Here is a 72089-nt window from a genome sequence, read left to right as displayed (position 1 = left end):
TGAAAATGTGAAACTATAAGATGAAGAATAATTTATTCAATACACACGATCTTTATGCTGCCAAGAAATTGGTTTATTAGGTTATTATTTTCGCATAAAATCAGAAAATGTCTTTCATTTAAAGATGATGGCCTCACAAAGATGCCTTCTCTCTTAAGCCATTACACGTTCGTCCACCTCATTAACATCAGAAGCTAAACTACATGTTTTCACGATATGTAACAATGACCAAACCTCTCTTAGTTCAAGGAATACAGAGAGCATCAGCGATAATGGTTCTTGCTCATAGTCAGTTGTGCACAACTACACTTCAAATAATATCTTGTTTAGTTATGTATCACTCACTCTCAAGTGACGAGAACTGCTACCTGGGCGAAAAATTTTCTCAATCGAACAATTGTCGTCGTTGATACGTTATTTTGGAAGGGACATGCACTTACTGTATAATCTTAAGACCAATAGCTTAGCTAGTGTGCTACAGGAGAAAATGGTATGTCTATCATGAATTGCCTCTATACGTTGAAGCAATTTATGTAGCATGAGACAGTCGCAAATTTCGCCACCTGATTCAAGCTCCTTTCTCCACATAAACCCAGTAAAACGTAGAGCACAGTGTTTAGCTCACCTTGCCCAAATTTCTAAGTTCTACAAAAATATCATAGAACTGTACAATATTTAAATACAACAATTGTACAAAAAATAACATATATTTTGAATTTACAAGTAAGTGATGGTAATTAACTTGATAGCGAAATGTTACTATTGAAAAATGAATTTTCATTTTGCGAATGCGTAAATGAGAAACAATTTTTTTCTGCACAATATTTTTTGAGAAGAGACAGTGTGAGAGGTGGTTTTTGGTGGTGGAGCTGTCACTTTGACCTCATACACATGAAAAGACTAGTATTCATCAAATACACACTAACAATAATAACCTACTACTGAATAAATTTCTCTAAAACCTCACATATTTGTTGACACAATCAAAAACATTTTCATCCTTAACTTTTAATAATTACCTTATTACTAACTACCCAACATTTCATTTTCATTAGTCTCCCTCTCTTTCATGTGGTGTTTGAACAATTGCTACTTATGACAGCGTTTTTACTTTCCCTGACCATACATGCTGTAATACATATGCACCAGGGTTTGGACTTTGTTAATTATATATAATCCTGTATACAGTCTTTCGCCACTTCATGTATTTATTCTTTAATAATGAAGACTTGGGGTATGTCCTCAATAAAACTTTGTTTTCAATCTTGTGTCCAAATACTTTGTTTAAATTCTTGTCAGAATTCTTTTTCCTTTTCATTGCTTTTTCAGTAATGTTCATCTCGAGGTTTGATTGCAATTCTTACCCTACTTCAGCATGTATTTGCAAACGGTTTACCTACTCATTCTTTTCCATCTTACTGAATATCAATTCAATTGGTGTAAGATCTCTTGTATTGTGCAGTAACTTGTTTACAATATTTTCAATATTCTCGAGTAGATCCAAGTAATCAATCCATCTTGACTGTTTTTCAGACAGTGTCTCTGCAAGAAACAATTTAATTCTTTAGATAATCTCTCCACCAGGCTCCCTTGTGGATTGAAGCACTTGGTAAGAACAGGTGTAACTTATCCTCCAGAGAATGCTCTGAGCAACTTGTGAAGGTAGAAACGCTGTCAAATATCACTGACTCCAGTTTTCCCACATTTGCAATGTATTCCTGTATTAGCTTTCTCACTATGGGTGACTTTGTTGTGGCCTTTACCAGGTATAATTTCACATACTTCCTGAATACATTTAGAAAGGCAACGACATATTTGCAGACACCCCTCGATTTCGGAAGAGGGCCACAAACATCAACTGATACGAAATACATTGGCTTGTCAGGTATAATCAGGTTCAACTACCCTTTTCTACCTGGATTATCTTCCTTCAATCTTTGGCATAAATCGCATGACCTCAATTTCCTAGCTATTCTCATTTCATCATTGGGTATGTAGAAATATCGCCTAATCTTCGATGCATACTAAGAGGTACTGAAGTGGGTTCGTGCTAAATGTGTATACCTCACCAGATCTTCTACTCTACAGTATGGTATACATGCACACCTGTTTTTAGACTTTGCACACCTCCCAGTGAAACGATGCTCCATCTACTAGCTTGAAATATCCTACCAGATTGGCGTAGCATTTTTGTTCCAGCAGCCATCTGATCATCCTCCAAAGGACACCCGGCTCTTGTAGTCCTCTATCTTTTATATAGATATATCTCTGACATGCTGCATCCTTTATTAACAAAACCTGAAGTTCATCTTCTGCTTCTCTTACATACACATCCTCTATTAAGCCTTCCAGAATCATTGATAATGCATCTGCAATCAGGTTATCTTTGCCACTGATATATTCAATGGAAAAATTGTATTCTTTTAGAAACACTGTCCAACATTCAACCTCATGGTTAGCATCTTCCATGTCTGTAGGAAACGTAAAGCCTTATGATCACAGAATACTTTAGTGTGAGATTGGTATAGGTGATAGTGAAATTTTGCAAATGTTCATATTATTACCAATGCTTCTATTTCAGAGGTGGTTTAAGCTCTTTTGCAATTGGTTAAGATCCTACTGGCAAATACTATTCTATAGAAAGTTGTGTGCCTTTCAATTTCCCTCCCCCCCCCCCCCCCCCCCCGCAGTGAAACGATGCTCCATCTACTAGCTTGAAATATCCTACCAGATTGGCGTCGCAATTTTGTTCCAGCAGCCATCTGATCATCCTAAAAGGACACCCGGCTCTTGTAGTCCTCTATCTTTTTATATAGATATATCTCTGACATGCTGCAACCTTTATTAACAAAACCTGAAGTTCATCTTCTGCTTCTCTTACATACACATCCCGTATTAAGCCTTCCAGAATCCTTGATAATGCATCTGCAATCAGGTTATCTTTGCCACTGATATATTCAATGGAAAAATTGTACTCTTTTAGAAACACTGTCCAACATTCAACCTCATGGTTAGCATCTGCCATGTCTGTAGGAAACGTAAAGCCTTATGATCACAGAATACTTTAGTCTGAGATTGGTATAGGTGACAGTGAAATTTTGCAAATGTTCATATTATTACCATGCTTCTATTTCAGAGGTGGTATAAGCTCTTTTGCAATTGGTTAAGATCCTACTGGCAAATACTATTCTATAGAAAGTTGTGTGCCTTTCAATTTCCCTGACTTGGAATAGGCATACACCCAAACCAACGTCCGATGCATCTGACTTTAATCCAAATTACTCATTCATATGACATGATACGGTAATTGTGCGTTTACCAAAGATTTTTGATTTTCTCAAAGCCTCTCTGACATTCTCTGGTCCATTGCCAATGTGCATTTTTCTTCAGTAAAATCAATAAATGTTATGAATTAAGGATTGGGCAGATTCAAATCTGTGGAAAAATGATGCAAGGCCCATAAAACCTTTCAAATGTCTGTTTGTACATGGCGTTGGGAAATTCTTTATTGCATGAATCTTCTTCATATGGCTTAGGAATTTAATTCTACTCAAATTGAAGTGATATTTCTGCAAGTTAGCTGTAATTCCTGATTCTTCAAATTTTTTGAGTAATCTTTCCAATGTTCTGATATGCCTATCCCATGATCTTGTAGCAATCAAAACATCATCGAGAAACAAAGTTAGGTTGCTTCTCAGTTCATGTCCTAAGACATAATGTAAAGGTGCAACGAAGATTTCTGTAATGATGTTTAGTCCGAAGGTTAAGACTTTAAACTGATATCTTTGTCTGACCTCGAGCTTTGGTGCAGTTTTATTTGCCAGTAAGAACCCCATAATTCAATGCTTGTTAAATAGCTTATTCCTTCGAACCATTGAATTAATTCGTCGATATTATCTGAATGCATTTACAATGGTATTACTTCAGTATTGATTACAGATGCATCCCATGAAACATAAACTTTTCCTTCCAGTTTGGGAACCACCGAAATGGGGCTACAATATGAACTTGTGGAAGGTTTAATCAGATCCCACTTTAAAATTGTTCATATCTCTTAACCTAGAGCTGCTTCAGTCCTCCATGGGACAGGGTATTAACTTTGGCAATATGTCTTGTGTGGTTTGATGTCTAATTTACATAAATAGTCATTTATCACACTGGGTCTTTCCTGAAATACATTGATAAATGTGGACAACAATATGATCAGTTGAACTGCCTGTTCGCCAGCTCGAGTGATTCGTTGATTTTTCGTTGTAAAGGGTTAGGTAACTCATTCAAATCTGTTACTTTTCCCTCTTGTGGACACATGCTCGATCCATAACTTCTCACCAGCTGCATGCAAGCTCCCTTGCAATACTTCCCATGTATATTTCCTATCTGCAAAAGTGATACCCCAATATCTTGTGCTTCACTCCCCATTCTCAAAATACCATGTGCAAAATTTATGCTGGCATGTGATTCTCTAAAACAATCAAGCCCTAGGATTCAGTCAACAATTACACCCTGAGCAATTAGATATGAGCTCTTATAGGCTCCATTCCCCAAATAAACAATTATAAGTGCTACCTCTTAATGAGTTTGGACTTGGATCCAAAAGCATCTATGAGTTTGCATTTACTATCTAGATGTTCTGGAAACTTTGCTTCCTTGCTCAATCAATCAAACAAACTGGCTGTAACCTCATTTTTACTTCATTATTTACTTCATTATTTTCAGTTCTGCTCGTAACTGCTGATACCGGAGACAGCCTCTCTTGAACTTTACATCTTGACTGCTCTGAGAGTAACGCATCTCTTAATAAATGCCTGGCGTTGTGTCATGGCATATCCAAGTTACTATCACTGCCTTTCCCATTATTTTCGATCCTAACACTGGGGCTGGTGCAGGTCCTTAGGTGTTTCCCAGACTTGTGTTGGTAGTCCTGTTTATATCTATGTGTAATTCTGTTCTTACAGGCGTGTTCTGATGTCAGTCTCTTGCATTCGCATTCAATGATACTCTCGTACTTGGTTCTATATGTTTACTTGGTTATTGTTCCAGGTTTTATTTCCACCGTTGTACCTTGCATAACATGGGTGATATCTCCTGTTAGATCTCGCTCGGTTCTGCCTATAATTTGGCCTGTAACCTTATTGTATTTGGTTATATCCATTCATAATCATCTGTGACTGTGCTAACACCTCATTTGTTGCCACAGCCTGTGCGGCGATCGTTTGTGTAAAACCGTTGAGATTTTTGTTTGTTATCTGTCCATTATTCTCTGCAAGGTTCTTGTCATCCGCTTGGCTCATAACATACATGTCAAATGTTGACAAAAATTGTTCAGTTTCATGTTCTGAAATTTTCATGAGCTTTTCTCTTATGGCGATTGGCAATTTTGATTGTAATATTTGGATGATATATTCTTCGCTCATCAGATTATCTCACTATTTTGCTTTCTTCAGGTATTTTTGGAAATATTATTATGCAATTCTCCAGATGTCACTGTGAATGGTTCTGAGTTTTGTACTTCTTTTTGGACCTCTCTTACACACCCCACGACAAACATTTCGACAGGAATGCTCGCTCAAAGTGCACGTTTTTATGGCATCAAGAACCCACATTTGCTATCTTCGTGCATATACCCTGCTAAATTTTGGTTGTCGCTGCAACCACTTGGTAAAGCACCTTGGGAGGACATGAAACAAATCACACATTCATTAGTCTATTATAATAGTAATGCATAAACAAATGACCAAACTTGGACTAAGACACATATATTAATAGTTTTTCTCTTAATCTTATTAGCCTGCAAGTTTATGTTTGCTTTGATTACTTCTTTCACTCAGAAAAAGAAATTTACCACTAATAAAAATTCAGTATTATTCAATTCTCATACCACTTCTAGACGTCCTGCCACATAGGATGCCATTGTAATTCCCTCTCACATGAAAGGTAAATTGTTGAAATTTTACTGGTGTGTAATGATTCATGAAAGGAGTTATTATTTCATCTAGAATTCAGTTATTTTACGGAGAATGGTGTTGAAAATTTCGTTTCAGAGACAAAAGTTTTCTCAATGAACTGTTTTTATTCTTCTCATTATTATTAATCATTTAATTACTGCTTTCAGCTTATTATTATTATTATTATTATTATTATTATTATTATTATTACTGATACAAGGGATTTGTTCTTCTAGTCATTCTCTCTTCGAAAAGAAAAGAGTTTACATCTTCAAAATGAATAAATAGTCAAACAGATCTCACTATATGACATTTATGTTCAGGGGAATGTGGATGGTAGAACAGAGGTCAGCTGACACATACTGACTGTAAACTGTACTGACTCTGCCAGTCATCAAACTGATTGCTGGATGTGTAGGGATCTTAGTCTATGTTAACTATGGTCCAATTACTCTTTCTGTGGAAGACTCTCTGTCAAAGTGAATTTGCTTATGTGTTAAAATTAATGACCATATAGAGTTTGTGGGTTAGAGCTGCCACAGTCCAAAGAAATGTCTTGTAAGTATGCAAAAATATTTGTAGATATAAAATTATAGAATGGAGAATAATTTACGCAATACACACGTTGTTTCCACTGCCAAGAAATTGGTTTATTGGCTTATTATTCTCACACAAAATCAGAAAATGCCTTTCAATTAAAGATAGCGGTCTCACAACCATTCCTTCTCTCTCATGCTATAGTCATTCAGCCATACTCATTCAGGTCAGAAGGTAAAAAGCTAATATTGAACTAAAGCTCTCATAGTTCAGTGAATGAAGAGAGCATCAGCCATAATGCTGCTGTCTCACAGTCAATTGTACGTGAGCATGTTTCACATAATATCTTGTTTGGCGAAGTGTCTTTTACTCTAGCATGACACAGGGATTTACATGTTGTAATTGAGGTTTCCTTTATGTCTCAATTTTATAGATTCTTTTAGTTTATAATCACCATACTTTCTAATGGATGCTGAAACTTCATGTGTAAATCAATTTTTGAATAACTCAGCTTCATCCTTTTTTAGATGATAAAATGTAACAATATATTCTTTTGTAAATATACTTCTCCTTTCGTTGTAGTTTGGAAGCACCTCTGAAGTGGGTCTGGAAATTTTCCCTAAGCTTATTTTGTCTTCTTGGCTGGTAGTATTTCTTATTGCTTTATGTATATCTGTATCACTTAATACTTATTTTGTCTTCTTGACTGCTAGTATTTCTTATTGCTTTATGTATATCTGTATCAATTAATGTTTCAGCAACATCCTTAGTTTTAAACCAAGATATTCAATTTTTCGATAATAATCGAAAAACTTTTTTATCATTGTAATATAGTTTGTTATTAACAAGGTTATTAAGCAACTACATTTAATGTAGTATAATACTTGAAGCTTCCTCCTGGTTTGATCAAATTCTAACAAATATTTCTTCCTGTTTGAAAGTCTGGAAGTCAGTTTTCCAACCGACTTACTGTTTGATAAACACCATTAAATTTGGCGTATTGGAGGTTACTTTCCTATCATTATTGACTCCATTTTATATAAACCCAATTTTTTTAAACAATATTGAATTGTAAATTAGTATAGAGTGTGTCTAAAGCCGTTTTTATTGATATGAGTTTTTTCATGAAACTTGTACTGTACGAAATCTCATAAACAGAATAACTTAAGAGCATTTTATCTGTATTGTCATCTACAGTGTAGCAGAAACAAAGGGTATTAATTAATTCATGTAATTTTTTATTTAGCACAGGGAAAAATGAATTCAAAGTAACTGAAGCAAGGGTATAATTTTATTTTTAACCTTTTGGAGTTCTCAAGTGGTTGACCATAAAATTAAATCTCTTAATTTTTCTTGTGTGTAAAGCAATTTTGATTCAGTTAGAAAATAGTCAGCTAAATCAGAAACTGTTTCACTGTAATGTACGTGAGAATCATGTTTCCTTTCCCAATATTGAATAGGTTCCTACATTTCTTAGTGATATAAACCCTTCTCAAATTTTCCAATTTGTTTCTCAAAACATTTTCTACTTTTTGTTTCTTCAATAATATAATGTACCTTTATAATGGATATCTTTTGGGATTTTTGTTACCAATTGTAGAAACTTTAGAGAGTTCAATCATATTGATTTGAAGAGTAATTTCAATTAAATTAATAAAAATTCTTTCTAAACAAATGTCGAAGACGTCTAAAAATTTTGAAATGGAACAGAAAACTGGCTGTTTTCAGACATGTAAATGTACTATGCATCGGAATTTTCATAAATATAATAAATGTGTTAGGAAATACACACTGAAGAGTGAAAGAAACTGGTACAGCTGCCTAATATTGTTTAGGGCCTCTGTGAGTGTGGAGAAGTGCCACAACACCATGTGGCATGGACGTGACTAATGTCTGAAGCAGTGGTGGCGGGAAATGACACCATGAATCATGCAGGGCTGTTCATAAATCCGTAAGAGTACGAGGGATGGAGATGGCTTCTGAACAACACATCACAAGTCATCCCAGACATGCTTTATAATGTTCTCGTCTTTGGAGTTTGGTGGCCAGTGGAAGTGTTTAGATTCAGAAGAGTGTTATTGGAGCCACTCTGTAGCAGTTCTGGACGTCTGGGGTGTCGTATTGTCCTACAGTAATTGCCAAGTCCGTCGGAAAGCACAATGGACATGAATGGATGCAGATAATCAGACATGATGCTTACATATATGTGTGATTTGTCAGAGTCAGATCTACACAAATCAGGGTTCCTATGTCTCTCTGACTGCATGCATCATACACCATTAGAGAACCTCCACCAGCTTGAACAGACCCCTGCTGACATGCACAGTACATGAATTCATGAGATAATCTCCATATCCTACACCTCCATGTGCTAGAATAGTTTGGAAATAGACTCGTCCAAACAGGAAACATGTTTCCAGTAATCAACAGTCGAATTTCGGTGTTAACAGGCACAGGCAAGGCATAAAACTTTTTTCCTTGCAGTAATTAAGTGTACACGAGTGAGCCTTCATATCCAAAAGCCCACATCGATGATGTTTAGTTCAAAGGGTCACACACTGAAACTTGTTGATGGCCCACCAATGAAATCTGCAACAGTTTCTGAAAGAGTGACACTTTTGTAACAATGAACGATTGTCTTCAATCGTTGTTACTGCCATCTTTGCTGGATCTTTTACCAGGCACAGAGATGTTTGAGATTTAATGTTTCAAAGAATGTCTACTATTCACAGTACACCCGTAAAATGGTTGTATAGGAAAATATCCACTTCATTGCTACCTTGGCGATGCTGCATCTCATCACTTGTGAGCTGAGTATATCAGCACTTACAAATGATAACCTGCCAATGGAGCGGCAATTACTGATATAACTCTTCCAGACTCTTGTTTTCGTATATAGGCTTTGCGACCACAGTGCCATATTCTGCCTCTTTACATATATCTGTATCTGAATAATCATGTATATACCAGTTTCTCTTTTGCTTCAGTGTGAAAAATATGTGTAGTGCTTTGCAACTGTGGAAAATATGTCACATCCAAGTATTATACGAATAATTTGTAACATTCTAAAATTTTACTATTCACGAAAAATGATGGACAACAAATACACTGTAAATATACTATTACTCATCACGAAATTAAAGATTTTAATAGTTTGATTTAAATAATACATCAATTAGTGTTCAAGTAAATGTAAGATTTTCTTCAGGAATACAATAAATAGAGGAGCCCTTCAATAGTTGCAGCGGCAACTGTCTGGAGTATGGAGGGATCTGACCCTGCAACACTAACCAAAACACCGTTACTGTGTTGGTACTGTGAATGGCTGACAGCAAGAGGAAACTACAGCTGTAATTTTTACAGGGGCATGCAGCTTTACTGTATGGTTAAATTATAGTGATATCCTCTTGGGTAAAATATTCTGAAGGTGAAATAGTCCCTCATTCGGATCTCTGGGTGGGTACTACTCAGGAGGACATCATTATCAAGTAAAAAAAAAAAAAACTGGCGTTCTAAGGATAGGAGCTTGGAATATCAGATCCCTTAATCGGGCGGGTAGGTTAGAAAATTTAAAAAGGGAAAAGGATAGGTTAAAGTTAGAGGTAGTGGGAATTAGTGTAGTTCTGTGGCAGGAGGAACAAGATCTTAAAATCAAATAGGGGTAATGAAGGAGTAGGTCTAATAATGAATAAAAATAGGAGTGCAGGTAAGCTACTTACAAACATAGCAAACACACTATTGTGGTACAAGTTTATATGCCAACTAGCTCTGCAGACGAGAAAAGATCTATGAAATGTATGATGAGATAAAAGAAATCATTCAGATAGTACAATGAGACGAAAATTTCATAGTCATGGGTGACTGGAGTTCGATAGTAGGAAAAATGTAGAGAACGAAATGTAGTGGGTGAATATGGAATGGGGGTAAGAAATCAAAGAGGAGACTATCAGGCAGAGTTTTGCACAGAGCATAATCATAGCTGACACTTGTTTCAAGAATCATGAAAGAAGGCTGTATATGTGGAAGAGGCCTGGAGATACTCAAAGGTTTCACATAGATTATATAATGGTAGGGCACAGGTTTAGGAACCAGTTTTTAAATTGTACGACTTTCCCAGGGGCAGAAGTGGTTCTGACCGAAGTGTATTGGTTATAAACTGTAGAGGAGATGTGACCTGGATAAACTGACAGAATCAGAGGTTGTAGAGAGTTTCAGGGAGAGCATTTGGAAACTATTGACAGGAATGGGGAGAAAAACAGTAGAAAAAGAGTGGGAAGCTTTGCGGGATGAAGTAATGAAGGCAGCAACGGATCAAGTAGGCAAAAAGATGAGGACTAGTAGAAATCCTTGGGGAACAGAAGATATGTTGAATTTAATTGATGAAAGGAGAAAATATAAAAGTGCAGTAAATGAAGCAGCCAAAAAGGAATATAAACATGTCAAAAATGAGTTTGACAGGAAGCGCAAAATAGCTAAGCAGGCATGGCTAGAGGACAAATGTAAGGATGTAGAGGCATACCTCACTAGGGGCAAGACAGATGCTGCTTACAGGAAAATTAAAGAGATCTTAGGAGAAAAGAGAACCACTTGCATGAAAATCAAGGGCTCAGATGGGAACCCAGTTCAAACGGTCTTGTTTTGACAGATTTTAATGTAACATGTGCCACATACTAATTTACAAACGAAAAGACATAACTGGACTTATTATATCTTCTAATCAGATGACTGAATCCCCCCCCCCCATGAACCATGGACCTTGCCGTTGGTGGGGAGGCTTGCGTGCCTCAGCGATAAAGATAGCCGTACCGTAGGTGCAACCACAACGGAGGGGTATCTGTTGAGAGGCCAGACAAATGTGTGGTTCCTGAAGAGGAGCAGCAGCCTTTTCAGTAGTTGCAGGGGCAACAGTCTGTATGATTGACTGATCTGGCTTTGTAACATTAACCAAAACGGCCTTGCTGTGCTGGTACTGCGAACGGCTGAAAGCAAGGGGAAACTACGGCCGTAATTTTTCCCGAGGGCATGCAGCTTTACTGTATGATTAACTGATGATGGCGTCCTCTTGGGTAAAATATTCTGGAGGTAAAATAGTCCCCCATTCGGATCTCTGGGCGGGGACTACTCAAGAGGATGTCGTTATCAGCAGAAAGAGAACTGGCGTTCTACGGATCGGAGCGTGGAATGTCAGATCCCTTAATCGGGCAGGTAGGTTAGAAAATTTCAAAAGGGAAATGGATAAGTTAAAGTTAGATATAGTGGGAATTAGTGAAGTTCGGTGGCAGGAGGAACAAGACTTCTGGTCAGGTGACTACAGGGTTATAAACACAAAATCAAATAGAGGTAATGCAGGAGTAGGTTTAATAATGAATAGGAAAATAGGAATGCGGGTAAGCTACTACAAACAGCATAGTGAACGCATTATTGTGGCCAAGATAGATACGAAGCCCACACCTACTACACTAGTACAAGTTTATATGCCAACTAGCTCTGCAGATGACGAGGAAATTGAAGAAATGTATGATGAAATAAAAAAAAATTATTCAGATAGTGAAGGGAGATGAAAATTTAATAGTCATGGGTGACTGGAATTCAGTAGTAGGAAAAGGGAGAGAAGGAAACGTAATAGGTGATTATGGACTGGGGCAAAGAAATGAAAGAGGAAGCCGCCTGGTAGAATTTTGCACAGAGCACTACTTAAGCATAGCTAACACTTGGTTCAAGAATCATAAAAGAAGGTTGTATACATGGAAGAATCCCGGAGATACTGAAAGGTATCAGATAGATTATATAATGGTAAGACAGAGATTTAGGAACCAGGTTTTAAATTGTAAGACATTTCCAGGGGCAGATGTGGACTCTGACCACAATCTGTTGGTTATGACCTGTAGATTAAAACTGAAGAAACTGCAAAAAGGTGTGAATTTAAGGAGATGGGACCTGGATAAACTAAAAGAACCAGAGGTTGTACAGAGTTTGAGGGGGAGCATAATGGAGCAATTGACAGGAATTGGGAAAAGAAATACAGTAGAAGAAGAATGGGTAGCTTTGAGGGATGAAGTAGTGAAGGCAGCAGAGGATCAAGTAGGTAAAAAGACGAGGGCTACTAGAAATCCTTGGGTAACGGAAGAAATATGGAAATTAATTGATGAGAGAAGAAAATATAAATATGCATTAAATGAAGCAGGCAAAAAGGAATACAGACATCTCAAAAATGAGATCGAGAGGAAGTGCAAGATGGCTAAGCAGGGATGGCTAGAGGACAAATTTAAGGATGTAGTAGATTATCTCACTAGGGGTAAGATAGATACTGCCTACAGGAAAATTAAAGAGACCTTTGGAGAAAAGAGAACCACGTGTATGAACATCAAGAGCTCAGATGGAAACCCAGTTCTAAGCAAAGAAGGGAAAGCAGAAAGGTGGAAGGAGTATATAGAGGGTCTATACAGGGGCGATGTACTTGAGGACAGTATTATGGAAATGGAAGAGGACGTAGATGAAGACGAAATGGGAGATATGATACTACGTGAAGAGTTTGACAGAGCACTGAAAGACCTGAGTCGAAACAAGGCCCCCGGAGTAGACAACATTCCATTGGAACTATTGACGGCCTTGGGAGAGCCATTCCTGACAAAAATCTACCATCTGGTGAGCAAGATGTATGAGACAGGCGCAATACCCTCAGACTTCAAGAAGAATATAATAATTCCAATCCCAAGGAAAGCAGGTGTTGACAGATGTGAAAATTACCCAACTATCAGTTTAATAAGTCACAGCTGCAAAATACTAACGCGAATTCTTTACAGACGAATGGAAAAACTAGTAGAAGCCGTCCTCGGGGAAGATCAGTTTGGATTTCGTAGAAATGTTGGAGCACGTGAGGCAATACTGACCCTACGACTTATCTTAGAAGCTAGATTAAGGAAGGACAAACCTACGCTTCTAGCATTTGTAGACTTAGAGAAAGCTTTTGACAATGTTGACTGGAATACTCTCTTTCAAATTCTGAAGGTGGCAGGGGTAAAATATAGAGAGCGACAGGCTATTTGCAATTTGTACAGAAACCAGATGGTAGTTATAAGAGTCGAGAGACATGAAAGGGAAGCAGTAGTTGGGAAGGGAGTGAGACAGGGTTGTAGTCTCTCCCCGATGTTATTCAATCTGTATATTGAGCAAGCAGTAAAGGAAACAAAAGAAAAGTTTGGAGTGGGGATTAAAATCCATGGGCAAGAAATAAAAACTTTGAGGTTCGCCGATGACATTGTAATTCTGTCAGAGACAGCAAAGGACTTGGAAGAGCAGTTGAACGGAATTGATAGTGGCTTGAAAGTAGGATATAGGATGAACATCAACAAGAGCAAAACGATGATAATGGAATGTAGTCGAATGAAGTCGGGTGATGCTGAGGGAATTAGATTAGGAAATGAGACACTTAAAGTAGTAAAGGAGTTTTGCTATTTGGGGAGCAAAATAACTGATGATGGTCGAAGTAGAGAGGATCTAAAATGTAGACTGGCAATGGCAAGGAAAGCGTTTCTGAAGAAGAGAAATTTGTTAACATCGAGTCTAGATTTAAGGGTCAGGAAGTCATTTCTGAAAGTATTTGTATGGAGTGTAGCCATGTATGGAAGTGAAACATGGACGATAAATAGTTTGGACAAGAAGAGAATAGAAGCTTTCGAAATGTGGTGCTACAGAAGAATGCTGAAGATTAGATGGGTAGATCACATAACTAATGAGGAGGTATTGAATAGGATTGGGGAGAAGAGAAGTTTGTGGCGCAACTTGACCAGAAGAAGGGATCGGTTGGTAGGACATGTTCTAAGGCATCAAGGGATCACCAATTTAGTATTGGAGGGCAGCGTCGAGGGTAAAAATCGTAGAGGGAGACCAAGAGATGACTACACTAAGCAGATACAGAAGGATGTAGGTTGCAGTGGGTTCTGGGAGGTGAAGAAGCTTGCACAGGATAGAGTAGCATGGAGAGCTGCATCAAACCAGTCTCAGGACTGAAGACCACAACAACAACAACATGACTGAATCTGTATATGTGTTCAACAAATTACAGCAAAAACCAGTGTAGCATTGCTTTGCTCAGCTGGACCATGTAATTTGGGTTTTCACTGCTTTTTCCAGCTACACCACGAAAACGTTGTGTATGTTCCATGAAAAACACTTATCCAGAGTATTATGGTGATCGGCCTAGGAAAGGAACAGATATTCACGTTACAGGTGCACAGAGTGGGAAAAGATACTCACGAGTCATATGTGACATTCCTAATAACTTTTGAGGTTACTACTAGAGTACATAAATTACATTAATATAAATAAGAAAGAACATCCTAAATATTAAACTAATTACACAGTCATTTTACTGGTGTCTGAATTTTTGGTAGTCAATTAGTTACGCTGTTCGATAATGTTCCTTGGCTCTTATCTTACGAGCTGAACTCAATCAAGAAATCGAGAAAGTGTCTGTTGATGTCATTTATGAGACACAGGAGAAAGTGTTTGTAGATGAAGCGTCACTATTGTGGTTGATCAAATGGCATCAATTTGATATCGTTAGCTGCATTGTGTGTACAGCATGACAGAGAAATGAAGTATTCTTATATAATTCTTTAGCCTCTCAGAAATCCTTAGACGCAATAATCATCCGACGTTCGATTAGTTCCTTCTGGTAAGTTTACTAATGATTTGCAATCCGCAAAAAGCTATTTCAATTGTGACAATCTAGTATGCTGTACACAATTTCAGATATCCTTTAAATTACTGACTCTCTCAGTTGTAATTAAGTTTCTGATGATAGACTAACAAATTACACTCACATACGTACTTTCCTACGTATAAAACACGAAATTCAAAAGTATTGCATAGTGCACAACATTTAATATCTCTTCAACATCATCCTGTTTACATAGATTTTGCATGTGCCATATACAACGAAAAAAATGGTACTTGAAAACAAAAAAGTCATCAACTGCGTATGTGTACCACACCGGGAATGCTGCACAACACAGTAAATGTCGACCATATGCGGTGTGAACTTGGTTTGGAAAGAAACTTGTTCCTTTCTCTCACAGTAATTAGTGTTAACAATAGTAATGGTAATTTTACTCTTCCCGCTGGACTTTGCATTCAGTACTGCTTGGATATGTTTCGTATTTGTTTCAACTAAGGATTGCTGCACTACACTGTGTTCTATGTTGTGCGTTTTATGTTGCAGGCTTCTTCGCGTTTTACAAGACATTTTCACGGAAACGAGGGTGACTGCGGTAACCAGACCGAAGAAAATCATAATTACATTATTACCCTGTAAAGAGGAGCCAGAGTCCGTGGGTCACTTGCACCAAAGTACTAAGAAGATATCCCTGAACAGCCACTGAAGATTATTCGGTGCATTTCCGTTTCACGCCGTGTACTGAGTTACCTTCTCAGTGCTCATTTTTTAAACTCTGTAGCTGGTCTTCTGCTTATGTCATTGGCGTGTATATTTGAGTTGCTGTTGTAAGCGTCAATTTGCTGTCGATTCTAATGCGAATAATCATACCACTTAACTGTGGAAAGTAACTCACTTCCTGCCACACATTCGCACATTCGCATTCATAAAGAATCCTACTCCCCTTATACCACTTTCTGCTGCCTCTGGTACTATCTAATAATCGTTCAACCGCAAACTGTTATCTTCTTTCCATTTCACATAAGTGACTCCATCTCTACCCACATCGAGCGTTCACTGTTTTCAGAATTCTGATATTTCACACTGCAAGGCGAAGAACGTTATCCTGCTTTGGTTATTAAGACTTTTTCTCGCAGTTACCTCCCATTTGTCAGACTCCACCTGGAGTTCCGAATGCGGTCCAATTCGCAATTTTTTGCAAATGCAATAATCATGGCGTTATCAATAACTGGCCACAATTTCTGTTGATACGTATTATGTGCCTTTAATGCTTTAGTTTCCAATTCCTTGCATATTCATACCGTTGAACATCATTGGTTATTAGGCCCTTTGGGGGAATGACTCACAACAAGTCTCCTCCGCTTTTTGTAGAGCCAAGGGTGCCCCAATAAGTCTGTAGTTACATTTCGCCACTGATGCTGCTACTTTTAGTTAAAACTTACGCATTGGCGTGGAGTGAAGCGTGGATCAGGAGTATTTTTGATTGGTAGCCGAAGATGTTACTCCTAGACCACAGGACATCCTTGCATTTACACGACCTCTCTAATCTTTCAAGAGCGAGTTGCAATATAAATTTGGGAAGAATCACTTTGATGAATCAAAGTTATACGGATTCCAAAAGTTTCTTTGAAAAGGCGAGGAACTGTAATCCATACGAAATCAGACGACGCCAGCCAAATGCATTCGACAATCTGGATATGTAGCCTTTAGCCGTTGTGCTGTAGCACTCTTTCACAACAGTGTTACTATGTTAATGAAAAACGAGGTGAAAGATTCACGTGTTAAGGATTTTGCATGCATAGGGTACAAGCTCCACTCTAGCAGCATGTAGTCAGATAGAGATCGGGCACGTACGGGAAAGATCAGGCCAGAGGTGTAGCAGCGAAGGTTCAGCGGAAGGGCTTTCCAAGAGACTGAGAGAAGGGAGACAGTTTACTCATAAGAGATAATGCGTGGTGTTCGGATAATTTCCTGAGCGACAAGTATCTGTCTCTACAGCCAGCTTCACTGAACGCTTGCTGTCTTTAGAACGATACATTACATGAATATGAAATCGACAATAGCTTTCTTTTCTGTAGGAAATAGAGAACATAGCAACATAATTTTTTACACAAATGAATGCAGATGGAACCACACTACAGTGTAGTAAGATGAGAGACTGAAATCCAGATGACCCTACACTGGGAGCTGAAATGTAATAAATTTAAGATAACGAAGAATGGAAACATTTAAATTTGCAACAACCTTTCGCAAACCACCTATACAAAAATAGATTGTGGACCGATTTGAATGTGCATGGAAACAACTGTAATGGCGCAAATGGAGACGGGTAAGTGGAATTAGCTACCTTATGTCACCACATTAGAAAGTCGAAGTTACGTGCAACCATAGGTAGCTGGTGTGATGTTGGAATGCCGTATAGATTTTCCGCTGCATCTCTCTCGGTGTCCCTTGTCCTTTAGTTCACAGCTGGAAGCTTTTATCGTCCCTTATCACAGATTTGCAGGTGACACTCTGAGCATCGTAACAAGTTCCGCATGCTGTCCTATCTCTACCAGTGCTCCCCAGGTAACACAGCACAGTGTCGCACGTGGTACTATTTTTCTCACCAGCCACGGATATTCTGTGGCTCACAACACACTCCTGGTTTCTATTATCTACGGTAACTAATCTGCAGAGGCGTTTTCAAATCTACATCGACAGTTGAGGTCAGAGAAGGGGAATATAGTTGGATTCTTAAAGATTCAAGCATCTGAACACAAAATTGATCATGAGGACGTCACAGAGTGACAATAAACATCGGTATGTAAGCAGGGATCAAACTAATTGTGAAATAGGTAGACATGCCTCCAGAAATAAAGTCAGAATGCTTCGTGTCAAACAACAAACGACTACTTTGATTCTTCGCAGAATCCTCTGAGTCATCTCCGCCTCTCTTGCTAAGAGATGGCAAGACAGCTGCAACTGAACGGATCACGAGGCTGTCCCAGCTCAGCAGTTCAGTTCATTTCCCCCACTCTGTCCTTAGGGTGCTGAATTTCCAGCCGCATCGTCGTCATCGTTGGTGGACTCATTTTGCAATGTCATCCAATGTACGACCCATATTGGATAATCATCACTGAATCTTAAAAAGATACAACATATTGAGTGTTGCACGTCTACAGGTACTAGACCAACAATAAGTGTAACACACAGTGACGAAAACCTTCCAAATTCTTAGGTTTCAATACTGGTGAGAATTTCAAATAGGAAAAAAGGCATTTTGTAGCTCCTTAGACAACTTAGTTCAGCCACATTTGCACTTAGAATCATTGCAAATCTTTGGGAGGATCAAATCAATAAATTCACATGTTTTGCATATTTTCATTCAATAACGTCATTTGGAGTAATTTTGTGGGGTAACTCATCGTGAAGAAAGAAAGTCTTCATTGCACAAAACTTGCTGTAAAAATAATGTATGGTGCTCAGCCACGATCATCATGTAGACACATGTGTAAGTGGTGGTGGTTAGTGTTTAACGTCCCGGCGACAACGAGGTCATTAGAGACGGAGCGCAAGCTCGGGTTAGGGAAGGATTGGGAAGGAAATCGGCCGTGCCCTTTCAGAGGAACCATCACGGCATTTGCCTGAAACGATTTAGGAAAATCACGGATGGCTGGGGACGGGATTGAACCGTCGTCCTCCCGAATCATGTGTAAGTAGTTGGGCATTCTGATTAATAATTCATAGTATATTTATTCCCTCATGAAGTTTGTTGCAAATAATCCACTGCAGTTCAAGAAGAAGAACGTAGTACATAATTTTACATGTACATCTACATCTACATTTATACTCCGCAAGACGCCCAACGGTGTGTGGCGGAGGGCACTTTACATGCCACTGTCATTACCTCCCTTTCCTGTTCCAGTCGCGTATGGTTCGCGGGAAGCCTCCGTGCGCGCTCGAATCTCTCTCATTTTACATTCGTGATCTCCTCGGGAGGTATAAGTAGTGGGAAACAATATATTCGATACCTCATCCAGAAACGCACTCTCTCGAAACCTGGCGAGCAAGCTACACTGCGATGCAGAGCGACTCTCTTGCAGTCTGCCACTTGAGTTTCTTAAACATCTCCGTAACGCTATCACGGTTTCCAGATAACCCTGTGACGAAACGGGCCGCTGTTCTTTGGATCTCCTCTGTCTCCTCCGTCAACCTGATCTGGTACGGATCCCACACTGATGAGCAAGACTCAAGTATAGGTCGAACGAGTGTTTTGTAAGCCACCTCCTTTGTTGATGGACTACATTTTCTAAGGACTCTCCCAATGAATCTCAACCTGGTGCCTGCCTTACCAACAATTAATTTCATATGATCATTCCACTTCAAATCGTTCGCACGCATACTCCCATATATTTTACAGAAGTAACTACTTCCAGTGTTCGTTCCGCTATCATATCATCATACAATAAATGCCACAAGAAAAAATAACATTCATTACTCCACGTTAAGCTTCTCTTCATCACAAAAAGGGAAGCAAACTGTTGCAACAAAAATTTTTGACTTACCAGTGACACAAAATACGCTGATCCACTCACACTGTCACAGCCCGCAACTACGCTCTGAATCAGTGTGGGTCATTGGTTAGCGTGCATGTGGTGTGCGTGTCTCGAGGTGTTGTTTTCAGCATACATTCATTTCCAATCGTATCCACTTGTCCGAGCCACTTTTATTTGCACCTCTCTTTACATAACACCTCACAAATGTTCAGAATGTAACCATATGTACAAATGAAGCTGACATTTCAGTGTCAAATAACTCGTTCCACATCATTAAGATCTATCTTCAAAATGATCCATGCAACCATACATGCAACTAACTAATTAACTCTGTCTTATCACACTTGCTCCCCAGAAGTCTTTGGGCGGTGGATGGCGTTGATATGGGGACTACAGCATCATCACCACATCGTATCCCATTGTGGAACCTGCAGCCATTGGTCCGGCGTTCCATTAGCAGCTCACATGCCGGATATTTCTGAGAACAACACAGATAATTTATTCAGGCATTTGTCTGTATTTCTGAGCGTGATGAAGGATGCACATAACAACGAGCATGTTTGTTTGTAAAGGGAATGCGTTTAAATTCTCTCTCATGATTCTTAGGTGGTCGAAGCTCGGTGATAACTGTCAGATATTCTCTTCTTAAATATTCGTTAACTGTGAGTTTCGGAAGTTCTCACTATCTCAAGATTCGCCTTATTTGAATATTTGTCTTGATTTTTGGGCTGTGGAGTACCTTATTCTTTTTCAAGATTACTATTAATATTCTTCTTGGGACAATGTACTATATATGTAAAATTACTACTGCTGAACAAAGGAGATATAATTATAAGCAAGGCACATTAAGAGGAAACTTACAAATACCTGTGAAGCGATTGAATCGTAATTTGGAAGATCACAGTTTTTTACCCACCATTGTCGACAAACCACGTCAAACTACAGCAACAGACACTGAGAAACATCAGCCAAATAATAATGACACAATATGCAGTTCCCTTGTTCTTTTCCTTTAATCCTGTTTTTGTTTACCTGTAATGTCCTAATAGAGCGGAAATATCCAAAGTAACAAAGTTGTGACAGTATTAGAAGAAAACGTATGAAGAATAAATGTAAAATAATGTTTTATGTGTGTCTGTAGGATCATTTTTGAAGGTTAAAATCATTGATCTAATCTGAGACAAACTGTAAATTTATCATTACACGAAAGGTAATTTACCTAACTATGTAATAGTTTATATTAAAAGACGCTCAGGGAATTTGCACACATTTCATTATAAATTTTCCAACTTTTAACTCGGTCTATCGCTTCGAATTCAACAAATTTCATGTATCCAGAATGAGATTTTAACTCTGCAGTGGAGAGTGCGCTGATATTAAAATTAATCTGCCAGGAAGTTTCATATCAGCGCACACTCCGCTACAGAGTGAGAAACTCATTTTGGAAACATTCCCACGCCTGTGGCTAAGCCATGTCCCACAATATCCTTTCTTTCAGGAGTGCTAGTTCTGCAAGATTCGCAGGAGAGCTTCTGTAAAGTTTGGAAGGTAGGAGACGAGGCACTGGCAGAAGTAAAGCTATGAGGACGGGATGTGAGTCGTGGTTGGGTAGCTCAGTTGGTAGAGCACCTACCTGTGCGAAAGGCAAAGATCCCGAGTTCGAATCTCGGTCTGGCACACACTTTCAATCTGTGAGGAAGTTTCAAATTTGATGTAGTTAATTGTATCACTGATGACTGTAGGCGGCTATGATGTATGAAGTAGTAGTTGTATCCAATGAGAAACCAATATGCTGAATCAATAAGGGGTAGGACAGCTATTGGAACTGATTCACTGGATTCACTGAAGCAAAGTCTCTATTTTGGTTCATAATTAGGGACGTTTCACATTCATGCCACATTACAGTGGAAACATTTTGGATTTAGTTTTATGTCCTGCATTCGGTCGTATGTGTCAACAATCGTGATAGTTAGAAATATGGGCAAAGAAGCCGAGTTACGGATTTAGTAAAATTTTATTACTTCCTTGGTAAATGTAAAACAGTTAAGATAGAAATTTTAATTACGAATAGTAATGGTATAACATTTAAGCCTTTTCTTACTGGTTACAACTACCAGCTGCAGAAACTCGTTATTTATTTTCTCGGAAATATCTGGTTAGTTAATAAACAATTCCACTTTAGACTTAAGCATCAGTGATGGTGTAATAGTAACTTAAAATCACTCCAGCTGTAATTTAATAATTTCATGCAGTCCTTATCCTGCAGTGAATTTAATAAATTATTTTGTATGGGATATGTTGTGCACTATTGTACGAACGTACATACAGTAACAGACAGACACGTCTAAGACATATAAAATCAGTCATGTATTCACTTCCATACCTGCAAAATCGCAAAAACAGACAGTACTTTAGTACATAGAAAAAGTGGCAGATGGGCTAAAGCAGTGATTATATCGAGGGTATGATTAGTCGATGACAGATACAATTAAATTTTCTCTGAGAAGACGCAAATAGGGCTTCTTTATCGTGTTGTGCTGTTAATAAATTAGTTCATAATACACTATCCCTTTTTAACAATGTCTTCAGTAACGAGATCTGTAGCCTACGGTCATCACAGACTCAAATTTCATCTGCCGCCACGAGACGACGTAAGATGTGTATCATATGGATGGGGATGCTGACGTCAGACAACTAACATAACCAGCCACCAGGAGGCGAACCGTCATTTCGGACGGTACTATGCTTCGCTATTGCCTCTAGACCAGTGTTTTCAGAACTGTGTTCCACGGAACGTTAACGTTTCGAAGGTACTGAATTAGTGCTCAAAGAAAAACTGTTAATACCGTTACTTTTTTCCGACATTTTTTTCTTATTTTCTAAACATGTTATTGTGATTTTTCGTTATTAGCTATGATTAGAAAAGGAAGAGGTCAATGAATAAAGCAAGTTTTTCTCGTTTTCTTTAAATTTTATAAATGTAATATACATGCCGTCCCAAAAAGAATGACCCGATTTTAAACTGTAATAATAATGAGACAAACGTCACTAGGTTACTGAAACAGCGCTAGTTTCAGAAAAAATCCGCTAGATGTCGCTACGAGCGTGCAGCCAGTCTCGCGCAATAAGGCGTCCGCACAACAGAAGGCGTATTGTGTTAGTGTATTTAGTCGTACTCAATCAATGATCGCAGTTCAGCGGGCGTTTCATATTCGATTTCGTGCTAAACCACCATCAGCAAAGACATTCCACGGCGATATAACAGTCTGAAGAAACAAGGTGCCTGTGTAAAGCCAAAGTCCTGGCCGGCCGCGCGTTCCTGAATAAACATTGGAACAAATCCGACGAGCATTTGAGCGGAGCCCCGGACAAGTCTACACGTCGTACTTGCCGAGAACTTGCATTACCTCGTATGACTGTGTGGCGTGTGTTACGATGTGGTTTAGCCCTCAAACCATACCGGTTACAACTGGTACAAGCTGTTCGAGATACTGACAAAGCGAAGCGAGTAGACTTTAGCAGTGCTATTCTAGAGGTTATGGAAGATGACACTTTTATGTGATATGCAGCGATGAGGCAACTTTCCATGTTAGCGGTGAGGTTCGCCGTCATAGTGTGCGTATATGGGAGCTCGAAAATCCTCATGAAACAACAACATGAACGTGACTCACCAAAAGTGAAAGTTTCTTGTGCTGTTTCGCAAAGTACGGTTTATGGAAGAAGAAACCGTAATAGGGCATTGCTATGGAACTGGTTATTCCCACAACTTGACTGACAAATTTGTCTATCAGCAAGATGGAGCACCAATGCCAATGTGCCTCAGCGTTGGATAGGGTGTACAGGACCGCGAGACCAGGCTTTACACTCTTGGCCTCCTAGGTCCCCTGACTTAACACCACGTGGTTTCTTCCTGTGGGGATATGTTAAACAATGTTTTTATGTTCTTCCCTTACCTCGTGACATTGATGAACCAGAATATCAGCTGCTGTAGCTTCAGTGAGAGAAGACACCCATAGCTCAGTTTGCGATGTATTCGGCTATCAGCTAGATGTTGTCCGTGCAGGCAATGGAGGACGTATTGAACATATCTGATGGATTTTTATAAACTTCTGTCTTGCCTGAGTAATTTAGTATGCAATATGTTGGTGTTAAGCCCATCTTCCTTCTAAATAATTCTATTTGAAATCGGGTCATTCTTTGTGGGACACCCTGTGTAAGCGCTTCGATCAAAATACCAGGACTATCATATCGTTCCATGAGGGAAACGTTCGTTAACCTCTGCTCTAGACAGCCATTGGTCCGGCGTTCCATTAGCAGCTCACATGCCGGATATTTGTGAGAACAACACAGATAATTTATTCAGGCATTTGTCTGTATTTCTGAGCGTGATGATACCAGGCTGGGTTTTACATGGTGGTAATTTAGCACTGTCTTCAGATCTGACATGACTACGGAGTTCATTGGTTGATCTTTAGGCTCCCTATCTATCACGTTTTCGATGTTAAAGCATAAATTTCCATTGGTAGCAATTAGTGCGTATTGTGCAGTGTTATTAGTGAAATAAATATGTTCTGTTACGCAAACACCGGATGATACAGTCAGAATTCAAGATGTATTAAATCATCAAAATCGTCATCGCAACAATCAAAAGCCGTTTAACGTCACTATTGGAGGAATACTTCTTCATTACTTCTCATGGAAAGTTACGATTTTCAGTGATACTCAGGCATATTGCTACTGCGTGTTTCCTCATGTGAGTGACACATTTTCCTCCAGGCCTTCGTCCCAACTTTTGCTTCCCTTTCTAATGCGACCAAGAGCATCAGCTCGTCAGCTGCCCACTCACCTGGCTGTATGTGCCGCCTATATACACGCTGTTCTTAACACAGCAGGCGTTAGGTATCTGTACCAGTCTATTCCCTGATGCGTCTGTTTCTTGTCGTAATTCTCAAGATGCATAAATCCATTTCTTACAGGAGTTTTGATTGGTTTTAGCACAATAAGTCAATTTGTCACTGTCACAAGTCAGACTGGTAATACGAGTAGAAATTCGTGTGAACTTCCACTGTCAGTTATAGAGAGAAATAGTTTAGGAAACTCATTTTTCTTATCAAAAGCATTCTAAGTTAATTTTACTCATCTGTTTATTTCCTTTGCTCACATCCCTATTTTGTTAGCAGTAGTAAATTCTCATAGCACATATTTTCCTGTTATAGAAAATTGTTAAATAAACGCCATAGCTTTAGGAGCACTTTCACTAAATGAGATAAAGTTTTAAGACGATTACATTCATCCAAAGCCCAATTTCATGCACACCCCGAAGATAAAAGATTGGTTAGCGAAATGTTATTAAATGGTTCCTGTCATGTATCTATTTAATCGATGAAGGTGTTAAGCACATATTACTTTTATTTTCGGTCATCAGCAGACAGACTGAGCAAACTGACACAGTTTCTCCCTATGGTTCCAGTATGTTAATCTTAGATGAGACCCTACACCCAACATCGAGAATTATTTGTGGTATATTTTCTAATATCTCTCTTCACCTACAACTTGGCCTCTAGAAGCATGAAAGATATTCTCTGATGCCTCAATAGTTATCTTATATTTTGTCTCTGTTTATAATGTATTATGTTTCTTGTTGATCCTGTGCGAGTGACCTTAGTTTTTACACCAGTCAGTTTCATTTTCCAAATCATTCCGTACTTCATATCATGATCGCTTCCGTTTTCTCCTTTTTTGTTTTACCAACAATCGATGTTTTTCTTCCCTCTAATGCTGTGCTTCAAGCTAAAATCCTCAGAAATTTGTCCAGTCTCTGCCAGCCCTCCTCAACTGTAAATTAAAGAATATGTTTATACTGTTTACTAGAGTTAGCGGAAGAAGATCAGTGGAAGATGCAGTGGACTTGGCGTGGCTGCTTAATGCGTCTACCTGAACCAGCCACATGGTCAAATTTGTTACACGACTTTATAACAACGCTGCGGTGCTGTCGATGCTCTATTAGCAACTAATGTTTTCGTCTGAAACTGCTTTAGCTTCGCAGCTCAATGCTATCACCAGTGCTGCCAGCAGTATGGTACTTCCTTTTGCCGATTCCACCACAGCGGACTTTGTTTAAAGAGGAGTGACCTCTTTCCCTGAGCTAGTCCACTTGCTTTGTTCGTCACGTCTAACGTCGCCTGTGGAGTGGCATAATCCGTTAACTACGTATACTTCTCATTTACGCAACTCTATAATAGTTACGTCGCTGTTTGGTTTACTCAGAGTTTTTTTGTGGTAAGGTCTTATGGGACCAAACTGCTGAGATCATCGGTTCCTAAACTTACGCAATACTTAATCTAACTGAAACTAACTTACGCTGAGGGCAACACACACACCCATGCTCGAGAGAGGGCTCGAACCTCTGACAGGGGGAGCCGCGCGGAGCCTGATAAGGCACCCTAAAAGACCGCGGCGACCCCGCATGGACTCAGAGTTCAGATAGAGTGGTCAGTAGACTGTTCATCACATTCAACAGGTCTTGGTAACTCTTCCTCACTGTTACAGGTGACAGCAATCTCATCAAAAAAATTTAGCATTAATGTCCTTTCACCCTGCATGTCTCTCCCACGTCTCAATCTTGCTTTTATTTCTTTCATTGACACGTTGTTCTGAAATCTGAACAGTGCGGGACATTAACTATACCACTGCCGTAACCCTTTTTGATTCAGATACGTTATTCAGATATTTTATGGACTTCTATTGTCACTGCATGTTACTGGACGTTCCCTAGGGATTATATGTGTTGTTTTGTGAAGTTCAAATAGTTTACGCCACTTCATAGTCCCGAAGTCTTACTTGCGTTACGTAAAAGATCAGGTAGGCAAAATCTGAAGTTACGGCTGTCAGACGTGTTCTGCTTTACTTCTCACAATTTCTTGGCGTTGGTAGCTTAGGAACTTTGTAATAATCTTTCGAAAGCCCGACGTTCTGTCTGCAGATTCCACGCACTAAGTAAAGTTAGCTGATCTTTTGGCAGCCACTTACTCCAATGATTTTATACATACCAAACGAATGTCGTGCATGATTTCTGACTTGTTTGAGGGTAAATATTTTAAATTTATGTATAACTCTGTCTTCTGTCCCACAGCAGAGAATTAATTTCCCTTCTAGAGATCATCAGAATGCTCTTCTCACTTATCCGGTCTTTTATACGCAGTTTCCACTGGAGTTCTTCCTACACTTTTAATGCCGACACCTTTACTTTTAATTTTACCGAAACTTATTAGCCATTAACTTATTTGCACTACTTGCTCACTACATGTTTAAGTGACTAATACTTCTGTACACCTATCATTCACTCACTTTGTTCTCTTACCCACATTTTCATTGTGTTTATGTTTCTTGTATCTTTATTTGTATTTCCAATTACTATCACAAACCGTTTAAGGTACCTTGTGGCAGCAAATGGCTCTAAGCACTATAGGACTTAACATCGGAGGTCATCAGTCCCCTAGACATAGAACTACTTAAATGTGACTAACCTAAGGACATCACACACATCCATGCCTGAGGCAGGATTCAAAACTGCGACTGCTGCAGTAGCGCCGTTACGGACTGAAGCGCCTAGAACCGGTCGGCCATGGTCTTGTGCCAGCATGCGTTTCCTCTTTAGTGGCAGTCCCTCACGAAATAAACTAAACTATTAACTATGCTATTCAGCTTCGCAGTGCAGTAGCTACAGCTTCAGACAACACTGATCAACTTCAGTTCTCTTACTTCTGTGTATGTTCATTCTTACTGACGATCCTCTTAAATTTGTGCCCTGTGTACTGAGGGGCGACGGGATATGTGTTGGCGGGAATGGGCAGGGGGGGGGGGGGGGGGAGGGGATCGCTAGAAAGCCTCAGGATCAACGGCCAACGAAACTGACATGCTGCCTGCAAAGACATTGGTTCACATGAAGTCGAACAGAGTAACTACAACTCTCTAGAAACGTATCCTTAACCTTATGGTTAAAAGAAATTTTTTTTAAATCTTTTTCTTTGAATTTTAAATTACTTTACCGAGCGAGGTGGCGTAGTGGTTAGCATTCGGGAGGACGACGGTTCAATCCCGCCTCCAGCCATCCTGATTTAGGTTTTCCGTGATTTGCCTAAATCGTTTCAAGCAAATGACGGGATGTTTCCTTTCAAAGGGCACGACCGGTTTCCTTCCCCATCCTTCCCTAACGCGAGCTTGTGCTCCGTCACTAATAACCTCGTTGTCGACGAGACGTTGAAAAACTCTAACCTAACCTGTAAACTACTTTCTTAAAGAACAAAATAAAAGGTTCTTGTTAGACATATGCCTTTCTGAAATGTCTATGTATGTGTGTGTGTGTGTGTGTGTGTGTGTGTGTGTGTGTGTGTGTGGAGGGAGGGGGGAGGGGGGGGAGCGGGTGGGTGGATGTGTGCGAGTGTACAGGGTGATCTCAAATAGATGTTAAACAATGTTTCATTGATCATGAAGGTTAAATGTATAAATTTGAGATAACAGCTCCTGATCCAGAGGTGACCGTTTCCCAAGTTGAAGACGGAAACCGTTCAGATTCGCCTGACAGTGTGGTTCTTGTCACTTGCAGCTTAGATTTTAGGGGTCGCGGTTCCAATGAACCAACGAGCTCGTAGGTGTAGAGGTTGGGATGATGACTCAATCAGTGCTTTAGTAGACAGCGGTCTGTTTTCACGAGTTGATGCACTAACTATGATCAGCTCTAACCGAACGGAATTGTACCTGGTGACTGAACTTTCAGATGTTTTTCCGTGTGTGGGTAAGCAAGTGAAAGTACCAGAGAAGTGGAAAGGTTGTACAGGACCAAAATCCCGCATAGAAAACAAGGCCTCACTCCGCGTTTCTAAGACTGTAGGGCTGCAAGGGTATATGAAATGGAACTAGCATATATAAAGTGTAGTAGGGAGGCGACTGCAGTTTATTAGAAGAATTTTAGGAACAGGTGTTTCATCTATAAAGGAGACCGTATACACGACACTAGAGCGACACATTCTTGAGTACTTATAATGTTCTTTTTTAGTTGAATAAATAAATAGAAACTTTCATGTGTTGAGAATATAAAATTATTTAAAAGAAATTTCTACCATAATATATACTATATTGTTTTGCCTTTTTTCCAAAATTCTTCAGATCGTGTCATTTAGGCTACTGGTTTCTTAAATTGCAACAAAGGTGTCGAAATTGCACTCATCTCTACCATTATGCGATATTGTAATTGACACTTTGTTTTTCAAAGTTGGGATATACGCCTTAGTAATTAGTTATGTGTTTCTCTGATTATGGTACACAACAAAGCTTTACATGTACTCAAAATACTGCATTATTGTTATTCAAAGCAAGGAAATTCATTTACATTGCTCAGACGCAGTGTTCAGCTTATGCGCAAAGCTCATATGGAGGATTCATTTCATACTTTAAAATACCAGCACTGATTTCATGAGCCCATTTTCTGCAAATTAAGCATTGATACAGCTCCTCCACCACCCTTTTCTCACAAATGAAGCAAAGCTAGTCACCTGCTGCAATTTCAACCAAAATTTTTTCAAGACACGATGAAGGTGAACTGGTCATATTTTCTTTGCTATTCTGCTTCCTCATGTTTCCTCCTGTTGATCTCTCAGGACCCCTACTCGCAGTGGTAACTCCAGTTCCCGTCAGATTACCCAAGTTCATTACTGTTGGGCTTGACAAACACTTTTCTGACCTAAGCGACCTGCTGAGCACTCTTGGCAAGTGGGGTACACTCAGCCCTTGTGAGGCCAATTGTGTAGCTACTTGATTGAGAAGTAGTGGCTCCAGTCACGAAAACGGACAACAGATAGGAGAGCACTGTGCTGATCTCATACCCCTCCGTATACGCATAAAATGATCTCTATTGTCTGAAAATGACACGGCAGCCGGTCAGTAGTTTTGAGCCTTCCAAGGTCTCTTCGGACAGTGTAGTTTACTTCATTGAGGGTTTATAGCGAAGACGATGTGTTAGGATAACAAACGTCAGAGCCGGCTGGTGTGGCCGTGCGGTTCTAGGCGCTTCAGTCTGGAACCGCGAGACCGCTACTGTCGCAGGTTCGAAACCTGCCTCGGGCATGGATGTGTGTGATGTCCTTAGGTTAGTTAGGTTTAAGTAGTTCTAAGTTCTAGGGGACTGACCACAGATGTTAAGTCCCATAGTGCTCAGAGCCATTTGAACAAACGTCAGTGTATGAATAATCCTGCGATTCGTGAAGACTCTAGGCAGAAACAGATGCAGCTGTCACCAATCAGGTCTTAACTATTATCTAAGACACTATGTGATCGACTGCAAAAAATGACAATGACAAGAGAACGCACCGTAATTACGTTTTGGGCATCTGGTACCAGCTCCTCTTGCAGCAGTGTCATTCCACTGTATTGGTGTCGACCTCATGTGGAGATTCCCGATGTTGACAAATGAGAATCGATGGGTAACTGCACTGACAACCACAGCCGCTACGTTGTCACCGAAGCTTTCCTAACTGCCGAAACTCGGGATATTATCTATATTATGGAAGGCGCATGCAATCTAGAAAATACGATGTTTGTATAAATTGCGGCACTCTCGTTCCATTAGTTCCGTGGTGTTCGTAATAAGTGTTGTACTTTAATTACTATCCTGCTTTCGGACTTGAGTGTCGTTGAGAAGTGACAATATTTATAGCATTATTGTAACGATGAGTATATTTCTTCGAGCAGCTAATGAATCATTATAGGTACATTCATTCAAAATTCAACTACAAGGTGCCTTTAGCCCAAGATGACTTAAATGGAAACAGAAAATCACAGCTAAAGGCACTAAAGGAATCTACAAGAACAGAGCCTGACAGACCCTGAGACTATGGAACACTGTTCTTCTGCAAAAACACAGTTTGGCAGGTCCTGAGACTACGGAGGACTATTCCACTATTAATACATTCAAGTATGGGCTCCACAAATTGGTACACGGTGTTTGTGGAAAACTTAGAAGCTTTCTCACATTTCATAAGTGCCTTTAAAGAACAATATATATTTTTTTTAAATCCTGATAAATATTGAAAGCATTACTTGTAAGTAACGTGAAATTCATCAGTCATGATTACACTTACTTTACACAGCAGTTCTCTCTGGACTATAAGTTGTTTTTATTCAATGAGTTCTTTGTCTTTGTTTGAGTCATCGACAACCATTAACGGACTGTTCAGTAACAAGAATAAAATGCTCGCTAATCGTTTAGTAACATTCACAAGTTAAAATAACCCATGAGCTCATATTGACACAGTATAAAATCAGTTACTAATATCAGGCATACACAAAGACTAAGATAATAGGACAAGCAATTTCCAACAAGAAAACAATTTTGTACTCAAGGTACAGTACTCAAACCAGAGAAACAAACGTGACATCATATGCCCAAAGACTTACGTTAGAAATTATAAGAAAACAATTGTGACAGAGAGACTCATACACAGAAATAAAACCTATAGTGCTATAACTATAATGTTGTGTAGCGTTAAATTTATAGATTCATTTTGTAAACTCAGTAGTTTTGTAGTGAAACAGGTATACTTGTAATAGTTCCATAACAGTCTTGATGCTATGAGTACAAACATGGAATTGCACTATAAATGTGAACATAATAATTCAAAAACAGTATACAAAATGGAATTAGTTACCAATTGTGCATTACAGAATGAAGCTACTAACGTCATTGACGACAATGATATGACACTTCAGGTTTGTACAACCTACGTGGTATTGTCGCAAGTTCTGTAAAAAAAAAACTAACTCATTCAAAATTTCATAGCCATAATATGGTCAGGTGACACAAACTCATTCATTCTATAACTACCAGCATACAGTACTGTCAGTCCAGCTTACAATATACCACTAGTACAAAATTTTGTGAGCTATCTCTCATGGTACAATAAATATCAGTTTTGACATAAGTTATTCAACAGTTATATTATGCAAAACGTATAGGTAACATAATAATATCCACTCCAACAGGATGATCGGTACCAGCAACACATCAGAATGTATAGCTGTATCTGGTAAGAAGTTAAATTGCTGTCATGTATACAAATAATAAAACAGCTGGAAGTAGATAGAGATGGGGAGAAAATTATAATATCCCTATTTATTAAATTTAAAATATAAATCACAAGACTAACCAGTACAGATACAGTGAAATGACTGCTGCAATCTAGTAGAGTAGAATGAACATTTTTATTATTGTTCCATCTCCCTCACCAACGAGGAAGGGGTTTCTCAGTGCTACATATATCCCGTTCTTCAGCCAATAGGTTGAAATGTCACATACTTATGAAGCAATGAAATTAGAGGATAAATAATTCACGTACTTTTAATATTAAAAAAGGAATTTCATTGGTGACGGTTCTATAAAATTCAGATATCCACTTCATTCGTTTCTCATTTGGTCATGGTCACAAAGGCTAAAAGGCCTAATTAAAGAAACTTTATTTAAAACATGTTGCAGACAGGCGACGGTCATAAAGAGAGGAACTGCACTTTCACAAAATATTGAAGGAGCGACTATGGGTATAAATGTTTACGGGGGGGAAACTATAGAAGCTGTGTAGGATTGTAGAGTGTGGCTGTAAAGATAGGGTTCCGCTTGGATGTAGCCATGTGGATGATGGTAGGCGTTGGGTAGGAAAGCGGAAAGGGAATACAAGATTGGTGTGTCTTTAAAGTTGTAGTATTAAGAAGAACGTGACAGAGATAGTTGGGCTGAGTCGAAGAAGTTTCGTTTGGAAAGTATATGAAGTGCGCCTATGGAATTTGTTGATCTGACGACGTAGTTTAGCATGAGCGCTACTAGAGGAGAAGCAGTAGGATTTTTAGAGTTGGGCACTGCAGTAATTTGAACCCTGCTACTTGTTGCAGTAATCTTTTCATCTAAATCGTTTTTTTATAAACTGAAGTAAAATCTTATTTTTCGTTTTGGAATGGCATTTTCTCGCATATAACAACACACAGTTAAAATAGTTTAAAGACGTTACAACTTTGAGACCAGTTTCTTGTAGTGATGTACTGAAACTGACTTCACAATTCGCTGCTACTTTTACAACAAAGTATTTACTCCATATGTGACTTCATTGGCCTGTCTTTCGGTCGCCAGCAGTTGTACTAGCTCTGCAGATAATAAATAGATGGCAAGGCTGTATGATAAGATGAACGATAGTATTTTGATTATTTAGGAAGATGGATATTTAATTCTAATAGGTAGATCGAATTCGACAGTGGTAACAGGAAGAGAAGCAAAAATAGTTCAAAACAGGAACTGGGTCAGAGAAACGAAAGGTAAACCCGTTTGGTAGATTTTTTCACAAAGCACAATGTAATCATTACTAACACTTGGTCTAAGAAACGAAGGCTGTATACGTGGTAGAGACTAGGAGATACTGAAATAGGTTACATAATGATATACAACGTTAAGTCAGAGACCTATAAAGCTGATTTTTAACTCCAAAATATTTACATAGACAGGTGTATACTTTGACACCACTTTGTTGGTTATGAACAACAGATTAAAACCAAAGAAAATGAATAAATGTAGAAACCAAAGGAGGTGAGACCTGGATGAAATGAAAGAACCACACGTTGTTAAGAACTTCAATTGAGAACAGAGGAAAGGAATAGGCCTACAATAAAAGAAGAGTTGGTAACTTTAGAGAACATACAGCGAAATCAGCAGAATGTCGAATAAGCAAAAAGACAATGCCTTGTAGAAATCCATGAATAATACATAAGATATTGAGTTTAATCTACGAAAGAAGAAAACACGAAATACACGATCAAGGAAAATGCAAGAATGGTGTACAATAATCTAAAGAAAGGGACTGACAACAATTGCGAAGTGGCTAATCTGTTATGGCTGGAGAACGAAAGCAAGATTCTAGAAACATGCACGGCTATGACAAAGATAGATGCGTCCTATAAGAAATCAAAAGAAACGTTAGGACAAAGGGTAGGAACTGTATGAATATGAAGAGATTATTTTGCAAGGCAGCAGTAAGGAAAGTAAGGGAAGTTGAAACGTGGATGGAATATATACAGTGTAAAAGAAGTTGATAGCAGTCTAATGGGATTGAAAGAAAGGGTTAATAAGAAGAAATGCAGTGAGAAAAATATGATAGAGAACTGAAAGACCTATGTGAAATAAGGCAGCTCGAGTAAAAGTCTCTCCCTCAGAATTACAGAGATAGCAGGGAGGGCCAATGACACTAAGTAAGATATCTGAGCTAAGGGAACTATCCTCACACTTCCAGAAGATGGTAATAGCAGCAATTCCAAAACAATCCACCAGTTTAATAAGTCATAGATGCAAAACACTGTCATGAATTACATACAGAAGAATGGAATAACGAATAAAAGCTGATCCTGGTGACGATCACGATGAATTCCGGAGAAATGTAGGTATAAATTATGTGATACTGACCCTATCATTTATCTGAAGTTTATCGAATTAGTCAGAATCGAGTTTTGTAGAGATATTCCCGTAGACAGCACAACATCTTAAATCCCTGGGCTCGGTAAGTGTTCAAGACCTCTCCTTTGCAAATATGAGTACTTTTTAGAATCCGACCAACTCCCCAAAGCAAAAATTTAGACAGGAGAGAGAAATGGTAGTGTAAAGCCCGGAAGTTTTAATTAATGGTAGGGTAAAGTGTCACAACTAGACACGAGACAGAGCAGCCATAAGGCTTGTGAACTGCTGAAGAAATTTAACATTATCCAACAAGTGCTCCTTCAAGCCTATTTAATGTAACTACCCATCAAACTGCACATCTTCTTTGGCTGAATGGGGAGAGTAAAAGCAGAACTATGAACTGAAACTTTCAGAGAAGTGCTGATGAAGACGATTACTTTGATACTCCTTTCACTGTGAAAGAACTGAAGTAATTTTCCAATCTATGAGGATTATTAAAGATGCAGGCTTAGATGATCTAAGACCAGAGAAAACTAAAACGTTTTGGCCAATAACAACGCAATTGATCTTAAGGTGAACTAACACCTGCATTTCCAAATTACAGAATCCAAGGATCTGACGTAAGGTCAGAGTTTTAGCATTTCTGAAGCCTAGAAAAGAACCAAAGGATGCTAAACACTTTCTAACAGTTTCACTTCTTTGCCAACTGTATAAAGGCTTGGAAAGGCTGATCAGACGCCAAGCTACCAGAGTAGTATTCATAGATCTATTAGCAGCATATGACACCGTCAAGTTGATTAGAAAGGTGTATCCAAAGGCTACCTTTTAAAACAGTTTGTCCACTGTTTCCTACGAAACATAACGACTTATTGTTACACTTCACAATAAGAAGGGCCGGTGGAAAGCCTTGAAGAATGGTCTGCCTCAAGAATAGTGTACTGGCACCCCTGCTGTACAACGTCTACACAAATGACAAACCACTCAACCGTGGAACAAGAGCATTTATTTATGCAGACGACACTACAAATGTAACTCAAGACAAAATCCTTGAGGAAGAGGAGATGAAGCTAACAGCAGCCCTTGGAGATCTCGTCAAGTATTATGATGCTTACCAAGCAAATCCAAATCCTGTTGAGTCGCAGGTCTGTGTCTTTCATCTGAGAAACTGAGAGGCCGGGAGGAAATTAAATAATATCTGGCGTGGGCATGTGTCTTGTCACTACGATACTCCAAAATACCTATGATTAAAATTGGATCGTAGTCTCCCAATCAAAGATCCTTGCCAAGAGAAATATGTAAATGTATTTGCCCAGAACGACATCGTCCGTGAACGTACTTACAGCACCTGGGCTTCATGGCTAACATGCTTCATACATCTGTCCTCGCACTAAGCTTCTCTGGTGTAGAATACACGGTAACGTTGACGAAATTCCAGACATGGGAAACAACCTTTGAATGAGGATGAATGCATTATGGCTGCCTCCGACGCTCTCCTGCCCCAAAAATTTATCAAATTATGGGTAGAGCGCCACCTAACAACCTCAGAAAGACGGTAGAAAGCCGGCCGTGGTGGACGAGCGGTTCTAGGCACTTCAGTCTGGAACCGCACCACTACTACGGTCGCAGATTCGAATCCTGCCTTGGGCATGGATGTGTGTGATGTCCTTAGGTTAGTTAGGTTTAAGTAGTTCTAAGTTCTAGGGGACTGATGACCTCAGATGTTGACACAGTGCTCAGAGCCATTTGAATCATTTTTTGACGGTAGAATAATAATAGAATAAGACAAGGGAAAACGATCCCAGATACCCACTTTTTGGATATAAACCACAAGAACCGAGGCTGAGGTCAAAGAGATGCTTCATGCACAAAACATCAGCATCTGAAACTCACTGCACATGGTTAAGGCGGCATCTATTATCTGAATGGGTTGGGAAGAACATCAACGTGGAACCAGCTGCAGGCTTCCACATGCTGTATGTGACATGGAAGGTATTAAAGCTATTGAAAACAGGAGTGTCACGACGCAAGCCGAACCAGAAGGTGAGGCCTGTGAGTGTGGTGACCTGCAGGAACAACATCTTCTGGTTTGCAGAAACCTGCTCGGTTCTAGCACCACAAAATATCTATATGCAACAAGATAGCGTAACTCTGGGACTTATGGCCCATTTAACAATAAATCAGAAGTGCCGGGCAGGTTTCTTATTATTTTTATTATTTTGTGTTCTCTAAATCATGGGCAAATAAGGTTACATAAAAAATATCTTAAAACATAGAACGAAGAAACACAAACCTACACCTTCAGATGATCATGATGAAGTCCCACACCCCGTGACGGAGGGTAGGGGAACGATGCGGGAGACCCGCACCGCCATGCTTTGCAAGGTGCTAGAGGAGGTGGTTCGCCATTGCCTTCCTCCGACCGTAATGGGGATGAATGATGATGATGAAGACGACACAACGACACTCAGTCATCTGGAGGCAGAAAAAATACCTGATCCACCGAGAATCGAACCCAGAACCCCGTGCTCGGGAGGCGAGAACGCTACCGCGAGACCACGAGCAACGAACACACCTTCAGCACTTGTATATTTAAAGGAACATTTTGATAATGTTAACTGAAATTTTCTCTTTGAAATGCTGAACGTTGAATGAATAAAATGCAGGACCAAAACGGTATCTACAACTTATACAGAAATAGAGGCTGCAGTTATCAGAGTGGAAAGACGCGGTAGTGAAGCACTAATTGAGGAGTGAGTAAGGCGAGTTGTACCACGTCCTCGATTTCACCGAATATGTTCAACGAGCAAACACCAAAGGAAGCTAAGGAGCTACTGCAAAAAGAAAGTTCATGGAGAAGAAACAGAAACTGAGGTTTCCTGACGGCGTTTGTTGACATCGAACGTAAATTTTTCTGTTTGAACGTCTTTTCCGAAGGTAACTTTTGGTGGTGTAATCTTGTACCAGAGTGAAACGTGAACAATAAACGGTAGAGACGAGAAGGGAGTAGAAGCTTTTGAAATATGATGTTGCAGCTTAATGTTGAAAATCAGATAGATGAATTGAATAACTAATGATAAGTAATAAATCGAAAAGTGAACAAATGGAATTTATAGCATAAGGTGACTAAAAGATCGAGTTAGTTGATAGGACTCATCCTCAGGAATCAAGGACCCATTATTTACTATGTTGAGGGAAGTGGGGGGAGGGGCGTAAAAATAGTGCACCAAGACCAAGGCTTGAATACAGAAACAAACTCAAATAGGTCTATGTTGCGGTACTTTTGCAGAAATGATGATGCTTGTGCAGGATGTACCAGTGTGGAGAGCTGGATCAAACCATTTTTCTGACGAAACACCATACAAAATGGTGGCAGTTTCGTATGAGCACTGCTTTGGCGATAATATAACACAACATATATGCATGGCCATAAAATATAAAACAACTGCTCCATATCTAACACATTTCCTCGTTTCTTTTACGTTTATCTATGGAACAGAGTGTCGAAATCTGCATTTGCTGCTATTTGGAAAAGATTGCATTTCAAGGAAACCTATCACAAATTTTAGAGTAACAGTGTCTCAGAATACTGGTAGTTGCTGACATAGTTTTCAATTACTTTAGCTTCAAGGAAGGGGATCTGCGACGTCCATATGTGTGTTGAGGAGAAACTTCGCAATACGGTGACTGGCCCTGCTGACAGACTTGCCTAGTCTGCCGCATTGGTGTCTCTGGCAGCTGATGCGTTCTCTGTAAATCGAGAGACCACAGTGTTATAACACTAATCCAATTAACTAGTCATTTTAGATGGAATTATTCGACAGGAAATTAGTACTTAAATCACCTCAGCATTAATTATCGCATCATGTATTCCAAAAGGGTAGGCAGGATCACCTTGACTGCTAGTCTCAAGTGCGGCAGGTTAATGTAATGATTTTTTTTGTGATAAAGTATTGTTATGAGCCGCAAGTCCTGGTAATAATAACGAGTTGTTGTACATTTTTCCTCTATTGGAAATTAAATTAGTTTTTGCTCTTCTAGATAATAGCTCTGTGATTACGGAATGCTTATTTACGGTTAGGGGTAGCTCTGCCTGCACTATGTTTCTGTGGCGGGATAGCATACTGCAGTCTCTCTTTACAACAGAACTTGGGCTCCGAATATATTGCCCAGACTACCTCCTGATATTCTTCCATGACTACGTGGACTTCGTGAAATGGTTAATAGGTTCTGGTATTTGCGACACGATCTCTTCTTACTCTCGTCAATAACTTGACAGTATTTTGTTCTCGGTAGCCAAATTCGTGAGCCGCTCGGAAATGAATCAACGTTTGGTGGGGTGCAGAGCCACATGCTTTTTGCTGATCGGAAAGTGATAATCCTCAATCCACCGGACAACAAGCAGACACGGAAATGTGTTGAAGAACGCTTTCTTGATTCTCAAATATAGCCAGTTATAGTGTTCATTCCATCATTGGCCGACTGACACATTAACAGGTATTCGTTGTTGTATTGTAAATGAAACAGTCATTGTTTCTGAGCTATTTTTATTTCAAAGTAACTCGTTTCGCCTTGGACATGGATTATTAGATTATCTTAAAGGAAAAAATGGTTCAAATGGCTCTGAGCACTATGGGACTTAACATCTTCAGTCATCAGTCCTCAGAACTACTTAAACCTATCTAGGCTAAGGACATACACACATCCATGACCGAGGCAGGATTCGAACCTGCGACCATAGCGGTCGTGCGGTTCCAGACTGAAGCGCCTAGAACCGCTCGGCCACACCAGCCGGCTAAAAGGAAAAACTAAACTATTTAAATAACTATCATATAGACACTACAAGGCATGGTTCTAAGCTGCTCCAATAATTAAATTAAAGTTGTAACAGCATTCACGCAAAAGTTTCAAGTGAATTCCATTGCGGCCGCTGCCACAGCTCTACGTCAACCACACACCATGAAACCGTGAGAATAACTAAATAGAACAGTGGGAACCTAGACACAAAATTTCGAAAGTCATCCCACAGCCAAAACGGAAACGAAGTCTCAGGAAACCGGTGTAGGAAAGCAACGAAAAATTACAAATGCTGACCGCTTTCTAGGGGACTGATGACCTAAGATGTTAAGTCCCAGAGTGCTCAGAGTCATTTGAACCATTTTGAATTGCAAATACCTTTGAGCTGTTATAGCAGCAAGTAGAGCACATCATATAGCCATGTGTACATCATGTTGGCCTGGATGCCAAACGGCTGGGCGGTCTAATCGGCAGCGCCACTAGAATTTTTAAAAGAGGGATGGCCGCATATTTCCGTGCTAATAGAATGAAAGACAGACGATCCGAATGTTTTAAGTTATGGACAAGTCTAAATGTAGCTGACTAACTTAAACTCGAAAAGAAGGACTACATTATATTAAAATTACTTTAAAGTGTAACAAATATTAAAATTATTGAACAGATAAAACGGGCCATCCAAATCATGTACAATATTAAGGCGATTATTGTACATACTTGGGGAACAATACGAGGTGCATTCAAGTTTTAAGGCCTCCGATTTTTTTTCTAATTAACTACTCACCAGATATCGATGAAACTGGCGTTAGTTCTCGACGTAATCGCTCTGCAGACGTACACATTTTTCACAACGCTGACGCCATGATTCTATGAAAGCGGCAAAGGCTTCTTTAGGGGTCTGTTCTGATCACATTAAAAACGCTGAGGCAATTGCAGCACGGCTGGTGAATGTGCAGACACGGAAAGTGTCTTTCATTGTTGGAAAAAGCCAAAAGTCACTAGGAGCCAGGTCAGGTGAGAAGGGAGCATGAGGAATCACTTCAAAGTTGTTATCACGAAGAAACTGTTGCGTAACGTTAGCTCGATGTGCGGGTGCGTTGTCTTGGTGAAACAGCACACGCGCAGCCCTTCCCGGACGTTTTTGTTGTAGTGCAGGAAGGAATTTGTTCTTCAAAACATTTTCGTAGGATGCACCTGTTACCGTAGTGCCCTTTGGACCACAATGGGTAAGGATTACGCCCTCGCTGTCCTAGAACATGGAAACCATCATTTTTTCAGCACTGGCGGTTACCCGAAATATTTTGGTGGCGGTGAATCTGTGTGCTTCCATTGAGCTGACTGGCGCTTTGTTTCTGGTTTGAAAAATGGCATCCACGTCTCATCCATTGTCATAACCGATGAAAAGAAAGTCCCATTCCTGCTGTCATTGCGCGTCAACATTGCTTGGCAACATGCCACACAGGCAGCCATGTGGTCGTCCGTCAGCATTCGTGGCACCCACCTGGATGACACTTTTCGCATTTTCAGGTTGTCATGCAGGATTGTGTGCACAGAACCCACAGAAATGCCAACTCTGGAGGCGATCTGTTCAACAGTCATTCGGCGATCCTCCAAAACAATTCTCTCCACTTCCTCAATCATGTCGTCAGATCGGCTTGTGCGAGCCCGAGGTTGTTTCGGTTTGTTGTCACACGATGTTCTGCCTTCATTAAACTGTCGCACCCACGAACGCACTTTCGACACATCCATAACTCCATCACCACATGTCTCCTTCAACTGTCGATGAATTTCAGTTGGTTCCACACCAAGCAAATTCAGAAAACGAATGATTGCACACTGTTCACGTAAGGAAAACGTCGCCATTTTAAGTATTTAAAACAGTTCTCATTCTCACCGCTGGCGGTAAAATTTAATCTGCCATACGGTGCTGCCATCTCTGGGACGTATTGACAATGAACGCGGCCTCATTTTAAAACAATGCGCATGTTTCTATCTCTTTCCAGTCCGGAGGAAAAAAATCGGAGGCCTTAATACTTTAATGAACCTCGTATTGTGGTAAACGACTGCAAAATTAAAAGTTAGAAAGCAAGTATGACATAAGTAAAGCCTACAAAGTAGAATCCATGAGCAATTAAATAAATAAATCATTGACTGCTATGATACTGCACTATTAAATTCACGCTAAGAAACCTGTAGTGATTTTTAATATAGGGCGATAGAAACCTTTATATGTGGGGGTGTGCCGGCCGCAGTGGTCTCGCGGTCCTAGGCGCGCAGTCCGGAACCGTGCGACTGCTACAGTCGCAGGTTCGAATCCTGCCTCAGGCATGGATGTGTGTGATGTCCTTAGGTTAGTTAGGTTTAAGTAGTTCAAAGTTCTAAGGGACTAATGACCACAGCAGTTGAGTCCCATAGTGCTCAGAGCCATTTGAACCATTTTTGATGTGGGGGTGTACATGGCGGTCATTTGAATAAGTCACATATACACCATATAAATACACGATAAATAGAAGGTAATAACCAGTGATACACACAGAATAGATCTTAGATCAGAATACCAGAGTATAATGGTAAAACAAATTATTGGAATAATAATCAATGGAGTCAATGGAGGGACTCTATGAAAGGGATCATTAATCCTAAAATGTCTGATTTTTCCAGACCTACTGATCGTTAAGAATACTATCATTTAAAACTTCCTGGGAGATTAAAACTGTGTGCCGGACCGAGACTCGAATTTGGGACCTTTCCCGAGTTCGAGTCTCAGTCCGGCACACAGTTTTAATCTACCAGGAAGTTTCATATCAGCGCAAACTCAACTGTAGAGTGAAAATTTCATTATAGTATCATTTGTTCGCATGATTGTATAGACGTTGCTATCTTTTCTAATTGATTGATCTATTTTCCATTTTTGGCAGTAAGGAGTACTTTTAAACTGCTTAGCATCGGCGGCTGATGGCCGCAGACAGTGAATGGGGTTCGACCTGTCCTTCTCCATTTCGTAGATCCTCATGAAATCCAGCCCTAAACGTCCTACCTGTTTCTCCTACGTATGAAGCCTCACATTCACTACAGGTGATCTTGTACACGCCTAGTCAGCACGTTTATCTCAATGCGACTGTTCATTCTGAATATAAGGCTTCTGCAGGCTGTTGGCCGAAGCAAAAATGTGGTCTACATGCTGTTTCTTAAAAATAAAACTGGCTAACTCCAGCGAAAGAATTTCTGTGAAGTGTATTCTCACGAAATTAGAAATAGTAGCTATTGAAGAGAGTGGGATTTTGTATTCATTTTGAGAAGTCATTTTTCTGCACAGATTATCAACTACTACTGTGTCATAACTGATACAAACAGCTATTATGTACCTACCATTAGACAGCTGTTTTTCCATAGATGCTGGACTTAACTGGATTTCACTGATACGTTGGACCATAATCCTGAAAAAAGCCTGATTGTAGCGGAAAGGGTGACAGGAAGAGGCGTGTATCCCAGAGTCACTTGTGATTGGGTTTCGGTATATGTCAATCCGAATATAACCCCGACTGGGTTCTAAATGTAAACCCAAGTTGTTCCGTACTTTACTTCCATACAGCATTTCATAAGTGATTTTCAGTTTTGGTATAATTTTATGAGTATGTAGGCGAGCCGTTCGTATACCTAAGGCTGGTTTTGTAGAGAGTGGAATTTGCTTGCTTGGCTGGCGTATTTGGGGTGCCTTGGAAAGTGCTGTTTAGAAGAGATCTCCATCCCCTCGTACTCTTACGGATTTATGGTCAGTCCTCCAGGATTCACGGTGTCAGTTCCTTCCAGAACTACTTCAGACATTAGTGGAGTCCATGCCAAGTCGTGTAGCGGCACTTCTGAGTGCCTACTGGGGCCCTACACGATATTAGGCAGGTGTACGAGTTTCTTTGTCTCTTCAGTGTATATCGCTCCGTGTTCGTTTGTACTTCTCAGAACAGCAGTTTGATGCAACCTAACCTGTTTTCCAAGGGCATCAACAATAATTCTAGTATTTCTTTGGGTAAAACAAAGAAAAGCATCAAGCCAACTTACCAAAATCAGCGAACGAAGAAATCATATAATGAAACGCAGTCTTCATACGTCACGAGGCAAGAGAGATTTCTTCACGGATATTTTCGGGAATCAACAATCATTGACGGAAAAAGTTAAAAAAATGGACAATTGTCACAAATTGACATCAAGAACAAACATACACCTATAGAGCCTCTACTAACAAGAGATAAGTTGTTTATTTATAAGCAAACTCCCATTCCAAGTTAAATGAAGATCGTGTTATTTATTCTGTTGTCCTGGTGTATAGGCGTTTAAACATGTAGCTAGCAGTACATAAAAGGGTAAAATATTTTTGAAGCAGTGTTAAACTAAATAAAGACATAAAATATTGCAACTTTGGCTTGGGGGAATTTATTGCGTTTCGTAAAGTACATGATCATCGGATGTTGTGTACATATATAAATCTGAGCTGTCAGAAGCTATTGCTAATTTGGCACAAAAGTAAAGTTACGTAGCGACAGCGCATTAGTAAGCAAGTAAATAAATTAATGTAGAATTCCCCTCAGTCGTCCTTTGAACTGGAAGATATTGTTTACGTATAGATCAAGTTGTGTTTCGCATATGTGCTTTTACCTGAATCAGTACTTATTCCTTATAGAATATATTTTTCTTTTTCTTTATGAGCGTCCTCGATATTAAAAGTGTACATTGGCGTCTGGGTTAAGCTTCCAATTAGTGTAGTTGCCGTAGGGTTTTCTATGGAACATTTGGCTCGCTGGCTCGTTACCCAATATACATTAATCTTTTGTGGTTTGTGAAAAACTTAACCTGTGTGGCTCTCCTTGCAACATTTAGATGTAATCTGAGCCCGTGCACGGCAAAAACAAAGAGTGCACTATCTCCAGCCATTCTCAGCAAAAGAATGGGACGAACAGCTATTGTCTGGATACTTGTAATAAGTCTTGTGGTGAGAAAGGTAAGGATTCGTGACGGGTAAATGAAAACTTTAATTTTAAACGTAAGTGTATAAAGAATCCCTTTTAAAATAGATTTTTCCCAGTAAACATAATAACGTTCTAGGCCTGTGCATAGGCGAAAATGTACCTCAGTTATTATTCTCACTCATGTAGAAGATATAGTCTTGTCAAAGCGCATTAACCTTTCTGAAACACCATGTAGTGTCATGATTTCCTTAGAAATTTCTGTACGTTTTTCCATTTTCTACGCCTCTTGGAGGTAATTTAATTAATCTAAAGCACTCTCAGCTCAAATATACAAAAAATTTGAAATCAGTGATGGACTTCAGTGACATGGTTAACAGTGCACTACTGGGGATGAATATGCTGAGGAGACATCGAAAAGAGCAGGAATTGATGTAACGTTCCCTCCTGCAAGTCAAAGTATTTAACTGTCTGAGTATCGAAGATATAGAGGCACCATGGTGAGATAATAGGGGTGGTTGGTCACTGTAGCTGGAAAGGGGGTTGTGGGTTTCACGTGGTTGCTAGGTAGAAGGTGATGTGATGATCCGGCAGTGAGCATTTGTGCTAACTGTTTCTTCAGTATTATTAATGTTTTAGTTGTTACTGATGCAGGACGAAATTATTTCGGTTTTCACACACTGCCTTCGGATGCCTCAGCTGCACTCAATGTTACAGGTTGCTATCAAGACGTTTAAATGTAGATTGCCGTAAGGTATCGTTAGCAATAAGCTACTGATGGAATGATATTACATGAAGGCCGAAGAAATACAAGTCTTAGCGGTGTAATAGGATTTACTCATATATGTTACACTGTAACGGGTATGGTGGAGTTGACAGGTTTACTGTATTGTAGAAGGCACAGTGCGTCGGATTAAGTGAGGTAGTAAGGAGATACAAGGGTTACAAAAGAGCAAACTTGCGTAATGGAGGGCGGGATGAAACATTGTGTACAGATGCAGGTGTACGATATTTCATAAAATTAAATTACTTTGGTGAAGCATACGAATCCTCTAAAATGCTAAATGTAGTAAGAACTTGGTAAGAGAAAAAGGGAGTAAAAATTTTAGATGGCAATGGAACTGCCAAAATCCCTAAAAAGTCAATAATTTAACGTGACCAGGATTTCATGGTAGGGTTTTTCTCACTGGCTAGGAACTGACGATTCCATAGCAAATTTCGGGTGAGTGCTATCACAAACAATTTATCAATTATCTTGGCTAACTAGATGACGAAACGGCAGAAACCATTACAGCAAATCTGGTAGCAATTGACTTCTAGTCACACGAACACATTGCATCCATCAGTAGTGTGGATGCGTAACGAGGTTCTGGCAAGCAAAGAGATTTCAGAACTTTAGTGGAATGTTGTTGTGGTCGAAGACTCATTTGATGCGACTCCCCGTACTGGTCTATCCTGCGCAGGTCCCTTTATCTGGATAACTACTGCAATCTACATTAATTTGAACCTGCTGACTGTATTCAAACCTTGAGCTTCTATAACGCTCCCCCATCTCTGATCCTTCACTGCAATATCATACTGGTGACTCTTTGAGACCTCTGGATGAGTGCTGTCTACCTATACCTCTTTTTAAACAAGTTGTCCCATTCATATCTTTTTTATCCACTTCTGTTCAGTAGCCTCTCATTAGTTAGTAATTTCCAGCATTTTTATGTAACATCACATCTCTAAAGTTTCTGTTTCCTTCGTCTCTGCGCTGTTCGTCATCCATGTTTAACTCCTGTACAAAGCTACATTGCAAACAAATACTTTTAGAAAAGAATTTATAGCTCTTACATTTTGATTTACACTTCTGGAAATTGAAATAAGAACACCGTGAATTCATAGTCCCAGGAAAGGGAAACTTTATTGACACATTCCTGGGGTCAGATACATCACATGATCACACTGACAGAACCACAGGCACATAGACACAGGCAACAGAGCATGCACAATGTCGGCACTAGTACAGTGTATATCCACCTTTCGCAGCAATGCAGGCTGCTATTCTCCCATGGAGACGATCGTAGAGATGCTGGACGTAGTCCTGTGGAACGGCTTGCCATGCCATTTCCACCTGGCGCCTCAGTTGGACCAGCGTTCGTGCTGGACGTGCAGACCACGTCAGACGACGCTTCATCCAGTCCCAAACATGCTCAATGGGGGACAGATCCGGAGATCTTGCTGGCCAGGGTAGTTGACTTACACCTTCTAGAGCACGTTGGGTGGCACGGGATACACGCGGACGTGCATTGTCCTGTTGGAACAGCAAGTTCCCTTGCCGGTTTAGGAATGGTAGAACGATGGGTTCGATGACGGTTTCGATGTACCGTGCACTATTCAGTGTCCCCTCGACGATCACCAGAGGTGTACAGCCAGTGTAGGAGATCGCTCCCCACACCATGATGCCGGGTGTTGGCCCTGTGTGCCTCGGTCGTATGCAGTCCTGATTGTGGCGCTCACCTGCACGGCGCCTAACACGCATACGACCATCATTGGCACCAAGGCAGAAGCGACTCTCATCGCTGAAGACGACACGTCTCCATTCGTCCCTCCATTCACGCCTGTCGCGACACCACTGGAGGCGGGCTGCACGATGTTGGAGCGTGAGCGGAAGACGGCCTAACGGTGTGCGGGACCGTAGCACAGCTTCATGGAGACGGTTGCGAATGGTCCTCGCAACAGTGTCCCTAATTTGCTGGGAAGTGGCGGTGCGGTCCCCTACGGCACTGCGTAGGATCCTACGGTCTTGGCGTGCACCCGTGCGTCGCTGCGGTCCGGTCCCAGGTCGACGGGCACGTGCACCTTCCGCCGACCACTGGCGACAACATCAATGTACTGTGGAGACCTCAGGCCCCACGTGTTGAGCAATTCGGCGGTACGTCCACCAGGCCTCCCGCATGTCCACTATACGGCCTCGCTCAAAGTTCGTCAGCTGCACATACAGTTCACGTCCACGCTGTCGCGGTATGCTACCAGTGTTAAAGACTGCGATGGAGCTGCGTATGCCACGGCAAACTGGCTGACACTGACGACGGCGGTGCACAAATGCTGCGCAGCTAGCGCCATTCGACGGCCAACACCGCGGGTCCTGGTGTGTCCGCTGTGCCGTGCGTGTGATCATTGCTTGTACAGCCCTCTCGCAGTGTCCGGAGCAAGTATGGTGGGTCTACCACACCGGTGTCAATGTGTTCATTTTTCCATTTCCAGGAGTGTATATTAACATATTTATCTTCCGTTGCTCTTCATCTTATAACCTTATTTTCTAGATACCATTCATCCCATTCAAACTCTCTTCGAAGTCGTTTGCTGTTTGTGTTAGAACTAAATGTCATCAGCAAACCTCAGAATTGTTATTGCTTGTCCATGAATTTTAATCCTCTTTCGAATTAATTTCCTTCAGAGCTTACTCAATGTACAGTTTAAAGAACACCATGAATTTTCTACACCCGTATCTCATTCACCTCTCAACTATAGATTCCCTTTTATGTTCTTTGATAATAGCAGTCCTTTTTCTTCGAAAGCCATAGATAGCTTTACACCTTCCGTGTTCTATCCCTGTTAGTTTCAGAAACTGAAAGAAAATATTCATGATAAAATTTCTAAAATAAGGCTCCCAATATGTACTCTCTGTCTCTTCTGTACCGTCATATCAACGAACACTGTCCGTCAAGTCTCTCCTCGCCCTAGTCACTCCTCTCCGTCTCACTCCATCGTTCAGCCACTTTGTCGAAGTCTTCCCAGCAGCAGGAACCCAACCACGTAATAACCTCGCACGTTATATGAGAGAACTGAATAAATCTCAAGCTTCAGAAAATACTTAATGGAATATTATCATTGCCCCTGTATGGACTCGTTACCGTTGTACTTCCTTCTTTCCTACCAAATATTCACCATTTCCCAGGATTCTTCGCTGTTGCAATCTCCTTGCTACACCTACAATTTGCTTTACGTTTGTCACTACAGTTAGTGTTATTATTGCTGTTCTTATTGCTACTGTTACCGTTATTAGTGACAGCAGCTCAAGTAGTACAAATTTGCCAGTATTAACTTTCTAACTTCACAGTCAGTATTATTTACTAATGTGATTCTTCAATTTCTCCAGGCACACTTTATGACGAAATAAATCTCGAGTGATCAGCCTGGTATGAGTGTGCATAGGACACAATATTTCGACAATCGACCACGTTGCCATCATCAGGTGCGCTGATGTACTGACCAGCGGTGGGCAGGCGCCAGGTATATATAGGACAATCCCCTTTCTCCCTCAGGCGCTTCCTATGAGTCGGTGAGGTCCGTGCCTCGCGCGCGGTGTAGGTACAGTGTTCGTTCTCCCGCTGGGCGGTGCGTCTTAGGTCTTCTAGTTCAGGAGGGTCTGCCGGCACCACTCTCGTTTTCTTTCTTTCTCCCTCGAAGTCGGTACACTCTGGGAAATATCCTTTTTCTTCTTAATCTGGGTGAGAAAAGCGGGAGAACGGACGTTGCACATGGACCGGCGTGGGGCGCAGACCGCACCGACTCATAGGAAGCGACTAAACACAAAGTAGCCGCGAGAAACAACACTGTGCGCAAACTAACGGGCACTACATGGGGGGCACAGCCTGGAATATTGAGAAACACAGCTCAGGCTTTGTGCTATTCAACAGCGGAGTACGAGTGCCCAGTGTGGCACAATTCTAGCCACGCCAAGGAAGTGGACATACCGCTTAATGAATCCTGTCGCATCATCACAGGCTGTCTGAGACCAACCCCGACTGATAAATTGTACTGCCTGGCAGGCATGGCCCCACCAAACACCAGCCAGCCCGCCGTCGACTAAAATCTAGAAAAAGCTTCCTGCACACAGCAGAAAACATCGTCGGGACACCGCAGCAAGTGAGGCTGGCAATGTGGCGAGAAGAAAACGCGCAGCTTGGGGACTGGTTAGTCCCAAACGAAGAACTCCCTCCCGGCCATATGGAAAGATGGACGGCATGGAAGTCCGCAGCTCGTGGTCGTGCGGTAGCGTTTTTGCTTCCCGCGCTCGGGTTCCTGGGTTCAATTCCCGGCTGGGTCAGGGATTTTCTCTGCCTCTTGATGACTGGGTGTTGTGTCATGTCCTTAGGTTGGTTAGGTACAAGTAGTTCTAAGTTCTAGGGGACTGATGACCATAGATGGTAAGTCCCATAGTGCTCAGAGCCATGTGAAACATTTTTTGAACGACATGGAAATCTCTTAATAGGCTGCGCTCTGGCGTCACACGATCCAAAGAGGATATGCTCAAATGGGGCCTCTCAAATGAGCCGGCGCTGTGTGACTGTGGACACACTCAAACCTCCGTCCACTTTACGCAGTGTGTGCTGTGCCCAAGCACCTGCACCATGAAGGATTTGGTTAATGCCACCCTGGAAGCGCTGGATGTGGCCAGGTTCTGTTCCAAGACTTCGTAAAATAAAATAAAATTTGATGTATGTGTTAATCATTCTGATTTTATGTACGATACTTCTGACACGATTAAATAAAAAAAAGTACATCAGCGCACCTGATGATGGCAACGTGGTCGATTGCCGAAATATTGTGTCCTATGCATACCCGTGATTTATTTCGTCGTTATTTACTAACATTGCCACTTCAGAGACTCAAATTATTTTAATACTGTTTGTTTCTTGGGCAACAATGATGTACAAGTACAGTGGATGTACACCCTGGTGCGATGTAAGAGACGGTCCGATGGCCCTAATCTCAGATCTAATAAATATATAAATAAAATATGTTATTGACATACCTCCGGGAAAGAAGGTGAGAAGGAGGGCAGTGTAGGTCGTTACGACGGAGATGAAGCCCGAGATAGTCCCCAGATCGAGAGTGATCACCCTCATCAGATTGGTCGTGGGTCGAGCACAGGACACCTGCAGTACCAGCAGCCGCAGTTCTCGCTGTGTGTCGTCCAACCAGCCCCTCCTTCCCAGTAGGAGCTGCGAGCACAGCCTCACTGTGAGGTCTGCCTCGGAGGACACCCAGTGAGCTGGCAAAACGAATATAGCCATAGTACATGTGTTGTAGATTAAGGCAAACCACGAGTACCATAAGCTGTCATAACTTTGTTTGCCAAATAATAGCGGTTTTGTAGCAATGAAGTAAGCCATTTCCACAACTATTGACGATAACGCTGCGAGGTAAAGAATCAGAAAAATTTGGTGAGCAGATGTCACCACCAATGAAAACTCACACAGTGCCACATAACATCGACTAATTGCTCGCACAGCAGACGGTGTACAGAGAAAGTCTCTGTCAGAGAAACCTGAGGTACTGTTCCGTTCAGATCGCGCGCCTGAATACTTCTGCTCATCAGCTGCTCTGTCTTTCATCTTCATAAGGTAACTGTTCAATAACGACAGCCTCTGCTTGATAATTAACTGTAGGTTTGCAAATCGTAAGAGCGACATTATGGACGTTCCAAAACAGATCATGCAGGATACTAGTAATGCTATGCTTTTGTGCGTCATTTCTGCAGTGAAAGGGACACTGAACATCAAGCAATACAGAAGAAGCGCTAATGATAACTGCCTCTTAACAAACTTTTCTGGTGATATTCTTGTCAGTCTTCCATCGATAGCCAGACATCTGTCACACGACGCTAACAAGCAAAGCATTTTTTGATATTTACGTGTGTTACAGACGATGTCTGTTACAAACGCAATCAAGGACAGGCATGAATACTGAAGAACTCCTATCGCCATCAGAAATTTCACCACAGAATACCCTGGTGCTTCCTGCAGCGTTAAATATGACGAAACACATGTACATAGTAAATGTAGTATGCTGGCTAGGCTTGCGAAGATAATATCCGCTTGTGATCTCTTCAATGTTGCCGTCGTAGCGTCGACCGTGAACATCATCAGGCCGAATAATTTACATGTGAAGAAAAATGGTTTTCCTGCCAACAGCAGCTGCTCTGTCATTTTTGTTACTGGCTTCATCTGAAACAAGAATACATTTGTTAGAAAGATGCCACATACATGGATGTGATTAACTTTTTCTCGTTTCTGATATCCAAGTTACGGAAAACTGGCAATGAGAACCTATTGTGAATAATATGTTCCACATCAATAGTAGGACAATAGATTTCATAGATCCAGGTGAATTTTGAACCGCTCAACATTGAGTTCCTGATTTTTTTGTATTTAGGTGACTAATTTCTTGCTTCAGTCACTCAATTTCAGCTTTGTGTTTGATACAGCAGGCTGCAGGTGACATACTGTTCATATTTACATGTGTATAGTTAGGTATAACATCATGTTAAAGATAGATTCTGTAGAATTTTATATTTAAAATAATTTGTTGTAACATTGCTGTAGTGTTCTGGAATTTGTTGTAGAGCTTGCTTGGAAATGTCTGGCAGGGCATCAAGATAGTCATCTTGATGTTGAAGCTCTTTTGTCTGTGTCTGCTTTAACAATAACATATATTTTGTGTGTGTGGGGGGTTCCACCTTTACTAACATACAGTTTTTTGTCCGGGACAAAAAACGAAGTTGTGTTTTACTAAAGGTCGACCCCACCCAAAATATGCATCATTGTTAAAGCAAACACAAGAAAAAGGGCTTCAACATAAAGATGATTATCTTGATGCCCTGTGAAGCATTTACAAACAAGCACCACATAAAATTCCGGAACACAACAGCAAAGTTACATCAAAACTACCTTAAATTTAAAATTCAACAGAATCTATTTTTCACATAATGTTTTACCTAACTATATACATGTAAACATAACCAGTATGTCACATGCAGCCCAATGTGCCAAACAATAAGCTGAAGTTGAGTGGGTGAAGCAGGAAATTAAATACCTACATACAAAAATGTAGGAACTCAATGCTGAATGGTTTAAAATTCACCTGGAACTAGGAAATCACATCAATTCTCTGAAATATTTAGTGATATCATGAATAAAATTAATCAATACACAGAAACACAAATAAATACAAAACAGTATAAACAAAAAGACTAAAATCCCTCTAGCAACAGAATGAAATAATTACACAAAAAATAGAAATTAAATGAATCACACCTTCCACAAACGTTTGGTCAACCTTATGGACATACAACCAACTAACCAAGAAATAAATTCTCTAGACAAAGCTCCAGAATATAATGTCACACAAGACTGTGCAGAATTTTAGCACATAAAGTGAATACATAGTAAAAGAAAAAGAAAGGCTACATAATAATAAAGAAAACAAAACATTTTAACATGAACAAAAATTGAAGAAGAGAAACCATGCAGAAAAGTAAAAGACAACCTTAAAAATATCAAGGCACTTATTACGAGATCAGACAAGGGCAGCACTATGATAATAATAAAACAGGATGGATACCAACATAAAACCTTAAAATTTCTAGGAGACAACTACGTAATAAAGCTGGCCAGTACCCCGACACAAAGATGCAAGAAAAACACACAAACGTTTCTAAAACATATCTTATGCATATTCAGAAACCAGAATTCGAAATGGCTGAAACAAAAGAACCCCCATGCAACAACACTGAACAGCCTACTAAAGCTCAACAAGGAGGACATTCTGAAACACCCTGTTTTCAATTTCAGACGAGTACTCTCGTATCACTTAGCCAGAGAAATGCACACATGCTTACAGAAACATTACATATATACAAATAACAGAAGTATACACAACACTGAAGAGCTGACTCAAAAAATCAAAGACATCAACGTACCCACAATAGCCACCCTTACAACATTTGGTATCACATCCATGTACACCAGTATCTACAACACAGAAACCATCCACATCATCCAACAACAATTGCAAGAAGAGGCAAAATTTCCCAAATCCCACATAAGAGCGATAGCTGTCATCCTAAAAGTAATCACAGAGAGAAATTGTTAACATTTGACAATCAGTTCTACTCACAAGAAGGCAGACTTCCAATGAGGTCACCAAACAGTGGACTTCAAGCTCACATTTTTCTTAATCACATTGAAAATAAGGTATTTGAAAGTATAGTAGGACCCAAACAATACCTAATAATATATTGAATTCATTATGTAGATTATGTCATATGTATTATAGATGAAACACCCAGTTGCATTCCAGAACTCCATAGTGATATGAACAAAGTTCATCCAAAAATAAAATTCACCTTAGAAACAGAAAAAACAAAATGTGAAATTTCCGTGGCCTCACAATACACAGACACAACTACCAACACCAATTACCGATATTCATAAAAGTAACCACCATCAGCATAGCCATTCACAAACATTGCAATCATCTGACTACACACTAAGTAGCCAGTTTCCAATATATGTTAGACAGACTGAACAAAACTCCACTAGCTGAATTACAGACAATCAGACAAACGATTGTAGAGAATGAATATGTCACAAACACCACAGATAAGCTGAACCACAAATTAAAACAAAATTAAGGGTGACACCCAACACACGAAAACTTTCTCACCAACTTAGGAACACAGAACACACAAACGAACACACACGAACGATAAACACCCATAACAACAGACAGTTGGTTCACTACCATCTACAATAACAAAGCAGCCCCTACTATAGGCAACATATTCAAAATCAAGAGCTAAAAATAGCCTCCATGGCACACAACTCAACACAGATTAAACGAAGGGCAACCAACACAAGCACAGACTTGCACAACACATCTGGTATTTACCAACTAACGTGTAAGCACTGAAAATCAGTTTATATAGGACAGACAAGCAGAAACGTTAATACCAGATACACAGAAGAGCATTAAAAACTAACACCTATCATTCCACATTTGTTGAACACCTTATGGACAAAAAACATAGCCCAACAGACATCAATACTGATTTGAAAATTCTCAAGTGCAGGAATACACGATGGTAACACTTAATGGAAGAAATTACTGTTCGTATTTATTCCGTCACTTTGTTGAATAAATGAGCTAATATTATAATAGTTGAGATGTTAAGAACGGCCTCACTTTAGGCAGACACGTAATGCGTTACTCTACGAGGAGCATATCGGCTGTGTAAAATTCCTCCACTTTCTATTCATGCACCATCTGGACGCCAGAAATGCCGCTACTTCAATACCAACGTCCATCGATGGTTGTATGTGCACACTCTCTCTGGAGCAGGTTTCAACCAGCCATGGACGTACCTAGAGCGTTGTCAACGGGATTCTTTTCAGGATGTTCCTAAAGAGGACATTCTCTGAAGCAAGAAGAATATCTCATCCTTCCACAGTATACGAGAACACACAGACACACAAAGCTGTAATTTGGTAAAGTTGAACGTCTGAAACCTCCACCGAACACCCATCCAACAGTTATTTGGGCTGAATAGGTGCCAGTGATGACAGATTATAACCACATACAGAGGCGGACACTGCTCTCCACCTGCCATGGAAGGTGAGGGTCAGAGGGGCACAGTGCGCTGATCGGATCACGGCGCACCGTGAGACGGTTAACATAAAGACCTGTGTGTACCACATTTACGCGGACGTATTATTTCAATCTTTTTCTTATATGAGCTTGAATTTACTTATCCGAGTACCATTTTCACATAGTGCTAACCAGTCCAGAATGTCTGAAAGAAAAACACGATCGACCATTCAGTTCTTTATCTGCCATGATAGTCAGTTATTTCGCTATTGCTGTAGGGACCAGTGGCAGGGGCGCGACATTATCGCCTACCCTTTGAACTGACCAGCCGTTTCATAAACCACAAACAGTTCCAGCTCAGGCAATAGTCTCTATCACTTGTGAAATGCATCTTCGATTCACCACTCTGCATCACTATTATTTGCTGAACAATACTCTTCTTCTGTTTCTCTATTATCACCTCCATTCAGACGCGAGGGATTAGCCGAGCGGTCTGTTGCGCTGCAGTCATGGACTGTGCGGCTGGTCCCGACGGAGGTTCGAGTCCTCCCTCGGGCATGGGTGTGTGTGTTTGTCCTTAGGATAATTTAGGTTAAGTAGCGTGTAAGCCTAGGAACTGATGACCTTAGCAGCTAAGTCCCATAAGATTTCAAATACATTTTTGAAACTCCTTCCATTCATTGTGCAGGAGGCTATGGACACTGTCCTCAGCTGTATGCCAACAGGTAATACACTTATTAAACCCTTCTCTGCCCAACACCAACATCTCGTGAGTTGAACACATTTCCCGCCAACAATAATGGCAGTAACTTCCACTCCAGTCTTTTCCCCACAAGTTCACAAGTGCTGGCAGGGGGAGGCTCTGGGACACTTTCGAGCATCCTCTGATGTTAATGTTGTGGACTAGAGCATCCGGGCTTCATACTTTCAGGTTAACATACACATACGCGTGTTCGAAAAATCTCGGGGCAGGAGTTTCAGAAATTGTGCTGGCGGTGAGCAGCGGAGTGTGGAAGGAGCTGTAGGACAATCCAGGAGCAGGATGACACCACCTAGAATACATTTCCCACTAAAATAAATAACGACCGTCCTTATGTCTTCCCACTCGAGAAGCTCAGCACAGATTTACCCTTTTTTCCCACTAATTAAAAAGTTGCTGAAGGTAAGGGGGATGGGACAGTAAGTGGGGGGAGGGGGATGTGTGGGATGTGAGGGGAGGAGTAGGGGTGCTGACGGTCATGCAACATAGCCACTTCTCCACCGCAGGAAGACCATGTGGATGGACCCTCCCGCCCCCTTCCCCCAGTGGGTTTTGGCCATGGAAAATACCGCTGACGACATCCAAGACATGATCCATTTGATCCGGGTCAAGGAAATCTGATAACCCAGATATGGACATGAGTGCTGCATCATGTTCCTCAAACCCCTGTGGCATGATCGTGGTTTGTGACATGCACAGTTACTCCATTGGAAAATGCCATCGCATAAGGGAATGCAAATGGTTCGCAATAATGTTCATGTATTGCACAGTTGTTATGGTGTCATGTTCAATGGAAGCCCAGATGAATTTGCCCAATAGCATAATGCTTCCCACCGTGTTCTGCATCCATGACACAGTGTGTGACTTGATCAGCTGACTGCCTCGATGACGAATTACGCAGACACAGCTGTCGTTCCGGCGTAGCAAGAAATGTGATTGATCTGATCAGGACTCACGTTCCAATTCATATACGATTATATCTCGGTGCCATACACCAACTGTGATTAATGATGTTGGATCTGCATCAGAATGCCTAGGTATTGACTGCTGCAGAGCCTCATGTTCAACAATGCACGCGAAACTGTGGGCTTGCATCAGGATTGTACTATGCGGTCAGATATGCGACAGATGCCTCTCTCCTTTACTTTACTGAGAAGGCAAGCATCAACCCTTAACCTCAATGTCCTGTAAAGGGAAGGAAGATTGGGATTAAGGTCCTGTCGACATCGAGGTCATCAGAGAGGGAGCACAAGCTCAGATTGTATCAAGGGTAGGGAAAGGAAATGATTGTGCCCTTTCAAAGGAAACATCTCGGGATTTGTTTGGAGTGATTTAGAGAAATCACGGGACTCATAAATCTCAATGGCTGGACGCGAGTTTCCATGTTCTGTGATAAGACTTGTAGGTCCAGCACTTTGTCCCATGCTCGTGTTTTCAGTGACCATCAATCACTTACTGCAGATGTTTACGACCAGACTCGCTATTCACAAAAATCTGACTATTGTCAAAGTCGCTGATGTTTGTTTGTTTGTCCAGTTGTGGCATGTATCATAGCTGGAATGGTCAGTCTCTGCTCGGGCTACACTCTTTATTGTGGCGCCACGTGCATGCGGAATCACTAGGTGGCATTCAGCGTCGCAGTATGCAGTGGTCATAATGTTATCGTTCATTAGCTGCTAGCGTGTTGCTCAATAGGAGAGGAATTCCTAACTGATTTCATCAGATCAGTCAAAAGACCGAAACGAAGGATAAATCTTGTGTTATTTAATCTGCAAATGACATGTTAGTAAAAACAGTCTTTCCAGTAACTAGCAAATACGGGACTGATGACCTCATCAGTTAAGTCCCATAGTGCTCAGAGCCATTTGAACCATCTGAACTACCACGTGATTGTTACTAAAGTGTAGCTACTCACAGGGGTCCATTGTGGGCTATGATTATCGTATGGCAGAGAAACTTGGTAGGTATACTAATATGTTAATGCGGAAACAATTTGGGCTGGCAAGAAATTAGTTCTAGTTTTTGCCACCAGATTCATGCAAGAAAGACGTATAGAAATGTTTTCATACGTCATCGATTAGGAAAGTCGCGTAGGCAGAAAAAATTAAACAGTTGAGAAAGCCAGAATACTGACATTATTATTAACTACTGCTTACACGATTTATTCAATATGACCATCGAGAAGCAGTACATTGGGAAATTTACCTTTTGGTCAAAACTGAAACATAGTTTTGCAGGATAAATCTGTTTTACATTAACGCATTCGCATATGTTCCAAGTTTCGCTCCCACATGATAGTTACAGCCCACATAGGACCTCCATGAGCAGCTGCACTTTAAGTATAATTGCCCGGTACAAAAAAAACATAGTTTTGTGCGGAGTATGGTTTCAATGTATTATATGTGTCTAGTGCCTGTGCTGTTGAACATGTCCGACATGCTGGACAGAACGGAAACCATACAGATATCGTACTGTGCATGTCCGAAAGTACCTCGTATCACTACTAGTTATTTTCTTTCCTGTTCCGCTCGCAGACAGAACGACGAAAAAACGAATATCTATAAGCCTTAGTATGAGCCATAATTTCTCGTACCTAATCTACGTAGTCCCAATGCGATTGCGTGGTGGTGGCCGTAGAATCCTTTTGCCGTCAACTTCAAATGCTGGTTCTCTAAATTTTCTCAGTAATGTTTATCGTCTAAGATTCCCATTTGAATTCTCGAAACATCTCTTTAATACTGGTGTGTTGTTCGAACCTACCAATAACAACTCCAGCAACCTGCCTTCGGCATGCTTCGACTTTTTACTTTCATCCGGACAGTAATCAAGAACAGGTCGCACTGACCTATACAGATAAATCACACTTTCCCCTAGTGCTCCCAATAAACCGAAATCGTGCATTCGCCTTTCTTGTCACAAGCTTGACATGTTCGCTGTGCTACGTATCACCTTGTAAAGTTACGTATAGATACTTAAACGACATGACTGTGTTAGGCATGACTCTACTAATAATGTATCCGAACATTAAGTGTCTGTTTTTTTCTACTCATCACCATTAATTTACATTTTAGAACATTTAAAACAAGCTTCGATTTTTCACGCCAACTAGAAATTTTGGCTAAGCTTCGACACCTTCTTGTGCATCACATGATCATCAGGAAAATAGGCGCATGTTGGTGCCCATCCTGTCCACCAGATCATTTAACAGAAAGTAATAGCTGTTCTGTCGCACTTCCCTTTGGCGCTCCCGACGACACCTTTTTCTCTGGTGAACATTCTCCATTGAGGACAACGTTGTGGGTTCAGTACAAGTCCCTGAGCCACTCACATGTCTGGGAACCTATTCCATATGTTGGTATCTTCATTACAATCTTCAGCAGGTAACCATGTCAAATGGCTGTCGGAAATCTCATTACCCTTCATCCTTGGTTCACAGGATATCATGTGAGAAAGGACATGCTGACATTAGCACGAGCCTTGTTTCTAAATCTGTACTGATTCGCAGGCATACGTTTCTTTGCCTCAAGTAAATTAATTATATCTGAACTCAGAAAATGCTCAAGTGTTCTGCAGCGAACCGATGTTAAGGATATTGATCTGCAGTTTTTCAGTTTCGTTCTTTTATCTTTATTATACGCAGGACTCACATGCATTTTTTTTAAGTTGCTAGGGACTCTGGGTTAGGCAACGTCAGGGTTCCTCTGCAAAAACTGTCGCAACACGTACGACTAGCAGTCTCTTTAAAACGGTGTGAAATTTAGTTTCCTATACAGAAACAGAAAACGTTGAGTTTAAGGACTTTGAGGGTCAATGGATAAACTCAACAACACAAACGGAAAATTCTCCGTCATTGATCTTTTACTTGGTCAGATGCCAAGGTAGGTTTCCCATTCACCTCTGACAGCAATAACTGGCTATCTGTCCACAAATATTGGCGAAAAGTGTGTCTAGCTGCACAAAACTTGCTCCTTGCCCCGTGGACTTTCCACTCCTCAGACAGTCCACTGATTTCGACATGTATCCTTCAGACTATAATACTCTCTTCTTTATGTTTACAGAGATGTTGTTTCTGGAAAAGATATTTTAGGTTAGTAATTTGGCAAGAGAAAAAAAAAAGGTGAAGTGAACTTGAAATGGCCTTGGTGTACGTGATATGGACACATGATAGCCATATCAGGAGCAGTTCAGCGATTAGGATTATTGTTTGATTATGATAAACACGAAAAAGATACATCATCGAACAAAACACCAATCGAAAGCAAATTAAAAGATGAACAGAGAACAATGGTAACCATGGCAGAAGTCTTTCGCTAACACGCATAAAACAAAAGATACTTCGTGGAGAAAAACAAGAAGGTGCTACATGAAAAGCAAAAACCGGGCAACTGACCCCTTATTGCTCAAACTTAGTGGATACGAACTGAACAAATGGCACACTAGGAGGACCTTTCACTGCGGACTGACGCCATCTAGGGCAATTACTTGGAAGCTAACTCAAAATCAAGGAATGGGCATATCAGGAACATGGCTTTAACAGGGGCACCATCTTATTAATATATGCTTATCCTCCGGTGAAAAGCAAAACCGATTTCGGTATTGCACAACCAGAATAAAACTACGTGCAGGAAGCTGCCACCACATATTAAATTTACCTGATAATCACATAAGTGTTGGACCATCGTTTGTGATTCTTTTGTGTACGTGCTGGTGGAACGTACGATCAGGGCTATAGAAATCCGTTTGTCCATTTCCACTGATTTGATAACTTTTGATGAAATTAGTAACAACTAATAATACTCGCTACAGGGTATTGGAGCTACTAACACGCCATGAAACATAGTTTGTTACTAATGTAGCCAGGCTCCTATTTTTGCTTCGAGGCTTTGTATTTTGTATTATCATTCACCCACATTATTTACATGTAAGTTGCCAGTTCGTTGTTTTCAGTTTTGAAGCTGTTTTATTATTGGAAGGATGGCAAACAGTTTCTACGTTTTTCTATGTTTATCTCTCTCTGTCTCTCACTCTGTTTGTGTGTGTGTGTGTGTGTGTGTGTGTGTGTGTGTGTGTGTTAAGAATTCGAAAGTTCTCTCTCAGTAGTCTACGATCGACCACAAAAAATGTCATTTCCTATCTATCCAAAACAATAACGGCGGTAATGAGTAGTTAGTTGTGAAATCAGTAGACCTAAGGGGAAAAACAATTAAATGTCGGAAACAATTCCTAAGAAAATGAATTAACAACAAAATCACTAAAAGTATTTTTGTTTAAAACTAGTCCTCCAATTCCTTGAGGGAAAATGAAACAACACAATTTCTTTTGAATTTAGAGATAGCTGGAGAGAAGTAAAGGGACACAGATAAAATTAATTTCAGCTATACAGACAAATAACATACGCCCTTCTGTTAGCAAACGTGTGTCATCCATTTTAATGACAAATTTTTACGATGTGGTGGCTCTCAACAGGTAGCTTGTATGATTTTCTACAAAAACTAGCGCAGCTGTACATTCCCGACACAGCGAATGATTCCTATTGCTATAACTTTATCCATTAATAACTTTACCAAAGTTATTAAGATAGCTTTCAACAATGTGAGCTTACTCGTGAAAGCTTAAGAAGTCTATCTTAATAACTTTGGTAAAATTATTAATGGATGAAGTTATACCAATGAGATTCATTATCTGGGTCAGTAATGTACAGCTGCACTTATTTCTGGAGAAAATCATATATAATTTTCCATAGGTGACTGCTTATAGCTGTCAGATATTTTGAAAGGAAGCATATTTTTGATTTCAGGTGTACTATTGCATGTTTATTCTCTACCCGTTTCGGTATGCTTTTTAAGCTTTCACGAGTAAGCTCACATTGTTGAAAGCTATCTTAATAACTTTGGTAAAGTTATTAATGGATAAAGTTATAGCAATAGGAATCATTCGCTGTGTCGGGAATGTACAGCTGCGCTAGTTTCTGTAGAAAATCATACAAGCTACCTGTTGTGAGCCATCACATCGTAAAAATTTGTCATTAAAATGGATGACACACGTTTGCTAACAGAAGGGCGTATATTATTTGTCTGTATAGTTGAAATTAATTTTATCTGTGTCCCTTTACTTCTATCCAGCTATCTCTAAATTCAAAAGAAATTGTGTTGTTTCATTTTCCCTCAAGGAATTGGAGGACTAGTTTTAAGCAAAAATACTTTTAGTGATTTTGTTGTTAATTCATTTTCTTAGGAATTGTTTCCGACATTTAATTGTTTTTCCCCTTAGGTCTACTGATTTCACAACTAACTACTCATTACCGCCGTTATTGTTTTGGATAGATAGGAAATGACATTTTTTGTGGTCGATCGTAGACTACTGAGAGAGAACTTTCGAATTCTTAACACACACACACACACACACACACACACACACACACACACACACACACACACAAACAGAGTGAGAGACAGAGAGAGATAAACATAGAAAAACGTAGAAACTGTTTGCCATCCTTCCAATAATAAAACAGCTTCAAAACTGAAAACAACGAACTGGCAACTTACATGTAAATTATGTGGGTGAATGATAATACAAAATACAAAGCCTCGAAGCAAAAATAGGAGCCTGGCTACATTAGTAACAAACTATGTTTCATGGCGTGTTAGTAGCTCCAATACCCTGTAGCGCGTATTATTTGTTGTTACTAATTTCATCAAAAGTTATCAAATCAGTGGAAATGGATCAACGGATTTCTATAGCCCCGATCGTACGTTCCACCAGCACGTACACAAAAGAATCACAAACGATGGTCCAACACTTATGTGATTATCAGGTAAATTTAATATGTGGTGGCAGCTTCCTGCACGTAGTTTTATTCTGGTTGTGCAATACCGAAATCGGTTTTGCTTTTCACCGGAGGATAAGCATATATTAATAAGATGGTGCCCCTGTTAAAGCCATGTTCCTGATATGCCCATTCCTTGATTTTGAGTTAGCTTCCAAGTAATTGCCCTAGATGGCGTCAGTCCGCAGTGAAAGGTCCTCCTAGTGTGCCATTTGTTCAGTTCGTATCCACTAAGTTTGAGCAATAAGGGGTCAGTTGCCCGGTTTTTGCTTTTCATGTAGCACCTTCTTGTTTTTCTCCACGAAGTATCTTTTGTTTTATGCGTGTTAGCGAAAGACTTCTGCCATGGTTACCATTGTTCTCTGTTCATCTTTTAATTTGCTTTCGATTGGTGTTTTGTTCGATGATGTATCTTTTTCGTGTTTATCATAATCAAACAATAATCCTAATCGCTGAACTGCTCCTGATATGGCTATCATGTGTCCATATCACGTACACCAAGGCCATTTCAAGTTCACTTCACCTTTTTTTTTTCTCTTGCCAAATTACTAACCTAAAATATCTTTTCCAGAAACAACATCTCTGTAAACATAAAGAAGAGAGTATTATAGTCTGAAGGATCCATGTCGAAATCAGTGGACTGTCTGAGGAGTGGAAAGTCCACGGGGCAAGGAGCAAGTTTTGTGCAGCTAGACACACTTTTCGCCAATATTTGTGGACAGATAGCCAGTTATTGCTGTCAGAGGTGAATGGGAAACCTACCTTGGCATCTGACCAAGTAAAAGATCAATGACGGAGAATTTTCCGTTTGTGTTGTTGAGTTTATCCATTGACCTTCAAAGTCCTTAAACTCAACGTTTTCTGTTTCTGTATAGGAAACTAAATTTCACACCGTTTTAAAGAGACTGCTAGTCGTACGTGTTGCGACAGTTTTTGCAGAGGAACCCTGACGTTGCCTAACCCAGAGTCCCTAGCAACTTAAAAAAAAATGCATGTGAGTCCCGCGTATAATAAAGATAAAAGAACGAAACTGAAAAACTGCAGATCAATATCCTTAACATCGGTTCGCTGCAGAACACTTGAGCATTTTCTGAGTTCAGATATAATTAATTTTCTTGAGGCAAAGAAACGTATGCCTGCGAATCAGTACAGATTTAGAAACAAGGCTCGTGCTAAGGCAGCATGTCCTTTCTCACATGATATCCTGTGAACCAAGGATGAAGGGTAATGAGATTTCCGACAGCCATTTGACATGGTTACCTGCTGAAGATTGTAATGAAGATACCAACATATGGAATAGGTTCCCAGACATGTGAGTGGCTCAGGGACTTGTACTGAACCCACAACGTTGTCCTCAATGGAGAATGTTCACCAGAGAAAAAGGTGTCGTCGGGAGCGCCAAAGGGAAGTGCGACAGAACAGCTATTACTTTCTGTTAAATGATCTGGTGGACAGGATGGGCACCAACATGCGCCTATTTTCCTGATGATCATGTGATGCACAAGAAGGTGTCGAAGCTTAGCCAAAATTTCTAGTTGGCGTGAAAAATCGAAGCTTGTTTTAAATGTTCTAAAATGTAAATTAATGGTGATGAGTAGAAAAAACAGACACTTAATGTTCGGATACATTATTAGTAGAGTCATGCCTAACACAGTCATGTCGTTTAAGTATCTATACGTAACTTTACAAGGTGATACGTAGCACAGCGAACATGTCAAGCTTGTGACAAGAAAGGCGAATGCACGATTTCGGTTTATTGGGAGCACTAGGGGAAAGTGTGATTTATCTGTATAGGTCAGTGCGACCTGTTCTTGATTACTGTCCGGATGAAAGTAAAAAGTCGAAGCATGCCGAAGGCAGGTTGCTGGAGTTGTTATTGGTAGGTTCGAACAACACACCAGTATTAAAGAGATGTTTCGAGAATTCAAATGGGAATCTTAGACGATAAACATTACTGAGAAAATTTAGAGAACCAGCATTTGAAGTTGACGGCAAAAGGATTCTACGGCCACCACCACGCAATCGCATTGGGACTACGTAGATTAGGTACGAGAAATTATGGCTCATACTAAGGCTTATAGATATTCGTTTTTTCGTCGTTCTGTCTGCGAGCGGAACAGGAGAGAAAATAACTAGTAGCGATACGAGGTACTTTCGGACATGCACAGTACGATATCTGTATGGTTTCCGTTCTGTCCAGCATGTCGGACATGTTCAACAGCACAGGCACTAGACACATATAATACATTGAAACCATACTCCGCACAAAACTATGTGTTTTTGTACCGGGCAATTATACTTAAAGTGCAGCTGCTCATGGAGGTCCTATGTGGGCTGTAACTATCATGTGGGAGCGAAACTTGGAACATATGCTAATGCGTTAATGTAAAACAGATTTATCCTGCAAAAATATGTTTCAGTTTTGACCATAAGGTAAATTTCCCAATGTACTGCTTCTCGATGGTCATATTGAATAAATCGTGTAAGCAGTAGTTAATAATAATGTCAGTATTATGGCTTTCTCAACTGTTTAATCTTTTCTGCCTACGCGACTTCCCTAATCGATGACGTATGAAAACATTTCTATACGTCTTTCTTGAATTCATAGCGCTAGATTTGAATCTGGTGGCAAAAACTAGAACCAATTTCTTGCCAGCCCAAATTGTTTCCGCATTAACATATTAGAATACCTACCAAGTTTCTCTGCCATACGATAATCATAACCCACAATGGACCCCTGTGAGTAGCTACACTTTAGTAACAATCACATGGTAGTTCAAATGGTTCAAATGGCTCTGAGCACTATGGGACTTAACTGATGAGGTCATCAGTCCCATATTTGCTAGTTACTGGAAAGACTGTTTTTACTAACATGTCATTTGCAGATTAAATAACACAAGATTTATCCTTCGTTTCGGTCTTTAACCTTTTGACTGATCTGATGAAATCAGTTAGGAATTCCTCTCCTATTGAGCAACACGCTAGCAGCTAATGAACGATAACATCATGACCACTGCATACTGCGACGCTGAATGCCACCTAGTGATTCCGCATGCACGTGGCGCCACAATAAAGAGTGTAGCCCGAGCAGAGACTGATCATTCCAGCTATGATACATGCCACAACTGGACAAACAAACAAACATCAGCGACTTTGACAATAGTCAGATTTTTGTGAATAGCGAGTCTGGTCGTAAACACCTGCAATAAGTGATTGATGGTCACTGAAAACACGAGCAAGAGGCAAAGTGCTGGACCTACAAGTCTTATCACAGAATATGGAAACTCGCGTCCAGCCATTGAGATTTATGATTCCCGTGATTTCTCTAAAACACTCCAGACAAATCCCGAGATGCTTCCTTTGAAAGGGCACAATCATTTCCTTTCCCTACCCTTGATACAATCTGAGCTTGTGCTCCCTCTCTGATGACCTCGATGTCGACAGGACCTTAATCCCAATCTTCCTTCCCTTTACAGGACATTGAGGTTAAGGGTTGATGCTTGCCCTCTCAGTAAAGTAAAGGAGAGAGGCATCTGTCGCATATCTGACCGCATAGTACAATCCTGATGCAAGCCCACAGTTTCGCGTGCATTGTTGAACATGAGGCTCTGCAGCAGTCAATACCTAGGCATTCTGATGCAGATCCAACATCATTAATCACAGTTGGTGTATGGCACCGAGATATAATCGTATATGAATTGGAACGTGAGTCCTGATCAGATCAATCACATTTCTTGCTACGCCGGAACGACAGCTGTGTCTGCGTAATTCGCCATCGAGGCAGTCAGCTGATCAAGTCACACACTGTGTCATGGATGCAGAACACTGTGGGAAGCATTATGGTATTGGGCAAATTCACCTGGGCTTCCATTGAACATGACACCATAACAACTGTGCAATACATGAACATTATTGCGAACCATTTGCATTCCCTTATGCGATGGCATTTTCCAATGGAATAACTGTGCATGTCACAAACCACGATCATGCCACAGGGGTTTGAGGAACATGATGCAGCACTCATGTCCATATCTGGGTTATCAGATTTCCTTGACCCGGATCAAATGGATCATGTCTTGGATGTTGTCAGCGGTATTTTCCATGGCCAAAACCCAATGGGGGAAGGGGGTGGGAGGGTCCATCCACATGATCTTCCTGCGGTGGAGAAGTGGCTATGTTGCATGACCGTCAGCACCCCTACTCCTCCCCCTCACATCCCACACATACCCCTCCCCCCACTTACTGTCCCATCCCCCTTACCTTCAGCAACTTTTTAATTAGTGGGAAAAAAGGGTAAATCTGTGCTGAGCTTCTCGAGTGGGAAGACATAAGGACGGTCGTTATTTATTTTAGTGGGAAATGTATTCTAGGTGGTGTCATCCTGCTCCTGGATTGTCCTACAGCTCCTTCCACACTCCGCTGCTCACCGCCAGCACAATTTCTGAAACTCCTGCCCCGACATTTTTCGAACACGCGTATGTGTATGTTAACCTGAAAGTATAAAGCCCGGATGCTCTAGTCCACAACATTAACATCAGAGGATGCTCGAAAGTGTCCCAGAGCCTCCCCCTGCCAGCACTTGTGAACTTCTGAGAGTTACTGGCAGATTTGCTACGTCAGTAGTCAATAGATTTGACTACACTCAGCGTACATCAAGGGAAACTGTTTTTTCACTTAAATAGTGGTAGGCACAAACTGTACATACAGTTACTGAATGGTTTCCCTGAGATCATTCCGCAGTCGCCCACACACCTACCGGTCAAGCACACAACCGTTCACCACATTCCGACCATGCTAGAACTGCCAGCTCACTCTCGGCCTAAACGTCTAACGCCTGAAAAGCTAGAAGAGGTAAAACAGTAATTCCGCAGCATGCTCTCACAGGGTATATGCAGGGTTTCGAGTAGCAGTTGGGCAATCCCGAGTTGCGTCGTGCCTATAAAGAACAGTGAATGCCGGCCGTATAGAGATTATAGCCAGCTCAATGCAATGGCCATTCCAGACCTGTAGCTGGTGGTTGATTGATTGATTTGGCGGCAGGGGATCAAACAGCGAGGTCATCGGTCCCATCGCATTACAGAAAGATGGGAGAGAAAGTCACCTGTGCCCAATGAAAGGAACCATCCAGACATTTGTCTGAAGCGTTTTTGGGAAATCAGGGAAAACCTGAATCAGGATGGCCGGACGCAGGTTTGAACCGTCGTTCTCCCAAATGCGAGTCCAGTGTGCTAACCACTGGACTACCTCGCACGGTCTCAGTATCTCGTCACACACATAGAAGACTTTTCTGAAAATGTTCACGATAAAAGGATATTTTCTGCCATTGACCTAGTCCGAGCATACTGTCTGGCCCCTGTAGCTACGGTAGACCTTCCAGCGCTTTATGGGCCAGGTGACAAAAGATTCAGATTTTTTCTACGTGTACGTGGATAAGTTGGTGACCGCATCAGAAGAGGAGCACTTACTGCATTTCGACTGCCTACGGACACAGAGACTTGTAATTGATTTTGCCAAGTGCGTTCTTTGCGAGAAAGAAGTGAAGCCGGCCGGGGTGGTCGAGCGGTTCTAGACGCTACAGTCTGGAACCACGCGACCGCTACGACGGCAGGTTCGAATCCTGCCTCGGGCATGGAAGTGTGTGATGTCCTTTGGTTAGTTAGGTTTAAGTAGTTCTACGTTCTGGGGGACTGATGACCTCAGAAGTTAAGTCCCGTAGTGCTCAGAGGCATTTGAGCCAAAGAAGTGAACTATCTAGAATATTTGGTGAACGCACAAAAAAGGTAGATACATAAGGAAATACCCCAAGCCTACCACCGTGAGAGAACTGCGACGGTTCCTTGGAGTAGTAAATTTCTGCCAACAGATCATTCGCAATCACGCACTGACAACCCCACAGATGATCGAACTCCTTAAGGGCGCCAGAAGCCTAATCATAGAGTGCATTGGGCTAGCCAGGCGGACACCGGATTCACGCTGCAGAAAAGGCCACCCTATTAACACACGAGGTCACTCAGGGCCAACTTCCACTCATGGCCGATGCTTCACCCGCTACCACTGGTGTTGCACTTCATCAGCAGATTGATCAATATTGACAGCCCATTGCATTCTATAGTTATAAACTGTCGCCATCTCAGCAACTGTGAGCTGTACGCTGGTTACGCTACGGTCAAAAATTTCAGACACGCATTAGACTGGTGACAGTTCATCATCGCCGGCCGTGGTGGATGAGAGGTACTAGGCGCTTCAGTCTGGAACCGCGTGACCGCTACGGTCGCAGGCTCGAATCCTGCCTCGGGCATGGATGTGTGTGATGCCCTTAGGTTAGTTAGGTTTAAGTAGGTCTAAGTTCTAGGGGACTGATGACCTCAGCTGTTAAGTCCCATAATGCTCAGAGCCATTTGAGCCATTTGCACCATCTACACGGATAATAATCCACTTACCCACGCCTTTAAGGTAAAGCATCACCTACGTAGCTCCGACACTTACATTAAATCAGTCAGGTTCTGTCAGCATTGTGTTTGTGAAAGGAAGGCTAAGTGTTCTAGCTTACACACTTTAGCGTATAGAAACAGTGAACGCGGTAGCAGGTGACACCGCACGTTGAGAAGCACTGACAAGTGCCATTGGTTACGACACCCATGTATGGGCAGCAATGTGATAGTGAGTTGCGTGATGTATTGCGACAATCGAAAGGACTGAGGTTACAGCGCTGAAAACTACCTCTGGTCAGGGTCAGCCTACGTTTCCATAGCATTGGCCACATTATTAGGTACGAAGCTGATACGCGCCAGAGCATACGACCCCGCAACAAAAGTTATAGTGGAGAGTTTTCATCGGCAGTTGAAAGCAGTGCTAAGGAGCCACGCAACACCGAAATGGACATAGAGAGTGCCTGCATGTTTTTCGGTCCACGGACGTCACTGAAAAGTGGTCTGAACAGCACAGTAGCTGAACTTGTACAGCTACAAAAGTTACACTTACCTGGAGCGTTTTGCACACCTTGGCAGATGACAAAACCGCCGCCTCAGCCTTCGCCACCTGATTCAGAAACAGGTACACCAGCTGAGACTGATAATGCCTAGTAACCATTTGGAAAGGTACTCGTTCGTTTTTGCGGAGCTGCACAAGTGCACACATGTGTTCTTACGCAACGATGCAGTGCATAAGCCATTGCAACCAATGTACGACGGACCGTATCCGATAGTCAGTAGGGGCAGCAATACTTTCCGCATAATGATCAATGGACATCCTCAACAGTTGAACTCCATAGTATCGAGCCAACGTTTTTGAATGCAACAGGCACTACAACGACCACGGAACGCAAACCAGAGAAAACAGAAGACACGAAAAACAGAGATGGTTCTTTATTCCACGAGCACCAACGTGAACCAATAACTGCGACAGTGTGAGCAAATCCGTGGAATACTACCGCTCTCCCTGTTAGTGCCACTGACCTATGTGGCGCAACGCCAGATTTAAAAAAAAAAAAAAGTTCAAATGGCTCTGAGCACTATGGGACTTAACATCTATGGTCATCAGACGCCTAGAAATTAGAACTACTTAAACCTAACTAACCTAAGGACATCACACAACACCCAGTCATCACGAGGCAGAGAAAATCCCTGACCCAGCCGGGAATGGAACCCAGGAACTCGGGCGTGGGAAGCGAGAACGCTACCGCACGACCACGAGCAGCAGACACACCCGGTTTCAAGGAAGAAGTAGTTACGAAGGTTGGACGACATATTAAATTCAATCTGCGCTATCAAAGTGTCATGTAGTGACCTATTCTGACGTTATTTCCTAGCATTATCCACTAATCGTGACCGGGCCAAATATCTCAAGAAATAAGCGTCAAACGAAAAAACTGCAAAGAACGAAACTTGTCTAGCTTGAATGGGGAAACAAGACGGCGCTATGGTTGGCTCACTAGATGGCGTTGAAATAGTCAAACGGATATCAACTGCTTTTTTTTAAAAATAGGAACCCCGATTTTTTATTACTTATTCGTGTAGTACGTAAAGAAATATAAATGTTTTAGTTGGAACACTGTTTTCGCTTTGTGGTAGATGGCGCTGTAATAGTCAAAAATATATGGCTCACAATTTTACAAGAACAGTTCGTAACAGGTATGTTTTTTTAAATACAAATACAGAACATAGGTACGTTTGAACATTTTATTTCGGTTGTTCCAATGGAATATATGTACCTTTGTGAACTTATCATTTCTGAGAATCCATACTGTTACAGCGTGATTACCTGTAAATACCACATTAATGCAATAAATGCTCAAAATGATATCCATCAACGTCAATGCATTTGGCAATACGTGTAACGACATTCCTCTCAACAGCGAGTAGTTCGCCTTCCGTGATGGTCGCACATGCATTAACAATGCGCTGTCGGTGGATCACAATAGCAAATATCCTTCAACTTTCCCCACAGAAAGAAATCCGGAAACGTCAAATCCGATGAACGTGCGGGCCACGGTATGGTGCTTGGACGGCCAATCCACCTGTCATGAAATATTTTACTCAATACCGCTTCAACCGCACGCGAGCTATGTGCCATTCTGTCATGCTGTGAAACACCTTGTAGTAACATCGGTAGAACATTACGTAGGAAGTCAGCATACCTCGCAGCATTTATGCTGCCATCGATAAAATGGGGGCCAATTATCCTACGTCCCATAATGCCGCACCACAAATTAACCTTCCACGTTCGCTGATGTTCCACTTGTCGCATCCATCGTGGATTTTCCGTTGCCCAATGGTGCATATTATGCCGGTTTACGTTACCACTGTTGGTGAATAACGCTTCGTCGTTAGATAAAACGTCTGCAAAAAATCTGTCATACCCGTAATTTCTCTTGTGCCCAGTGGCAGAACTGTACACGACGTTCAAAGCCGTCGCCATGCAATTCCTGGTGCACAGAAATATGGTGCGAGTGCAATAGATGTTGATGTAGCATTCTCAAAATCGACGTTTCTGAGATTCCCGATTCTCGCGCAATTTGTCTGGTACTGATGTGGCTAAAACACCTACTTGTCCCTCATAATTTGTAGCAGGTCGTGGTTGACGTTTCACATGTGGCTAAACACTTCCTGTTTCCTTAAATATCGTAACTATCCGGCGAACGGTCCGGACACTTGGTTGATGTCGTCCGGGATACCGAGCAGCATACATAGCAAACGCCAGTTGGGCATTTTGATCACAATAGCCATACATCAACATGATATCGACCATTTCCGCAATTGGTAAACGGTCCATTTTAACACGGGTAATGTGTCACGAAGCAAATACCATCCGCACTGGCGGAATGTTAGGTGATACCACGGACTTATACGTTTGTGACTATTACAGCGCCATCTGCCACAAAGCGAAAAAAGTGGTCCAACTAAAACATTCGGATTTCTTTAAGTACTACGCGAATATGTAATAAAAACGGGGGTTCCTATTTTAAAAAAACGCAATTACTATCCACTTGACCTGTGGCAGCGCCATCGAGCAGGCCTACCATAGCGCCGTCTGGTTTCCCCCTTCAAGCTAGAGAAGTTAGACAAGCTATGTAGTTTTTTCGTTTGACGCTTATTTAGTGAGATATTTGTCCCGGTCACGATCAATGACCCCCTATATGGGGGGTCATACATATATATATATAGGATGAGTCACCTAACATTACCGCTGGATATATTTCGTAGACGAATCGATTCCACAGACCGAACGTGAGGAGAGGGGCTAGTATAACTGGTTAATACCAGTTATAAATAATAAAAAAATGTACAGAAGTATGTTTTTAACTCAAACCTACGTTTTTTTTTTTAAATGGAACCCCGTTAGTTTTATTAGCACATCTGAACATATAAAAAAAACGTAATCAGTGCCGTTTGTTGCATTGTAATGTGTTAATGACATCCGGAGATATAGTAACCTAAAGTTGACGCTTGAGTACCACTCCTCCGCTGTTCGATCGTGTGTATCGGAGAGCACCGTATTACGTAGGGATCCAAAGGCAACGGTGATGGACCTTAGGTACAGAAGAGACTGGAACAGCACATTACGTCCACATGCTAACACCTTTTTAATGGTCTTTTTCACTGACGCACATGTACATTACCATGAGGGTTGAGGTACACGTATACACGTGGTTTCC

Source organism: Schistocerca gregaria, chromosome 4 (assembly GCF_023897955.1).
Source record: "Schistocerca gregaria isolate iqSchGreg1 chromosome 4, iqSchGreg1.2, whole genome shotgun sequence".
NCBI lineage: Eukaryota > Metazoa > Arthropoda > Insecta > Orthoptera > Acrididae > Schistocerca > Schistocerca gregaria.
This window is presented reverse-complemented; position numbering follows the sequence as displayed.